We start from the raw sequence: 71,516 nt of genomic DNA, 5'->3' as shown, positions 1-71,516 counted from the left end.
TAGAAGGACCCTCCACTGTCTTGGGATGCCAAGCCCAGCTGTGTTGACCAGATGAGGTTTAGGGCTTAGGCTTCGGTGGAAGAGAAATTAACACAGACTCAGTGAGTGGGGTAGTAGAGGAACAGAAACCCTGTGGGCACTTGCAGGACAGTGAAGTCCCTGCTTTTGGCTCAAGGGCAGAGCGGGAGATGAAATTTATTGTGGTGGGAGAGACCACAGGGAGCAAGAGTGTTTGCATGACAGTATAGTTGGGATCTTAGCTGTGGTTTAAGGGTGAAGCAGAGTGTCTGAGGTTGGGTCCCAGACAGGGCCTAGAAAACAATAATAAGAAAGACTTGAGTACTGGGGCACCATTCTCCACACCTTAAGACTAGAGCCAACTAAAATAGCTGCTAAATAAACAAATAAAAGTTACTTTTTTAAAAAATGAGTAAGCAAAGGAGAAAGAACAGCACCAAAATCAACTGCTATGGAAATAGAAAAGGTCTGGGGTCATGTTCAGTGGAATATAGTGAAGTTTGAAAAGTTGCTCTTAATTCAAAGAGAAATGTTAACTAGTTGCAAATCCAAAACTGTTTGCTGGAGAGCAATTTGGAACTATGTTCAAAGAGTTATCAAAATGTGCACACCCTTTGATCCAGCAGTGTTACTACTGGGATTATATTCCAAAGAGATTTTAAAGAACGACAAGGGACCTGTATGTACAAGAATGTTTGTGGCGGCCCTCTTTGTAGTGGCCAGAAACTGGAAACTGAATGGATGCCCGTCAATTGGAGAATGGCTGAATAAATTGTGGTAAATGAATATTATGGAATATTATTATTCTGTAAGAAATGACCAGCAGGATGATTTCAAAAAGGCCTGGAAAGACTTACATGAGCTGATGCTGAGTGAAATGAGCAGGACCAGGAGATTATTGTATACTTCAACAACAATACTATATGATGCCCAATTCTGATGGACGTGGGTCTCAACAATGAGATGAACCAGATCAGTTCCAATAGAGCAGTAATGAACTGAACCAGCTACATCTAGCGAAAGAACTCTGGGAGACGACTATGAACCACTACATAGAATTCCCAATCCCTCTAATTTTGTCTGCCTACATTTTTGATTTCCTTCACAGGCTAATGGTACACTGTTTCAAGTCCAATTCTTTTTGTACAGCAAAATAACTGTTTGGACATGTATAATATATTGTATTTAACTTATACTTTAACATATTTAACATGTATTGGTCAAACTGCCATTGGGGGTGGGGGAGAAGGAGGAGAAAAGTTGGAACAAAAGATTTTGCAATTGTCAATGCTGAAAAAATACCTATGCATAAAATTTTTGTAAAAATTAATTAAATAAATAAAAATTTTAACATATGGGTTCATGATTTAGACATAAAGGATGATACTATAAGTAAATTAGGAGAACAAGGGATACTCTATCTCTCAGATCCGTGAAGGAAGGAATTTATGGCCAAAGAAGTACTAGAGAACATTATGAAATGCAAAATGGATGATTTTGATCATATTAAATAAAAAAGACTTTGTACAAGCAAAACCAATGCAGCCAAGATTAGAAGGGAAGCAGAAAACTGGGAATTTTTTTTTACATCCCTCTAATAAAGGTTTAAAGCCATTCTCCAACTGATAAATGGTTAAAGGATATGAACAGACAATTTTCAGATGAAGAAATTAAAGCCATTTTTAGTCATATGAAAAAATGCTCTAAATCACTATTGATTAGAGAAATACAAATTAAGACAACTCTGAGGTATCACTACACACCTCTCAGATTAGATAAGATAATAGGAAAAGATAATGATAAATGTTGGAAGGGATGTAGAAAAACTGGGACAATAATAATACATTGTGGGTGAAGTTGTGAACTAATCCAACCATAGTGGTGAACAATTTGGAACTATGCCCAAAGGGCTATCAAATTGTGCATATCCTTTGATCCAGCAGTGTTTGTACTGGGTCTGTATCTCAAAGAGATTTTAAAGGAGGGAAAAGGAGCCACATGTACAAAAATGTTTGTAGCAGCCCTTTTTTATAGTGGTAAGAAACTAGAAACTGATGCCATTGGGAAATGGCTAAATAAGCTATGGTATATGAATGTTATAAGATATTATTCCATAAGAAACAATCAGCAAGATGATTTCAGAAAGGCTTGGAGGGACTCACGGGATGCTAAATGAGTAGAACCAAGAGAACATTCATTGTACACAGCAACAACAAGATCAACTGTGATGGATTTAGCTCTTTTTGACAATGATGTGATTCAGGCCAATTCAAATAGACCTGTGCTGGAGAGAGCTATATGTATCCAGAAAAAGGACTATGGGGACTGAATGTGAATCACAACATAGTATTTTCCCTTTTTTTTTTTTTTTTTTTTTTTGTTGTTGTTTACTTGTTTTTTTCTCATTTTTCCCCTTTTTGATCTGATTTTTCTAGTGCAGATGATAAATGTGGAAATGTTTAGAAAAATTTCACATGTTTAACCTATATTGGATTACTTGCTATCTGGGGGAAAGTGGGAGCAAGAGAAGAAGAAAAATTTGGACCAAAAAGTTTTGCAAGGGCGAATGTTGAAAACTATCTTTGTGTGTATTTTGAAAATTAAAAAGCTATTATTTAAAAATTTTATAAGAAAAAATAATATTGATGCAATGTTTTAAGAAATGTATTAAGGAAGTTCTAGAACAAGAGGGTAGAGTAGAAATAGAAAAAAAAAAAAAAATACACCTATCACCCCAGAGGAAAACTTAACAGGCATATCATGGTCAAATTTCAAAGCTCCAAAGTTGAGAAAAGATTACAAACAACAAGGAAAAAAAATTAAATACTTCAGAGTTAAGATCACATAAGACCTAGCAGCTCCTATATTAAAAGACTATAGGTCTCACAACATAATATTTTGAAGAGCAAATTAATTAAGCTTGTGGCCAAAATTAATTTGTTCAGCAAAGTTGAATATAATCCCGAATGGAAAAAAAAAGAAAAGAAAAGGAAATTAATGAACTGAAAGACTTTTAGCTATTTGTAACAAAAAGATCAGAACTCAATGGAAAATTTGGCATATAAGATTCAGGAGTAGCACAAAGTAAACATTAAAGACCAATTATAAAGTCAAATTGTACTTCTTATAGGGAAAATGGAATATCTTAAGACTGTCATCATTACTTGACTAATTACTTGAGTTTGAAAGAAAGACGGGCTGGGCTAAGTATGATGGAGTGATTCTAAAAAATATAACTGGCAGGTAAAAGTAAAAAGGACAAATTATTTAAAACATTAAAAAGGAACGAGAGACAGACAGAGAAAGAAAAATAGAAGCTGTATTACAAACATTAAATTTAATTCACTCTCCATAAGATTAAGATAAATGTTGAGACCAGCTGGCTGTGGGGGGAAAAGTGAGACAGGTGACCCTGCACAATCCTCCCTCACTTCAATCCAATTCACTTGCAGATTATGGCATCTCCTCCTTTTAGTCCTAGTCCTTTTAGAAAACAAAGGACAAACAACTTCTATGAGTAGGAGTAGATGCTGCACTACCGGGGACCCAACTGGAACTGGCCACTTGGACAACAAAATTCTTTACTTTTTCCCCCTTCTCTTCCCTTCCCTCTATTCACATGGGGTATTTCATATCCTACCTGTGGGTATTCTGCCCAAAGGAACATACATTTTGATCTCTGAAACCACACAAGATATATTGAGATTTATGGGCTACATTTCTTTCTTAATGATTTTAAACCCAAATTACTCTGGCTTTCTTTGATTAATCAATAAAAGGTCCCAGGCCAAGTTCATGGATAGATAGATGGATAGATAGATAGATAGATAGATAGATAGATAGATAGATAGATAGATAGATAGCTACTCTTGGAATTTAACCTGCTCTTAGGTAACAAACTCTTTGCACATCAATTTGGAGGTCTATGCCTACAAATTCTTTTGGGATGACTTGAGACACTGGCCTGTAACCCTAATATGTTTTGGAGTCTCATCTGTATCCCTTAACCTCAACTTCCTCCATTTCAAGGTAAGTCTATTTTTCTTTTTTTTTCTTTTCCCCCTATAATTAGGGCCTCCAAAAGCCTCTGGGAAGGCTTCTTGGGTGGGTTGTCTGTCACTTCTCCAGGACATTTTTTCAGAGGAGAAAATTTGCTATAGGAAGAGATATTCCTTTGTTACTTTCCAATAGGTAGGAAACCTAGAAGCTGTAGGAAGGCTTGCTGGGTCTTCGGGAGATTCCATTCTCAGTGAGCTCTACACTCAAGCATACTTCCTTTTACTGGGGACACCTGGTCTTGGGAACACTTGCAGTTTTTAGTATACTTCATTTGTCATTTTCACCTCTCCAGGACATTTTTTCCCAGGGGAGACAAATTGCTAAAGGACTTGAAACTTTTAACTTTTCTTTACAGTTTTGTAGCAAAAATGGGACAATTTCTTTCTATTCCCCAAAATCCTCCTTTAGGCTCTTTTTAAAAACAGACACATTTGGCCTACAAATTCTCAAAAAGAAGTGGCTCATTTTCTTTTGTAATCCAGCCTGGCCCCAATTTAACCTAAAAGATCAGTAAAAAATGGCCCATCAATGAGTCTCTAAACTATAATACCATTTTATAACTTGATCTATTTTGTCCTTGAGAAGGCAAATGGACTTTGAAGTTCCACATGTCCAGGCCTTCATGGCCTTCTCTCAGACTAACTTAAGACATCAATATAGGATGTTACTAGTTAAATTTGAAGGGGGGAAATTGAAGGTGGAGACTGAAAAGGATTTCTTAGATGATCTTCTTCTCTGTCCTTCTGAGACCACAAGCTTCCTATTCCATCCCTTTGTATGCCCCACTCCCAGACTCCAAAATGCCTCCTAGGACCACCCCCTATCAGGATCTGAACTCTGTGTCCAATAAGATTTCCCCAATCCCTTTCCTATGAGTCCCTGAAATCCTCACATTCTGAGTTGGATTTCTCAGTGCCTCCCATTGGAGTGGGACGTCTTATCTCTCTTCTCAAGACTGGCTCAGACACCCCTCTTAAATTCTGCCCATTGAGATAAGTAGCAGACGCCTAGGGAGGAACAATCAGGGTACATGTCCCCTTTTCAATGTCACATCTTTCCCAAATTAAGGGAAAACTGAGTCGTTACTCCAAAGACCCCATTAAGTTTACTGAGGGCTTTAAAGACATCTCCCTTCAATTTGATCTTACTAGGAGAGATATTAATATCATTATTTTCTCCTGCACAATAGAAGAAAAAAGATGGATCTGGTATTTAGTCTGGAAGTTAAGTAGTGCTACAGCGGTCTTCCCTCTCAGGCAGATATCCTCCAGGAGATATTGTTGTCCCAGTTGCAGATCCTGGGTGGGATTACCAAGAAGGGAACAGAGACAGGAAAAGAAGGGATTACATGCTGACATCTCACTGAAGTTGTGAAGATGGGAATTAAGAAGCTGGTTAATCATGAGAAACTTTTTTTTTTTCCCCCTGAGGCTAGGGTTAAATGACTTACCTAGGGCCACACAGCTAGGATGTATTAAGTGTCTGAGACCACATTTGAACTCAGGTCCTCCTGAATTGAAGGCTGGTGCTCTATCCACTGCGCCACCTAGCTGCCCCCAATCATAAGAATCTTAAAAGAAGTTACTCAGAAAGCTGTGGAAAACCCCATTCTCTTCAAGGGCAACCTGTAAGGGCTCTAAAAAATTATACAAACTTGTACTCACTTCTCCTGAAAGGGCCACTGTTTGTTTAGTAGCCAGTCTGCCCCAGACATTCAGAGGCAACTACAGAAGTTAGCCAAGGGGTCGGTCCTCAAACTCCCCAAGTCCAGTTTCTGGAAACAGCTTTTGGAGACTAAGCAAGGGGCCAAGCTGCTGCAGAGGGGCAAGACTGTAAGCCTAAGGCTAGGAAAAGAGAACTGGCCCGGATCCAAAAGAGTCTCAGTCATGGAGGTTCATGCTTCCCTCAGGCCTGTGCCCAGGGTGCAACCTAGGGGGTACTACATGAGTAGTAAGCAGGGAAGGACACCAATGGGACCCTCTTAGCCTTGAGTGGGCCTTTTTTTAAAGTAAGCTTTTTGTTTCACCACAAACTCTGAAGAGTCGGAACTGCCTCACAAGGCACCCAACTGCAATTGGATACTTGGGCAACCCGGCTCTCTTTTTTTTTTTTTCCTTTTTTTTTTTCCCCCCTCTTTTCTTCTTTCCTCTCCTCTCCTTTCCCTTCCCTCTGTCCACACAGGGTATCGTACAATTGAGACATGAAAAGGAAAAGCAAAAGAGACATGAAAGGAAACAGGTGGGACTGGGTTAAAGAGGGAACATGTACAACTAGAAAGGCATAAAAGTCTAAATGAATAAAGAAATAAGAGGGCGAGGGAACAGACTAACAGAGGAACTTTTAGAAGAATAGGCAGATTAAGGAATGCAAAGGTGGAGGGGAAAGGATAAGAAAGGGATTAAAGTGGTGATTAGAAAGACTCATGAGGAGAAATGGGGTAAATAAGGGAGAGAGAATAAATAGGGTGTAGGGAAATGCACAACAAGTAATTATAACTTTGAATGTAGATGGGAGGAACTCATTCATAAAATGGAAATGGATAGCAAAATAGGTTAAAAACCAGAATCTGTTGTATATTGTTTGCAAAAAATAAGTCAAAATGAGAGATACATAAAGTTAAAGATGAATTTATTAAGCTTCAGCTATTAGGAGAAAAAAAAAATCAAGATTAGCAATGATAACCAGAGACAAAGTTGAAGTTAAAATAGATTTAATTAAAAGAGATAAACAGGGAAACCATCACCAACATTATACAATATTGTTTTAGAAATTCTTAACAATAACAAGAAGAGATGAAAAAAATTGAAGGAATCAGGATGGGAAAAGAGGTGATAAATTGTTTCTTTTTTTGAGACAATACCATGATATACTTGGAAAATCCTAAAAATCCAACTAAAAAGTTAGTTGAAACAATAATTTTGGGAAAGTATTGGGGTAAAAAAAAATTCCACACAAATCATCAGCACTTTTTATCACCAACAAAATCTGGCAAGAAGAGATAACAAGAAATACCCTATTTAAATTAATTATAGATAGTCTAAAATACCTGGGACTATATCTGCCTATATAATTTTGATAATTATGGTTAAGCTTCTTTCCTTTACACTTTTCATTAGTTTCTTTGAAATTCTTAATTTTGTGATTTTGTTATTTTTTCTAATTCAGTAAGCTAATATTTTTTGGTAATTTAATTGGGATGGCATTGAATAAATTAGGTATTTTTTCATTTTTATAATATTGGCTTTGCCAATGAATGTTTTCCAGTTATTTACATCTGACTTTATCTGTATAAAGAGTAATTTATAATTATGTTCCTGTAATTCCTGTAAAGGAAAGAGGCTTAGCAGTACCAGATTTTAAATTATATTATAGGACAGTAATTATCGAAACTATTTATAAAAAAGAGAGGGAACATGCACATTGTAAGATATAAAATGAATAATTTCAATTACATAAAATTAAAGGAGTTTTACATAAATAAAAGTAATTAAAACAAGATTATAAGGAAAGCAGAAAAATTAGAGAAAAATCTTTATACAGTCTCTCAGATAAAAGTCTTATTTCTTAAATATGTAAACAACTTTGCCCAGTTAATAAATGGTCAAAAACAACAGGCAGGTTTTTAATGAAGAAATCAGAACTATAGCCTTATGAAAAAAGGCTCTAAATCATTTATTAGAAAAGTAAATTAAAACAACTTTGAGAGATCATCTTACATCTATTAGATGGGTAAAATGATAGATGACCTTCAACTGGGGAATTGCTAAACAAGTTGTGACATATGATTGTAATGCAATACAAGAAATGATGACTATGATTGTGATGGAATACTACTATGTTATAAGAAATGATTACCTGGTTGGTTTTAGAAAAACATGGAAAGACTAGAATGAATGAATGAGAAGTGAAATGAGCAGTATGTGATTTACAAAGTAACAGAAATATTACCCTGAAAACAACTTTGGATGACATTTATCTTGAGTATCATAAATATTTAAACTAATTACAAAGAATGTATGAAGGAAGATGCTATCTACCTCCTGAAAAAAACAAAACCTTATAAAATAGAATTATGTGGGATATAGTTTTTTATGTATGTGTGTGTGTATATATATATGTATGTATATCTAGATATACACATGTGTGCATATGTTTCTCTAGGGTAGATTGAAAAGGGAGGAAGAAGAAAGAGTGCACAGACACAAAAGAAAACTCAGAAAGAAGCACAGAAAAGCAGAGTAGCTTTGAAAACAATGTGTAGTATTTATTATGTAATTTTGATTGGGTTTTTTTTTAAGTCTGATATGGAAATTCATTGTTTTCTATTGAATCCCCTCCTTATATTGAGCTTTATACATGGAATTTTGGAAGTTCTTTTTGTATTTAAAGTCAAAATGAATTAAAATTTTTTTTAAAAGTTGTAAAACAAATGAAATAATAACTGTTTGCTTTAAAAACATATTAAGCATATATATATACACACATGTAAGCACAATCAAGCAAAACAAATGGTTTGAATAAGAGTTTTATGTGATGCCCATGTTCCCAACTCCTTCCTCGTTGCTTGCTCCTTTTCTTCTTATGAACCCTATGAGATAGCAAGTAGTACCAAAGGCAACTATCACATTTTAGTAACTTTCAAGAGTGTAAAGTCAAACAACACAAAGACAAAAAATAAAAAGTGGGAATACAGAGGCAGACAATGGATAAGAGAATGGAATTGTGAAAGAAGGTAAGCAAACTGAGGAAAAGAAATGGAGAGGGGATGAGGCATTTACAGTAATAATTGGAGTTGGAAGACTTTGAGTAGCATGGACCCTTTAAAGATAGAAGAGTGTTTATAGGTGGGGAAGAACTCTGAGGTCTAATTTTTATAGGGTTTCAAGGGGAAACAAACCAACTACTCTCTATGCCACTTTGAGTTGGTTCATTAATAAATTCATAATTATCAGTAAGACTTCAAAGTCATCTTCAAATTATCAGCACCTTTTGGATGTTCTGTTGATCTGGATTTGTGGAAATCTGGAGTTTATCTAGAATTTACATATCACAGGAAACGAATCTTAACAAATAGCACCTAAATTTCCCCATCCAGTACAAGTTAATAAGGTGTGAATTTCAGCTAATATATAATTTGCAAATTATGTTCCTTTTACCTTTGAGACAATTCGTCCTCAAATTTCAGGCTTTCTTTTATAATCTTACGTCCCACTATTGTCCTCTTTATATTGGCTATTCATAAAACTGGATTACTTAGTTACTTATAGTAACTTGAAGGGGGGAGGAGTGGCTGGGGGACATTCATGACAAGTTACAATTTTAACACGTCCCAAAATTTCTATTTCTCTTTTTTAATTTATCTGATACCCTTTAAAGATATTATGGTTCTGAAAAGACATTAGAACATTAGCAGTATGTCATCATATAGCTCCTTTTGATTGTTCAAATAAGTTTAAAATTCTAGACTTGACTATTGTGTTTGTATTTCAATGTTTCCACTTAGCACTGATCTTTTCATTATAAATGCTTTTAAGTCCTTCCATTTATGATCCATGTTTAACCCATACAGAATTATATGCACTTTTATTAAGTTATTTATTCTTGTTTGTAAGCCTATGTCTTTTGCCTTCTGGAATATTCCTAGATTTCTTTCTTATTTTTAGTAGCTGCCAGGTTCTGTGTGACTCTGATTGGGGTTCATTTGTAGTACTTCTTTCTGGATGCATGCAGAAGTTTTAATTTGATATAGTAGCTCTGAATTTTGGCTCTGACATTCTAAGACTTTTCCTTTGGGGATTTCAGGAGTTAGTCATCAAATTATTTCTATCTTTGCTTTGCCTTCTGGTTCTAATAATTTGGGAAATTTTCATTTATAATTTCTTAACTATAGTTACTGTACATATTTGGTTTTGTTTTAAATCATGGTTTTCAGGAAGTCTAATGATTTTTCAGTTCTCTCTCTGACTTTTTTTTTTTAAATCAGATCTTACATTTTCTTCTTTTGAGTGTTTTCGACATTTCTTGCAGTTTCATGTTTTCAGGAAGTTTATTTCTTGATTAAGGCTTCCCATTTTCTATTCTAAGCTATTTATTTTCCTTTCAATTAATAACTCCCACCCCCTCACCCCCCCTTGCCCTAACTATGCACCTCTCCCAGGATCTCACCCTAAGGTTTTTCTGGGGAGCTTTCAGCTCTTGCTATCAGGGAACAAAGCCTTATAGAATGCATGTTTGGCCAAGAGGCTACTCTGCTCTGAAAGTTGCTTGCTAGAAGGGGCCCCCTCTCCTATTGTCCTGCAGCTTCTGGCTGACCTTTTGTGCAATTCTAAGAAGTCACTTACAGTTTCTCATTGGATTTCTGTTATCTTTATGTGATCTGGTGTGAATTGTAGTGTTTGGTTAAAGTCCTTATATGAGACCTCAGGAGTCTGCCTCCTTTCAAGGAACCAGGCTCTAACTTCTTTTAGGATTAATCTTAAATAATTCTCAAATCAAAAAGACAACAAATAAACAAACAAACAAAAAAGCACTTTCCCCAGGTCTCCCAGCAGCTAGTCCCTTCTCCTCTGCGATTATTTTGTTTCTACTCTGTGTGTATCTTGTTGCTCACCACCTTTAGAATGTGAGGGCAGGAACTGCTTTGTATCATTAGCACTTAGTATACTGCCTGGAACATAGTAATCCTTTAATAAATACTTATTAATGATTGATTGAGTCCTCCTAGTCAAACTAGCTGTAGTCTAAATGTGACATGCTATCTCCTGCCCCCATGCTTTTGTACAAACTGACCCACCTCCTCCACCCCAGATCGGCAGCATACTCTTAGCTCATCTCCGTCTTTCAGAATCCTTATCTTCCTGCTAGGCTCAGCTCAGATGAGTCCTTCTTTGACCTTCCCCAGTTGTTAATGCTTTTCTACTCAAGTAACCTTGTATTAATTATGATAGTAATAATAACCGACATTTAAAAGATTTTAATGTTTGCAAAGTTCTTGACAATTTCTCATTTGATTCTCACACCATCCATGGGTTACTAAAATATTAATGCCCTTTTCTGGATCCTCTTCCCTATCTAACGTTGGTTTTAGCCTCAGGGCTCAGTTCTAGGCACTCTGATGATCTGGGGATTTAATTACCATCCTTAAGCTGTTATCTCTTCTCCGACTTTGCCACCACTCTAGGGCAGACTCTCATCTCCTCGCACCTGCATTTTGGAGATAGCCTGCTGCTGGGTCTTTCAGCTCCGAGTCTTTTCCTGCTCCAACCCTCCTCCATCTACTTAAGTAATTTTCCTAAAGTGAAGGTCTAACTATGTCAACCCCGTACTCAAACATAGGCTTACTATCACTTCCAGGATCTGTGTGGCATTCAGAGTCCTTCATAACCTAACACCATCTGCTTTTAGTCTCCTTACTTTCCAACATGTATTCTCTGATCCAGTGACCCCGGCCCCCTGGCCCCTCCACAAACGAGACGCTCCACCTGTTAGCTCCAAGCATGTTCTCTGATTTCCTCCCATGCCTCGAATGCTCCCCCTCCCCACGTCCACCCACTGGCTTCCCTCAAGTCTCAGTTAAAAATATTTACAAATTCCTCTCAACTCAAATGCCTTCCTTTTCATTATTTCACATCTAACTTATAGTTTGTTTATACTTGGTTGTTTTCTTCTTCTCTTCCCCATAGATTGTGAGCTCCTTGAGGACTATGTTTGCCTCTTTTTGTATCGAACCACAGCGGAATAGACTTAGCAGTAATAGTGGGAGTGAAGCAAGAAACAGACGAGAATGGGTGGGGAAAAGGAACCAGAACAATAGGAAGCTTCATAAAGAATATTAGGGAAAAAAGACTGTGGTATCCTCAGGAAGTTACATTTTTATCAGTATCAGGAACGCAGGAATAGAATAAAATTGATTTTTTTCTCAGTCATGTCTAACTTTGTGACCCCATTTGGGTTTTCTAGGCTGAGACACGAGTGTGATTTGCCATTCCTTCTCCAGCTCATTTTACAGATGAGGAAGCTCTGACACATTCGGCTGAGTGACTTGTCTGTGCACAGCCACACAGTTCATGTACTTAAGAGCTCGGGTCTCGCTGGCTCCAGATTCAGCGCCCCACTGGGCCGCCTACCTGCCTCCGTTATATAAGGCAGGGATGCGTAATCAAGGTAAATGTACAGAGATCCTCAGTTTCATAGATCAGACAAAAAACCCAGTCAGGGTTGGTCTGCACGGGAGCGGGATAAGAGAGAAGAGCCTGTAACAGCCCCTCACACCACACTGATTGGAACGGGGAAGCAGGCTTGGGGATTTGGAAAGGAAGGGGCACGCTAACACTAGGTGAGCGCTGAGTTAGGCCAGCAAATTATTCTGCAGGTTGAAAGCGCCACGGCCGAGAGCCAGATGGTGTGGGGTTGAAATGCTAGCTCTGTCTCTATGTGTATCTGGACACGAAAGCCCGGCCCTCCTCTGAAGTCTTTTAAATCTAAATCTAGGATCCTATGATGCCACAGAATCAACGTTCTCTCCCCTGCCCCGTACCTATATAATGACACCGTGCTCTCCGCATCACCCCCCCCCCCAAACACCCCTAACACTGAGCGGGAGCCGGTCCTGTGATTCCGCCTGAAACCCGTGATTCTCACTAAGAGGAAGTGGCTCCAGCGGAGGATGAAGGAAGGCATTGTATCCCTCCCCTCCTCCTCACAGACAGCGCCGCGGAACATTCTGTTTGAAGGAAGCGGCAGCAGGACCCGGGAGAGCTGGCTGAGGCTGGATGGAAGCCCTGCCCCCGGCGAGCCGGCCCCTCCAAACTGTGCTCTCAGTTCGCATATGACCTATGCCCATCGCTCACGGACTGCGGCCTCACTCAGGGGTCTGTGGGGCTTGGGCCAAATTCCTAGTCTGACATGAACACCTGCACTACCTGCGGTGCTGTTTTGGAAAAAGACTTAGGAAACCTCCAAAGAGCATAGGAATACACACTTAAAATTGCCCGTCCAGCCAAGGAGAGAGGAGCAGACCAGATCTGCCTGGGAGGGATCGGGCTGCAGCTGCCCTCCGGGACACGCCTCCTAAGTTGGGAAATAATGGTCGGAAAGAAGTTCCCCTTTCTGCCTCTAAATGGGACTTTCTTTCCTAGCACGTCCTTGGAGACACCTCCGCCTAGCCGCAGTTCGATTTCTCCATCTGAAAAATGGGGACGTTAGTCTGGCTAAGGGCCTTAGAAACCCAGTTTTATGGTAGATTCCCTCCTGCCTGGAGACACCCGGCCCCGGAAGCCTCCATTGATAACTTCTAGTACCTCCAGACCTATATAGCCACCGAGATGACTTTTCTCCCTACTCCCAGGTTTTCGGGGGCAGGGAGGCTGTAAATGGGGAGCACCTTTGCCGGGGGGAGGGGAGGAAGAGAGGGAGCATAGAATGAGGGGGAGGGGCCGGAAGGAGGGAAAGACTCCATTGGGGTGTACGGGCAGGGAAAGGAGAACCATTGATGAGAAGACATATTAAAATGATGCAAAGCTAAGTGACCGGGACCCTGGGGAAACCAAGGTGGACGCTTCACCAAGGGAAGACAGGAATTCGAAAGCCCTGGGCAGGGACCAAGCCTATTACCAAATCCAGAGTCTGTCCCAGGGTCTAGAGAGGCGGAGAAGTGGAGTCCGCAGAGGAGGCGGAACTAATCCCCAAGCACGCCCCTTATGCTAATAAAAGCGAATCCTGCGGCTGAGGGCGGAGCTATGGACCTGCCCCCGGAGTCAGGTGGTCGGACGGGCTCACTTGAATCTAAATCAGAAGGGGGAACTGATAGAGTCCAATATTGCACTTATGGAAAAACAAAAGATATCCAGCTAGGAATATTCACTTGTTCCAATTAAAAAAATAATTAGCAATATATTCCTGTAGTGACGTTCCTAGAATGGCCGGATGGGACGTAGATTGGTCAGCCTCACCCGATTGATCACCTCCCACAGGTGCCAAATGGTGCAGACCAGGGGCAGGGCTTTCAGATCATGTGACGCCACTGCGGCCGCCATTTTGTTCTGCGGTGGTGGTATTTAGATCGCAGAGCGGACCGGAGCCGGTGCCTCCCGAATTCACGCCGTCCCACTCGCCTGCCCACCCTCCAGTCCTTTACCCACTACCCAGCCCCGTGCCCTTGCTTCTCTCCCTTTGCCCCATCCACCTTCCAGCCTACCGACCCCGCGCAGACATGTCCGAGAATCCGGAATACGCGTCCTTCTTCGCCGTCATGGGCGCTTCGGCCGCCATGGTCTTCAGCGGTGAGAGGGGCAGGGTGGGGTCGAGAACGCGCGGTCTTGGGGGTCTCGGGCCTCTCCATCCGGGGTTTAGGCCTGGTGACGTCACAGGCTGACGACAGCTCCAGCCAGCTGGGGCGCCCCCCCCTCGGCACGTCATGTGACTGCGGGGAGGGGTTCACCTCCTTTTTGGGGGTCTTTGTGGTGGGTATCTTGTCTCGGGGATGGGTGACACGGGAGGGTCCCGATGACTCCTAGCCGTCAGTAGGCTCGGGGTCTGCAGTGAATGCCCCGCACTATGCAGGGCGGCTGCTCCTCTCTTTGCCCCCTCCGCGCTTCTGCAGACTCCCGCAGATCTGGGGTGGGGAGGGGCAAGAGCTGCGTTTTGCGGAGCTGCCATTTTAGCTTCTGGAGATACCGGGATGCTAGAGCCCTACCTTTTCCATTATGGTGCTGTGAGTGACCTCATTAAAAAGGCCTGGCCCACTGGGCCACCCAGAGCCTATCCCTGAAAGAGGAACAGGGGTGCCCGACTGGTGTAACAGGTTGGAGGGCAGGCAGCTAGCTCACAGATTCGTCCTTTCTGCTGGAAGCTCGTTTTGTCCAGAGAGGATCATTAATCATCCTCGCCATTCCTGTCTTTGCCTCTGAAATGCTGGCATTCGCCCCAAAGACGGCATTCACTCGTCTCGTGGAGGTCTCACTTCAATATGGCCATTTGGTGTTTTTGGAGGTTTGACCTGATTGTCATCTGTTGCCCCCCTACAATGGTTTGGGAATTTTAGAAAGACTTGGAGGTGTGAAAGAGCTGGTAAAGACATCTTATTCTGTTGCAAAGGCTGACCAATGCCTTGAGACGATTCTCATTCCTGGCAGCCCCTGTCTCCCAAACTGCTTGAATTGGTGTGCCTTTTTCTTCCTTTGTGGCCTCCTGTACCTGTTTTTCCTTGGAAAAAACTGTAGTGCTTTTCAATCCCATTACTCTTTGAATTGACCTCACTCAACTGAACTCCTTGATCCTTAACAATTGTCTATTGTCAAATACTCAGTTTTTGTGATTATATTCTAGCTATATCTGGCTGCTTTTTTCTCCCTCATCTTTGTTGGGTTATTATCCATGTTTCAAATCCTGTTCTCCCTTGTTCTCTGCACCCAAATCTCTTATCTAAATTCTAACTTCGCTCCCGAAAGCTTATCAGACATCTTAAGTTGGATGTCTCTCAAGCTTATCTCAATCTCTGCATATCCAAAGCTAGTCATTATTTCCCCTTCAGCGCTTTTTTTTTTTTTAACTTCCCTATTAATGTTTTAAGACACTCCCATCTTTCCAGTTACCCTTATCTCTTCCCACTCTTCTCAGGAAGTTCTCTTTTCCCCTATAGAATATAATTTTGGCTTTTAAAATCCTTCAGACTCCAGCACAAGGTTTATCATGTTACCCTTCTTCACACACGTGTACATACATTCCCACCAAATTTGTCTACTTGCCATTCCTGTTCATTCCATTTCCCACCTTCATTTATATATATATATATATATATATCTGCCCTTAGAGGTAACCTCTTCTCCCTTCCCTTCAATTCTTTGTATTTTACCTTCTCTTATGTTTCCTCCAAATAGAATGTAAGATCCTACAAGCAGAAGATGGTCTCTGTTTTAAGTTTTTGTCTGTGCAGAACCTTATAACAAATACTTGCTGAATTGGATTAACAAAATTAGTAATCTTGAGGCAGCCTAATCCAGAGCATGCCTCTGAACTGGAATGGAGGAATAAAGCTTTAGGGTCCCCTTACCTAAGATGTAAATGGGAAGAATTTGACCTTTTACTTTGTTTTGCCTTCAGGGGTCCAAATAAATGGATGACTGCCAGATGTCCCCACTCTTAAAGACTATAGTTTCAAATTCTTTTGAAGTTGGGTGTGTACCATTCTCTGGGGCTCTGAAAGAGACCTGTCAGTCAGCTTTTATGGAGTATTTTTTGAACACTGTGCCTGACACTGTATTAACTTTAACCCCTGGGATACAAAGAAAAGCAAGACAGTTCCTTTTTCCTAGGTGCTCACAATAACAGCTAATGTTTATAATCCATATTATATGCCAGTAACTGCTAAGCACTTTACAATCACTATGACATTTCATGTTCATGAAATCCCTGAGAGATTATCCTAAATTTCACAGATAAGGAAGCAGAGAGGTTAAGTGACTTATCCAAAGTCACCCTGGGTCTGAGGCTCTTTGTACCAATTCCCCCACCCCCACCCTGTTGCCCTTAATTTCATGGATGAAATAACAGACAAGTTATACATAGGAAAGAGGAAAATCAATAGAATTAATGGGAAAGGCCTCCTATAGAAGGGATTTCCTATACCTGGGATTTAAGGCAGCCAGTAAGAATGCCCAGATTTGATAGATAGAAGGTCTTATTCAAGAACATCAAGACAGGAATGGCATAAGGTTGTGAAGGATTTTGTTTTTGATTCTGGAGATAAGTCACTGAGTCATGTTATAGTTTCTCTTGAAAATGCGAGAGAGAACTAGGTCACTTTAGTTAGTGACATATCCTTGGAAAAGACTAGCAGGATCCATGGGTGCCTGGCATACCTCCTTCCATACTTACCAGAAGACCAAATGTTCTGCTGATCTGGGTTTGAGCAAGAAAGAGGGGCAGGGGTAAGGAATCACATAAAGAATGAAGAGTTTAGTGAAGAGATTGACTCCTATTCAGCAGTCTCTGGCTGGTTTTGCCTGGTCTTATCCTCATCTAGTGGGTTTGGGTTTTGGCTTCAGGAACCAAGCCCTGTCTTGTCCTGCTTTAGTGACTGATTCAAGTATGTTTATAGGTATGTGAAGGGTTTGAACACTAAATAGCATCTGCTGACTGTAAATACCTCATCAGTGGAAACCTGGACTGAGCCAGTCATAAACTCCAAGGGTCTCCAACAGCTTCCACATACTGACTCATACGCTGCTCACCCTGTTGCCTGTTTCTTGTCCAAGTGTGTCTCCCTCCGTGGTGTCTCAATGTCAAATGCTATTGACTGGTCATTCCTTCCTTTTCACATGGGATTTTAATTTGTGGCAAAAGCCTTAGGAAACCATTTCTCATTCTATGCAGAATCTGAGAAGGAACTTCTGCTATTTCCAAATCATGTGTCCGTGCTTTCATTGACTCTACAAGTAATTTGACATCATAACATTAAATGCATTAGAAGCTTTGAACATGCACCCTAATAGAGTGGGTATGTGACTTTTTGGCAAATGCATCCTGACTTCTGACAAACCTGAGCCACTGGTTAAAAAATGTCTTCTGCCACCACTGAAGCAAAAAATTGTTCCAACCCCACCCTTCAGTCTTTAGCAATAGCTTTATGGGTGGTGGCCCAACAATCTGTTCCTGAGCTTCTTCCCCTTGGTTTTTAGCTGCACAGTCCTTAGCTATCCTCCATTTTGTGTTTGCTCCATCAGCTTCTCTTTATCTGGCCTAGATTCATGCAATGAAGTGGTCGATGGTACTATTTGTTCATTTTAGCCTTTTCAGATCTTACGTTGGCTGTTGTGTGCTTGTGAACAAATTAGGAGACAGCTACTGTTTCCTATGTTCATTCAGCGAGCATTTATTTAAAATTTGTCAGGCTCTAGAAGTCCTGACAAAGAGGAATGTTTACCCTTAAGGAGCTTACATTCTCTTGGGAGTAGGGCAGGGAGAATATGGATACAGAAAAAAGTTAATACTAAATATAAAACAATTGAGGGTGGTTATTACATATATTTTTCTCCAGTACAGAAAGTGAAAGTCTTATTCCCTCATCATAGATTTAGACTCAGAAAGGATGATAGAAGCCAACAGGAGCAAATTGGGGCCCAGAAAAATGAAATGATGTGCTTGAGGTTGCATAGATTGGGTTCTGCTGCAAAGATAGGCTTTGAACCCAAGTCCTTTAACTCAAATATAATTTTCTTTTTACTATACTATGAGCCCAAACCTTAGGGTTTTCCTAATGCTATGGAATCTTACTCCCTTACATGTATCTTGTTACATCTTTAGAGTCTCTTAACCACTGGTTCTTTCTGTATATATGGAGGTATTGCATTGTTACTGGTTTAAACAATTACAAACATTTTATAATCTGCCTACTCTAGGAACATTCTAACATCTTAGATATTCATAGCTTCGTGCCTACTCCTTTAATACCCTTTCAATCTTATTTTTACCCCTAACACTTTCCTGAAACTCTTCTTCCCAAGGTTACCAATGCCTACTCCTGCCTAATGCAGTGATTTTTTTTTTTTCTTTTTGCATTTTCCTTGAAACAATACTCCTACTCTGATCACACAGTTCTCCTGGTTTTCCAACCTTTGTTCTATCTTTGTAAAGTTCTTTTGCTGGATTTTCTGTCTTCCTCAGTAACTTGACAAGGAGGACCTGAGTTCAAATCTGGTCTCAGACACTTAACACTTACTAGCTGTGTGACCCTGGGCAAGTCACTTAACCCCAGCCTCAAAGCTTTGTCCAAGGTCTTTCCAGTGGAGGGTGCAAATTTTCATATGGTTCAACTTTTTTGCATCTGAGTAGATGTCCTTTATCTTTATCTGACTCTTAATCTGCTCTCCTGCACTCTAGTTCTGTATTGTCAATTGCTTATAGGATTTTTTGTTGTTGTCTGAATCCAGATTAGTCTTGCTTCGCAAAAACTTAGTGTTCCTAACTTTTTTTGTTTGTTTGTTCAACACCATTTTGTCATTGCCATTTTTCCTAGTTTTTTATATAAAAGAGAAAACTTGGCTAAGCCCTCATCATCTTTATCTTGGGTTATATCTGACATAGCATTGCTGATTTTTATTGGTATCATAGGAATTCAAACCATGAGCCTGACATTTAAAGCCTTACTTTATTCTACAGCTAGACAGGTTCACTCTCATCTCATTCAACACGAAATATATCAAATAAAGCCAATTTCCTTGCTGTCTTGTACATGCCATGTTAATTACAATTACAGAGGGGCAGCTAGGTGGGACAGTGGATAGAGCACCAGCCTTGAATTCAGGAGGACCTGAATTCAAATCTGGTCTCAGATACTTAACACTTCCTAGCTGTGTGACCCTGGGCAAGTCACTTAACCCCAGCCTCAAAAAAAAAAAAATACAGTTACAGATAGCTTTGTTCTGTATTTTTCTCTCCCTACCTCTTTTCTGGTAAGGATGGGAATCAACCTAGTCACCCAGGATGCATCTTTAAAAATCTGGAAATGGAAGAATACAGAACAACTTTGGCCTAATTCTTCCTCAAGCAGTGCATCAAATCTTTGAGTTAGTAAATACCAGAAATACTGTAGTCCTTCAGAGAAGTGAATCCACTGTGGACTTGAGTGATCTGGTAAAGATAGAATTTGAATTGGTTTTTGTCCCTTTAAGGTATAACTATGTAAGAAGGGAATATTATAGGCAGTATGAAGTAGAATGAAAGCACAAAATCATGAATGAACTTATCATTTTAAGGAGCAGTAGAAGATCCTGGTAGGGCCAAAAATACCTTCTACTATAATATTAGGGAACATGTTCTTAATATGTAGGCAATATGATTAGAGCTATCCAGTAGGATGATTAGTCAAGCATCCTGTGAAGAATAGATTGAGAGCAGAGTAGCATAGGAGTCATATAGTGCTTTGTAATACTCTGCATTATCTATCTTCACCAAGCAAAGAAGCCAATTAGAAATTAAGACTGGTAGTCAGAAGGGCAAGTACTTTGAGTCTGAATTCTTGATAAAAACCTTGTGGTATTCAATACTGTAAGTCTAGAATAGAATTTGGTCTTCACTCCACAGCTCTTCCTTGTTCTTGGTATTTTCTGCTACTTCCTTGTCTTTCTTCACATCTTGACCTGTTGACCTGAAGTTAAGTGCAGAAGCATACTTTGAATAAGATTTCATATCTTTTCTGTATCTCTGCCCATAGAGGTTTTTTCCCTTTACTCAACCTGCCACTCTTTCCCTTCTCCCTCACCCCATCATTGTGTACATTTTTTGACCTCTAGAGGTCATCTATCCAGTTTATCTCAAATTCCTGGATACTCAACTTTCTTCCAGATCTTTTCTTTCTTGCTCAGCATTCTATGCACATTTCTTTTTCCAAGGTAATATCACTTATCAGCAAACCAGTGGCTTTTTATGATCTGAAATATGTAAAACCCTTAGTCACTTTCTCCGGATCCTGTGTCTTCAGTGTGCAATTTGGACTAGGACTTCCATGTGGGACATGAAACAAAAGGCATTTTGCATTGAAAGAAGGGAGAGTTGTGGCAACTAGGTGGATAGAGAACCAGCCCTGAGGTCAGGAGGACCTAAGTTCAAACTTGGCCTTAGACACACATTTTCTAGCTGTGTGACCCTGGGCAAATCACTTAACTGCAGTTGCCTCAGGGAAAAAAAAAAAAAAGACAGAGTTTGAGTTTTGCCCAACTATAGCAGAGGACTCTTCACCAGATGAACTGGTGCTGGTTTTTAGATGATAGTAACCTGTACTTTGGGACTAAGAAAGGTGATTTATATCGCCTCTTAGGAACCATGAATTAAGGTGAATATTTTAAGGTCCTAGGTTTACAATGAAGAATACTTGCCACTTTGCTCTGCTGGTTTTTCACATTTGTCATTCATCTAATTGTTTCTATAGCTGTTAGAACAAATTTTTAACTTTTTGATCTTGAATCCAAGCCCAACAGTCTCTAGGATTTCCTCTTTATTTCTACAGTTTTCTTCTTTGTATACCTAAGCTTCCAATCTCCCCTTCCTGCTTTCAGCTTAGTAAAAATTTGGTGGTATCTGCTTAAGGTGGTATAACCTTTGAAGTAAAATTTTAAATTGCTCCTCCTTGATGTGCATTCCCTTGATAAGCTAATCATTTTCTTATATTAAAAGAATCTTTGAGAGAAAGAGTCTTTACATTTTTCTCTTAGGTTTTGGATATCAGACGTAGGGACCAAACAGATAATAAACAGTTACTTCATGTGTCTCAGATTAAGAATTGGTTAAGAAAGAAATAAGCATTTTCCTAGATGTTAAAGGGCCCCCCCTTTTTTTTTTTTTTTTTTTGTTATGTTGAGCTTTTGAGCCCACAATGAAGAATGGGATTTCCATCACATTTCTGCCTTTTCTCTATTATGCAATTTGACTCTTGTGATGTAGGAATTATAACTTTGAGTTAATAGACCATCTTTTTCCATTCTCGAAAGCTGTATATGGACTTGGTGAGGAGAGGGGGACAGTGTTAATAGTTCTCAAACTGGAAGCAGAGCAAATAATTCATTTGAAGCATGAGACTGCAAGTGGGTTTGAATTAAGCTTTCAATTGTTGTCTACAGGTCTGCCTGCAAGGAGGTTATGATTCACCTTTTTTTTTTTTTTTTTTTAACTTTCCCTTTTGACTTCTTTTAAAATTTGCTTAAACTCCCCCCTTCTACAAGTGATCATTCCCACTCCAAACTGCAAGTACTTTCTCTATGATCAGCTCCCATTTACACTATATCCTTTGTGTGCAATTTTTCCCATATTGGCCTTCCCTGTTAAAATTTGAAGGTAGGGTAGGGTAGGGAAAGGTTAAATAAATGTTTATTGATTGATTACTTCCCTCCCTTCCTTTCTCAGCTCTTGGTGCAGCTTATGGTACAGCAAAAAGTGGAACTGGTATTGCAGCCATGTCAGTTATGCGACCTGAGCTGATCATGAAGTCAATCATTCCCGTTGTCATGGCTGGTATCATCGCTATCTATGGTCTGGTGGTGGCTGTTCTCATCGCCAACTCTCTGACACCAGGAATCACCCTGTTCAAGTGAGTGCCAGTCCTGAACCTCCCACTCTCTCCCCTCCTGGCTCTCTCTGCTCAGACTTAGGTCACAGAAGAAATTCTCATGAATAATTTAGATGGTACCTATCTATCTAGCACCCCTACCTCCTCAGTTACAAGATCCTTCTCCTTTCCTTGCTCCCTTCTTGCCTGTATATTTACAATTCTAGCTGCTGACCCTATTCATTCAGTAATTAACTTAGCCAGGGTGGCCTCTGAGGAATTTTTTAGAGGGTTGGGGAGAGTTAGTGGAAGAAGGGAGAATTTAGGTCAGCAATTTCCCCCTTGGTGTACCCCCTCTCCTTTTGCATGTGAGTAGTTAACCTGTTTGAGATTTTGACTTCTGACCTTTGACTTTTTTAGGAGCTTCCTTCAGCTGGGAGCAGGCCTCAGCGTGGGCCTGAGCGGGCTGGCAGCTGGCTTTGCCATTGGCATTGTAGGTGATGCTGGTGTCCGGGGGACAGCACAGCAGCCCCGACTATTCGTGGGGATGATCCTGATTCTGATCTTCGCTGAGGTGCTCGGCCTGTACGGCCTGATTGTGGCCCTCATTCTCTCTACAAAGTAGATCCTGTTTTCCCATTCTTCCCAGTGCCCCACCCCACCCCCACTTCCCTGCAGCCACAGAGTATGATGTAAAGACCTGTCTTGAACCACCCTATCCCTTCCAATTCGCTCCAGAACGAATGGCCTGACACTTGGTGCAGTTGTCCAGTCGGTAGTTGGTCTTGTAAATGCGCAATGTCTTAGTGACTCTTCTGTCTATGTCCGCACCGCACCAGGTTGGATGGCACCTGGACTGGGCCTGCCTGAGGCTGAGGCCTCCTGGGTTCGGCCAGGCAGCCGTTCAATCTCCCTTACCCATTTGCTGTTAGTACTCTGTGTATAAAGATGAATTAGAATTGTCATTTTTCTCTTCACTGGATGTTTATTTATAAAGATTTGACATGTTCATAACGTTTATGGAGCAAGAATTTTCAATCTCCCATGCTATATATTAATCTTAAATATAGGTAGATTATTGCACTGTGGGGTTAAATGTCAAGTGCTGAGAATTCCTTGGATGTGATAATTTGAAATTCACAATTGCTGTAGTGTCCTGGTATTAGTAAAAACTGTATGACTTGGGAACATTTTGAACATATGTTTCCAGTGGTGCTGTGTAGCACGGGACCAGGGCTCACAGTGATGTTTCCAAATAAAAATCTGACTGGAGGGGCTGGTGTGGTGTGTCGATCTGTGCATGGGTGGGGCAGCCTTTGCTGCCAAGCTTCCTCTCCACTTTTTGGGTCGAGGATGCCTTTGGCAGTCTGACCTTTTATGGATCCCTTTCGGAATCATATTAAGAGGATAAAATGCAAAGATTACAAAGGAAAACAAGTCTGAGATAGCTCTCAGTTTCAAGAATTCAGACTACGGTTTCTATGGGCAGTGTTGGGTTTTGGAGATGGGGCTGGCTGCGTTGGGTAGCGGAGGGGGGGAGGGAGAGGGACGGGATACTTCCGGCTTGTACTGAGCTCCGGGATGGAGGTGGAGGGGGCTTCAGACGGAATCTAAGCGGGAGAGACTGGTCACAACAGCTTCCTGCAGAAGCTTTGAAAGTCTGCAGCTAGTGCTTGAAGAGGAGAAGCCGATCTGCCGTCGCCCTCACGACCCCCCATACCTAGTCCTGTGACCTCTTGGGTCACTCGCCAATCCCACTTATTCCCTTAGTCATGACCCTGCTCTGACCCTTGACCACTCGTTATACGCACCCCATGCCGCCGTAGGGTGGAGCCGCCTCCGCAGTGCCGCGCTCTTCCCCCGATTCAACCGGTCTGGGGCTGAGTATGGGTCGGAAGGAGCGGCTGAAGTCGGTGAATGACCGCTAGAAGGGATGCTTGTGGGCGGGGCTATAAGGGGGCGAGGTCGGTTGCCGGAGCCTAGTCACGTGCAGTCAGCTGATCATTGATCACATGACAGGGCTGGGCCCTACAGCCCGGGAAGAAGCGACCCAGTGGTGAAGGGTCCCCAGTTCTGGGTGCGGAGAATCGCGGGAGGTGGAACTCTCGCTCCGAGCCGAGCTCTCCTTTCCTAGCACCATCTCGATCCTGTATCCCAGGCCAGCATGCCACCCCAGAAGGTCGGGGCTGAGACCCGAATCGTACAGTTTACTAACTGCCGCATTCTGCGCGGACACACGCTGCTCAGGTGCGGAGCTGGGAGAGGGAGCGGGGGGGGGGGGGGGGGGGCGGGGAGGGGAGGAGGAAGGGGAGAAGGGGGAATAAGGGGATAGAAGCCAGTGTAGCTGGGACGGGGTTGGAGTTAGATGAACCAGCGTAGCCGGGACGGGATTTGGAGGGGGGGCAGGGGTGCCAGGAAGGGGGGAACTGAGGTTAGTGTAAGTTCCTAGAATCCCAGAGGGCAACGACTCCTGATTTTGGGTTGGGAAAGGGTTGGAACGTGGAAGAACTTACGGGATCCGAGAAAAGGAGAAAGGACTTCTAGAGCGGGAGAGATGATCCTGTTCTAGAGGAGAATAGAGCACTTTGTTCTGAAGGGAGAGCAGGTTTTGGAGAAGGATGAGCCCCTGAGTTTTGGTGAGGTGGAGGTCGGAGGGAGTTAGGGCAGAGTTTCTTGAGGTTTTTGTTAACCTGACTCTTTGGGACCCCACTTGAGGTTTTCTTTACAAAGATGCTGGGGTGGTTTGCCATTTCCTTCTTCACCTCATTTTACACATGAGGAAACTGAGGCAAACAGGGTTAAGGGACTTGTCCGTGGTCACTTAGGTGAGTGTCTCAGGCCACATTTGACTTGAAGAACTTGGATACTGTACCACCTGGTGCTGCATATGTTTAGTATTGGTGTTACTTCATTGTTTGTGGCACCTTTTAACAAGGTATAGCTGCTTCTTTGTCTTTTAATTAGATCTTTTTGTTTTTGTTTTGTCTACAATCAGAATTGGTACCCCTGCTTTTTTTTCCCTTCCTCTGAAGCATAATGGATTCTGCTCCAGACTTTTATGCTTTATCTGTGTGCATCTCTAGGTTCCATATAGATTTCTTGTGAACTACATATCGTAGGATTGTGGTTTTTAATCATTCTGCCCATCACTTGTTTTATGGGAGAGTTCATCCCATTCACATTCATAATTCTGATTACTAGCTCTGTATTTCTCAATATTCAAATATTAAAAATTCGCTTTCTCCCCTGTGTATACTTTTTTGTCTTTTTCCACCTTGTCCTTCCTCACCATTGTTTCTAATCACTGCTTTTCTCAACGTGCCCTCCTTTTTCTTTCCTATTACTATGGAGTAAGATAAATTCTATCCCCAAACTGATGGAATTAAGCTTCAGACCATGTTCACCTTTACTGTAATAATAGGTGTGCTTCTTCATGTGATGTGATTTATCTCATTTTATCTCCCCATTCCTCTTATCCTATCCTTTTTCTATTCCTTAATTTTTTTTTTTAATATCATCACATCAAAGTCAACTTATATCCACACCTTCTATGTATACCCTTTCTGACTGCCCTAGTAAAAGACAATTCTCAAGAGTTCCAAGTATTATCTTCCCAGGTAGGAATATAAACAGTTTAACCTTTAAAGGATGTTTTTTTTTTTTTCTTTCCTGTTTATCTTTATGCTTTTCTTGAGTCTTGTATGTGGCTAAGGAGTCTTCCTTGACTACTCAAATGCTTGCTCGGCACTTGACGTATCTAGTGAATTACCCTTAGTTAAAGAAACAGTAACCCTTGGAGATAGGATTCTTTGTGGGGAGGTCCCCATCATCCTTACTCCCAATCTATTTGTTTAAACTCTTCTGCACTTTCAGGGAGGACCTGTGGATTCGAGGAGGCCGAATCCTGGATCCAGAGAAGCTTTTCTTTGAAGAGAAGAGATCAGCTGATGAGCAGAGGGACTGTGAGGGTCACATCTTGGCTCCAGGCTTCATTGATGTTCAAATAAATGGTAGGAAAAGGTTCCCTTCCTTCCCTCCTCTCCCAGCCCCAATTGTACACTCTCCGGCTCCTCTACTTTTGCTTTCACTGCTTTTACCACAGAACTGGGAACTTCCTTAGGACACCTTTCCCTTCTATTCCTAATTGCACATCTACCTTAAGGGAGGCTTAAGAGCCTTATTGTCTTCATTGAACCCCCAACACCTCATTACTGTATGAAATCTACTTTGTTTCCCTTAAATATTTTTGACTAATGGTCTTTGTCTATTCAATTGTTAGTCCTCCCTCAGACATATTCCCTAAGCTCTGGACCAGCTTTCAACTTCTACAGAGCTAATTCATTTGATTTCTTAATTCCTTAACCCATGGGGAATCTTGCTCCATTGTTATCGGACTCTGGTTTCTGTGGTTCCAACTACTATGGGTCACTCAATAGGAATATAGATAAAATTAATCCATTACACTGATGGAGCAGTTTCCTAATACAAGTTCTAGCCCAGGGACTGGTGGGGTGGATGGGGTAGTGTCAGCTTCTTTCTCTGGCCACAGGTGGATTTGGGGTGGACTTCTCCCTGCCCAGTGAAGATGTAGGTTCAGGGATTGCTTTGGTTGCCAAGAATCTCCTGGCTTACGGGGTTACTTCATTCTGTCCAACTCTGGTCACTTCACCGCCGGATATTTATCACAAGGTATGTAAACTGGGTTTCTTTAGTATTGTCATTGCTTTTTTTTTTTTTTTTTTTTTTTTTTTTTTTTTTTTTTTTTTTTTTTTCCATCCAAAGAACTCTTAGGTAATACTAAAATCCCAGAGGCTTTCTAATCTAGGGCCCTGTTTTCAGGCACGTTGTTGAAACTCCCTTTCACCCACTGAAACCCTTCCCATAAAGACCATGGTCATGATTACAAGTTGAAGGTCTTAGACAAAGTGAAAAGTAGCTCCTTTTTCTTTTTTCCTATTTATTTTGGTAATGAAACAGGTTCTTCTGGATTTGGGAAGGTTTTGCAGGGTACAGAGGAAGAATCTTGACTTGGGCCATAGAAGGTATGGGAATGAATTTTATTAGTTATTGGCTTCTCTTTGAGAGGCTTGTGCTTTCTCATTGAACAGGCTAATAGTAATATACTTAACCATATGGTTTCAGGACTTTTTTTCCCCATTGGATGATGTAATATTTGTAAAGACTTGGCATAGTGTCCAATAAGTTTGTAGGGCACTTGTAAGTTTTGCAAAATAAGTGGACTACTTTCTTCAAAGCCATGTACAGTTGCTTCAGACATAGAACACCACCTGAGGATTGGGGTCCTCCCTCACTCTTCCCAAGTAGTATCATGTAGACCTGCTGAGGATCATGCAATACAAGACCTAAGTTTGGATAGCCCTTTGATTTACCTTTAATACCAGAGTTCCTAGTTTGATCCAGAAAGTCTTTGCCTTGTGCAACAATCCACATTCCAGGACCAAATAAATGGTGGAGCAGACATCTTTTATCAAAGAAGTCTTCTTATGTATAGACTATTTGCTCCCTAATTCTTCCATCCCCTTGACTTGTATTGTCATTACTCATGTTTCTACTCAGCTTCCAAAAAGGGTCCCATGACATTTTTCTGTCTTTTCATACTCTTGCCTTTTCCTGTTATGCCCCTTAGCCAATTCTAATTCTCTTAACCTTTGTTATGGTTAAGTATTTAATACTTTCCTATATATCTTACCTAAGTGTAGAATTCCCAGATTTCAATATGGATACAAGTCAGGGTTCTGGTTGTTTCACATCATTCCTACTAGCACTTCTAGGACAGCATTTAATATCACTTAACACAATTTCTTTGCCTTGGTCTTAGTTCTGTTACTTATTCAGTTATGTAGATCACTGATAACACTTGTAGAGACAGAGCTTAAGGTGTGGTCCCTGCCCTCTGGTGCTCACTATTCTATTTGAGGTGGAGGTATAACTTCTCTAAAAGGTATAATTGGGAGCTGAGATCATTCTGGGTGTGGAGAGTACCTTAGTAAATTGCCATACATTTATGGATATGATGATGGGGGAAGTGGAGAGAAAGTGTATTGAACAGTCTGACTAGAACTTAGGGTTTATAAAGGAAAGATTAGACTTGGGAGGAGGTAAGTGTGGAGTTATCCTGGGCAACTTGGGACACTACCCACAGGCTCCTTTAGCTAAATCTCTCATTATAAAAGAGCCAAGCTGGAGCTCTCTCTTTGCAGAGGTTCCTAACATGGCAGCCTTATGCCTGGCATGCCAAGGACCTCTGTCCATTGGAATCCTATTTCCAGTGCCCTTTTATCTCTACCTTCCCTTTTACTAACTAGACTTTAACTTTACTTCCAAACCCTATAATAAACCTTTATCAATCTAGGTTTTCGGGTCTGTAAATTCTTTTACAGGGTACTCTGTGCCGCCACTAGGCCTCATTTAACTCTGTATCCTTGCACCGAATCCAAAGGGGTTGCAGGGGAGCTCTATTTGACTCCCTGTGCCCCGAACTGCCACTAGACCTCAATTAAACCTAATTTCATTTGAAACCTCATCAATTTGATCTTCACAATAACTTTGGGCGGGGATGCTGAAGTACCTGCCCAGCAGCACTTGGCAGGATTTTAACTGAGTCTTTGAGTTCAGGACCCTCACTCTCCACTGAGCCACCTCACTGCCATTGGGTGGAGGAAGCTTGCCTCTGCTTCCACCCTGATATGTGACTTTGGATAACTCATTTCCATTCTGGGAAGTTTCCTTAGCTAATTACTAAGATCACTCACTCCTAGGCCTAATGTGTTATTGCATCTTTTAGACATTGCAGAGATAGGTTGGCACTATTTTTGTAAAGGAGTAGTTGAAAGGAAAATTCAATCCATTTCTAGGCTGGATTTTCCTGTGCCCTGAACTTTTCTATACCTCAGGTTTTCCTGCTGTATCCTGCTATTGCTTCATATTTTGTAGGGATCTGTCCTGATGTTCACTTTCTGTGACTACTTTTGCTTTCATATCTAATTCCATCCTGTTCCTTGGCTCAGGCCCTCAGAGTTCTCTTAACTGATTTTCTGATTTTTTTTTTTCCTGCCCATTTAGTCCTACCAGCCATGCAGTTCTTCTCCTGGGAGAAGAGAGAAGCTGTGAAATGTGTTAGGTATTGGGTTCTTCGATGTGTTCTGGGCTATGGTCCTTAGGGTCTTGGCTTTGGGCCAGGTGCTGGGTGTGGCTCCGGACTCTGGATTCTGAGCTCTGTGCTGTGGATTCTGGGACGGGCTTGATTCTGGACTCTGAGCTCTGTGCTTAGGCTGGAGTCCTTGGTGCCAGGATGTGCAAGTAGTCTGCTGGGCCACACAACTTTGGCTTTGAGCTTTAGACAAGAGGATCCAGAATGCTCTAGAGCTTTAGTTGCTCTTTTCTTCCAGGTCCTTCCTCAGATCATTGTGAGAAATGGTAGCTCCCAAGGAGCAGGAGTCCTTGGTGAGTAACTAATCTTTTACCCTTAGGGCTCTTTGACAATCATATTTTTGTACTCCTTGTCTGCCTACCTGGGGAGAAAGATGGAGCAGAGGGCTAAAGGGAGAGGACATTACAATGAGCCTGCTTTGAATCCCTTTTCTCTGTTGTTCAGGAGTGCATTTGGAAGGACCGTTCATTAGCCATGAGAAAAGGGGGGCACATCCTGAATCCCACCTTCGCACCTTTGAGACTGATGCATTCCAGGAATTGCTGAAAACATATGGATCCCTGGAAAATGTTGCCATAATCACCCTGGCCCCTGAACTTAGACGCAGTTATGAAGTTATCAGAGAAATCACTTCCCGTGGCATCTGTGTGTCTGTAGGTGAGAGCAGGTTTCTGTCACCTGGAAGCTCCCAGTAAATCATAATTCTCCCTTCTCAAATGCCCCCCACAATTGCCAACACCAATTGCTTTTCTTATGAACCACTCCCCCAGGTCATTCAGTGTCTCACTTGAAGGAGGCTGAAGAAGCAGTACAGAATGGAGCCACTTTTATCACCCATCTCTTCAACGCCATGCTGCCTGTGAGTAACCTCTCATTTCTCTCCGGGGCAATTCTGGTCTCTCAGTGTTCTGGTGAAGGACATCCTTGAGGAAAAGCAGCAATATTGTTTGGGGGGGGGGGGGCTCAAGAGCATGCAGGTTTTCTAAGCCACTGGCCTGGGCAGGGGACACTGGCAGCCTGGAGCACTCCATCAGTCTGCCTCTTCCATTGGCTTCTGGCCTTCCCACACACACACACTGTTATCCTTTCAGTTTCATCATCGTGATCCTGGCATTGTGGGTCTTTTGACTAGTGACCAGATCCCACCTGGACGGCAAGTGTTCTTTGGAATGATCGCAGATGGTATCCATACCAATCCTGCAGCCTTAAGGATTGCACACCGCGCCCATCCCAAAGGTGGGGAGGAAAAGGCCAGAACCACAGGGATGGAGAGCAGAGTTCAGGAGCCCAGTGTGTGACAGAAGCTATGATCTTTCTCTCTTCTAGGGCTTGTGCTGGTTACAGATGCTATTCCTGCCCTGGGCTTGGGCAATGGTCGACACACATTGGGTCAGCAAGATGTTGAGGTGGATGGGCTGACATGCTGTGTGGCTGGTAAGGGGAGATACAGATTTATGTTTTAATGGCTCATTTCTAGTCAACTTCCTTCCCCTTGAAAAATATAACTGAAACAGTTCTAATATCCCACGAAACACCTCATCCTTGTCAGTGTCCCTGACCAGTGGTAGCATCTACCACTGAAATCCAACCCTTTCTAGAATCCTTCAACTACCTCCATCCATGTCTGTCTCTCACTTTGTTTCCATCTATCTTGTCTCTTCTTCCATAGGTACCAAAACACTTTGTGGCAGTGTGGCCCCACTGGATGCTTGTGTCCGGCACTTCCTCCACGCCACAGGTTCTCAGAGTGGGGAAAAAGATAGGTGCTCTTTGAGCCTGAGACCAAGAAGTCTAAATATAGGGGGGGAGGTGGGAGGTGGGATTTGGGCAACTTGTTGCTTCCAATGGCTCTCTACTTTTGATTTTTCTTCCTCCTCCAATCAGGGCATAAACCTTTTTGGCTGCAATGCCATTGAGTTTCTGGATCTATTCTTCTGGGCCTGGATATGCTCTTGTTTGTTTGCCTCTGGAAGTCACAACTTCTGAGGGGGCCTTGGTCCCTGAGAATTTGGGTGAAATATTGTAGCTCTGTGTTCTCTCTGCTATTCATCTATGGCTGTGTGCCTGATTAATTTCAGAAGTAGGACAATCCATATAGGTTTTCAATAATTTCAGAAGTAGGACAATCCATATAGGTTTTCAATGTTAACAGAACACAACTGGAAACTTTTAGGCCAGGGAATGAAAAACACATGTATCTCAGTAGGGAAGCTCTCTCCCAAGACACCCCTTTGTCCTCTACTCCTTATTACCCACTTCCTGAAGCCAGATGGCCATCATTCTGGCCAAACTGGAAGGCAGCATCACAGAAATCGTTCCAGAGGAAAGGAGTTTGCTCATACTCATCACTTGCCCAACAGGCTGCAGTGTGGAGATGGCGCTTGAGGCTGCAACGCTTCACCCAGCCCAGCTGCTGGGGATAGAAAAACAAAAGGGGACCTTGGACTTTGGCTCCGATGCAGGTACCTGGGGTTTGGGAATGTGGTGGAGTGCACTCTGTGGTGAAAGGGTACAGTCTTCTGTTTACTGTAGCCTCAGGTTTTGAAATCTCAAGACAGTTTCCTGTGATACTAATTTCAAGACTCAAAAATGAAATCTTCCCCCCTTCCTTTCTGGCCTCAGTAGCTGGAAACATCTTCTCTGCTATTTTTGAATGTAGGATACCACATCTGCTCACCAACTAAACCAGCTCTTTTATTTTAGCCATTCTGAAACCAACATTGGCTAAAGCTAATTTAGAATTTGTTGCCAGTAGTGCTGAGAGATTAAGCTGGGAACCAGATAATGAAAATCAAAAGCTATATTATCACAACTGTGGTCTCCTTGAATGGGAAGAAGCTTTCAGCTCCAGAAGGTTCTTGATATTCTCTGGGTTGAATCCTTCTCCCTGATGCTTTCTCTCCCTAACACTACTTAGGGAGTCTCCTACCTAATAATTAGTTCATTATCTTATTTTGCTGATGAAAAATTGAGGCCCTCACAGGAAAGATGGATGATAAGGGCCCAGATCTTACTGCTCTGCCTTTTTCTAGGAAGCTCCTAAAGAGAAATAAGCAGGGAAAGGAGAGAGGCAGGAGCAGGTTACGTTTAAGGGAGAACTGTGGGAGTTTAAGAGTAAATATCCTGGGATCTTTCTGAAACATTCCCCCCTTCCCATTCTGGTTTCTAGTGTTGGATATTCATCCTAAGTGTATGCTAGTCTAAATTATGCTTTTAATATTGGGTAACTCACTCTGTTTACACACAATCACACAAACATACCCATGTGTGCATGTACATATGTATATATACACATGTTAATTGTTTCAGTAAACATTTCGCAACTTTTTAAATCTTGTCATTTTAAAAAAAATTTTGAATTCCAGATTCTCTTCCTGTTTCCTCTACCTCTTGAGAAAGCAAGAAATATGTGTTATCAATTATACATGACATACTCTTCTTTATGCCTCAGTTTCCTCATCTATCAGATGGGGATGATCCTCTGTTGAATTCTCAAGGAAGAATGGTGATAAAATGAGATACTGGGTGAAGATGGGAATGTGATGACCATTTGAAACTAAAGATATCTAGCCTGAAGAAAAGACTTAGAGACATGATAGTTGACTAAGGCATTGGAAGAGGGATTAGAGGTATTGTGCTTGGTCACAGTGGGGTTAACAAAGCAAATTTAGACCAGATAAATGGAAAGAGACTGCTTCAGGAGCCCGTGGTTCCCCTGAAAGACCTTCACCAAAGGTCTTTCACCAAAGGCTGAGCAGCATCTGCCAGTTATTTTGTAGAAGGGATTTTTTTTTTCCAGGTATGAGTTGGACTGAAGTCCAAAGCTTCTGAAGTTCCTCTCAGTTCTAAAATGCTGTGAAGATATCTTGGCCAGATGAAAACCATGGGGGGGCAGCATACTAGGAGGTTGATGCCTCACAAGGACATTTTTCCATCGTGTTTTGTCTACAGACTTCGTGGTCCTCGATGACTCCCTGAATGTCAAAGCCACATACATTGCAGGGGAACTGGTGTGGCAGGACAAGACTCTCAGTCACTAATGGGCAGGAGCCAGGACAGGACTCTGCTCAGCCTTCCACTATTTGCTGCATCTGCATTGAAGTTGCCAGCTTCTTTGGTGTCTTAAATATCTAAGAAGATAGAAGTTCCTGGCCCTTCTAGACCTTATACTTGAAAGAGTACTGAGTCAAGTCTTGAACTTGAACATGGACTCCACGGGAAGATCTCTTCTGTAGTCTTCTCTCCAAAATAAAAAGGCTACTACTAATCCTGCTGCTACTCCTCCTTGCTCCAAGATAAATCATGATTGATTGGGAGCTTTGACAATTAGGTCCCCTCCCTCTTGAATCAACAACAGAGATGAACTTGTACCTTAAGAGTGTTTTGGGTTCCATATTTTGTTTTTAATTAGGCTTAAGCATGGGTGTGGCCCATTCAATCTACCTGGCTTTCCTCCGGGAGGAGTTTGCAGCTGTGATTCTTGACCTACAAGGTTATGGTCTTACTTGGAAGCAAAGATTAACAAATATGAAGTAGTTAGGAATGTTACTATTAGGTTCAGACAATAACTTTAACAAGGTTAGATGAAAGAAATGTCCAGGAAAAAAATGTAATATTTGACCTTGGGTCCTGAAGATTGGGTAGGAGTCAGGTAGTTGGAGAAAATATGAGCTACTCAAGGTGGGAAAAGTAGAGGAAGAGCTTTGAAGCAGAAGAAAATGAGATGAGCTTCAGAGAGAATTTACCCACAAGATAAGGGAATAGGGAGCTAAGTTAGAGCCAGAGTGTGGAAGACTTTCATGTTAGATGAACGGGTGATGACAAGTGGAAATGAGGGGACTCTACTAGGATGTGGAAATCCTAGGGCAAAACTCTCTTAAGATGTTATGCAGGGGTGTGTATAGATTTGGGAGTATGCGAACCTGAATCCAACAGAATGGAGAGCATCCAGTGAATATGGTTAATAGTGACCAGAACTCCAGAGATGTTAAAGTGAAAATCGGGGAGTGGTATGCTGTGGGACAGTAAAAGAACGTGACTACCCGGAAGTACGAGGGATTAGTGAGCGAGGATGAATCGCAAAAAAATGAAGTTTCTGGCATGGATGCTATTAGAGGAGGGAAGGCTGATTTAGGAGTGAGGGATGTGGGTTCCGTTTGAGACATTAAGTGCTTGTGGGCTACATCCTATAGTCAGCACAATTCCGAGGGAGAGAAAGGTAGGACTGAGACGAGCAGAAACAGTAATATAACGGGAGAGTTTTGGGGGCTACCACAGGGTGGTCAACTAAATGAAAGCAAGAAGCGGCCACTGGACAGGTACAGTGCCTCTGAAAAGGCAGCAGGTCATTCTGGCGAGATGGGGATGGAGGCGGGGGCCGTGCTGTGGAGGGAGTCGGGGCTGCTGGTAATGGGCGTGTCCTGGGAGCATGTGCCCGCCTGTGGCGGAGGGATCTCTAGGCGGCCACTAGGTCTTACCTTGCTGACGTCCGGGAGCCTTCCCTTTCCCTCATGTGCGCAGACTGCCCCGTGCAGTCTCCTGGACCTCTTTGTCCCGGAGCCCCAGCGGCTGGCAGAGGAATTGCAGCGGAACTGGATAGCGAGATCGCGTTTCCGGAAGGAAGGGAATCCGCAGCGGACCCGGAACTGACTGCAGAATTTGCACGGTGACTAGTCGAGCGCATGGAGGTGAGGGCTGGGCTGAGCGGGGTTCGCGGATTTGAGCGGGAAGCTCTCGAGGTCTCGGGTCTCCCAGTGGCTTCTGATATCTCCCTCCTCCAGGCGCCGCGACCGAAGGGCCTGAAGGGGCCGGAGCGGAAGCCGGAGGCTGTCGGAGGAGGCCGCGGGGCCAACAAGAAGGGCAAGAAGCAGCCGCCGCGTCCCGGGACCGGGTCGAGCGCGCCGGGCCCTGACCGGGATGCCGAGGAGGTGGCCGGGCTGCCCGTCAGCAGAAGACCAGAGGATGGGGTGGGGGATTCGGTTATGCACTGTGTGCAACTTCCGGGGTGGATGCTCTCCTGGGAGAGGAGGGACACGCGTTGGAAGGGCCTGCGCGGGCGGGAAATGGCACAGCATCCTTATGGGTCGTTGCTTGTTAACTGACATAAGACTGCCTGTGAGAACCCCCGCTTTCTGATGCACAGGAGCAGGACGAGCAGCTGCGGCTGCAGAGGGAGCTGGACTGGTGCGTGGAACAGCTGGAGCTGGGCCTGAAGACACAGAAATCCAACCCAAAGCAGGGTACGCCGCCGGCCTGGCCCGGCTTACGGGGAGAGGGTGTTCAGAAGCCTCGGCAGCATCACCCAGTGCCCATCTCTCCTCTCAGCCGAACAGGTTGCTCGAGCGGTCAGGACCCTACGGAGTCATCGAGCTGAGCTGCCCAAGAAGCGCCAAGTGATGCGGTCACTGTTTGGGGACTACCGGGCCCGCATGGAGGAGGATCGGAAAGCAGCGCTGAAGGCCATGGAAGCTGGTGAGGCGGGCAGGGCGTTCCTCTGCCAAGTCCTCCTAATGACTCGGGAGTGGAAGACCTAGATTCAGAGGAGGACTCCGGGAAGCCCAGTAGCTTGGGCCGAAAAGATCCCACATTTACTAGTTCTGAGGTCAGGAATATGCTGTTGATGGGCATTTGAGCTTCTACAGATAGAAGGCCAGACCTACAGATGGCTTGCCCAAGGGGCCCGGAAGTAATGGAGGCCCTGTTTGTATTTCATACTATCATAAAATTAAAGTTGAAATTGACCTTATAGGGTTCTAGTCTTATTATAGATGGAGAAACTGCAGTTGAGAACAGTGGAATTGTGGCGTCCTGGCGCTGCTCCATCATTAAGGTAGAGACAGAGCCTTGAGAAAAGAAAGGTAGAGGAGAGGGCAAAGAATTGCAGGGAATTTTTTTCTTTCCAATGCCCTGAGACTTGGTGACTAACAATTGTTTAGTTCTGCTTCTCCAGCTCTGACCTGGTGTTTGATCTCTTTTCTGTAGCAGCTCGATCTGCTCGGGTGATCCCCGTTGAAGAGGCCATCCGGAGGAAGAGTAGCCGGATCTGCAGGCATCGGCCAGGAGGAAGGATGAATTCTGTGTCTCTTCCAGAGGAAGAATTTAAGTTTAACTTTATTTTATCCCCTGCTCATCAGGATTCCCCCTAATTTCTGCCAGAAAAGCTGCCATCACTACCACTGCCCACACATTCTAGGGCTAGAGAGAGTGAGTGTCAGAAAGGTTTGGGAAACTCATCTACTGGGCCTCAGATACATGACCAGGATGGCTCAGACTGCCTGCTTTTCAGATGTGTGGTCATTGTCACTGAAGCCCTTACTTGACACATGGGGGTCATCAGGCTACTTGTGGAGTACATATGTAGTTGCCCTATCTTGAATTCCTTAAAGACAGATGAAGTTTGTCTACCATGCCCTGATTCCAGAGGGTGAAGATGGAGGCAACTGACGCTGCTTGAAAAAAAGGCTGCTTTGGTGCCTCTATTTATTAGTAGGAAAGAGGTCTTCAGTAAAATCTTCCCTTCCAACGTTCTTATCTCAGTGTCTCTTTGGAACTGTAGCGTGGGTCACAGAATTATTATTGGATGGATTTTAGAAACTGGACTGGGTAGGGCAGCATGGCTTAGGGGCCATCAGTCATAGGGTGTCTCTAAAAGATTGTATAATCCTTTTTTCTCAATCTAAATGTTCTCACACTCTCTCAAAGGAAAATCCCATATTTTTTCTCCTTGGGTCAGGGTTTGGGTCAAGGCTCATCCCATGGGAGTTTTGCACTTGTGCGTTTCCTTAGTAAACTGCTTTTAAGAATTTAGAGGTGGCACCCTTGCTCCATTTTGGTCAGATAGCCAGCAAGCTTTGACCAAATATCTGCTATTTTGTTAGATCTAGGCTAAGTTCTGGGAACCTACAAACAAGAATGAAAAGATGTACAAAATTAAAAAATAAAAATGAAAACAAAAATAAAAATGAAGCAGGTTGGGGCTAGGGAGTAGGGGGATGTGTTCATTTGGCCAGTTATTGGAATTGGATTGTGTGGCAATGTGGTTCCTTTTTGCCACCAGTTATTGATTTACCATCACTTCTTGAATGTGCCACTTGTTCCCCTTCTTTGCCCTCTCCAAAGGTTTTTTGTTTTCACCCTCGTTGTATGCTTTGATCTTGGGGAAGACGGGAGCCAGCTGAAATGTGGATTTTTAACTTTCCCAACTTTTTTCTCCCCTTTCAAGCAATTATCTTTTTAAAATATTTTATTTTTCCAAATACATGCAAAGATAGTTTTCGACATTCACCTTTGCAAAACCCTGTGTTCTAAATCTTCCTCTCTTCCCCATACTCCCCTAGATAGCAAACAATCCAATATAGGTTAAATGTGTGATTCTTCCAAACATATTTCCAGATTCATCTTGCTGCACAAAAAGAATCAGATCAAAAGAGGGGAAAAAAAACCCAAGCAAGAATTATAAAAAGATGAAAATATGCTTTGATCCATAGTTCTCTGGATGTGGATGATAACTGTCATAGTTGATTATCACATAATTGCTGTGTACAATGTTCTCGGTTCTGCTCACTTCACTCAGCATCAGTTCATATCACTCTTTTAAAAAGCCTTTTCTGAAATCAACCTGCTCATTTCTTACAGAACAATAATATTCCATTACATTCATAAATCATAACATTCAACAATTCCTCGGCTGATAGGCATCCACTTAATTTCCTTGCCACTGCAAAAAGTTTCTACAAAAATTTTGCACATAGGGTCCTTTTTCCTCTTTTGTGATCTCTAGGATACAGCCCTGTTGGATCCAAAGGACGTACTTTTGGGACTTAGTTCTAAATTGCTCTCGATGGTTGGAGCAGTTCACAATTCCAACAATGCATTAATGTCCCCAGTTTTTCCCACATCTCCAACATTTTTCATCTTTTCCTATAATCTTAGCCAATCTGAGATTGTCTGATTGTCATCAGATCTGTCTTAATTTGCATTTAAGTCGATTCTCTGTATATTTATAGAAATTAGGCCTTCTTTTATCAGAAATACTGGCTGTAAAAACTGCCAGCTTTCTGCTTTCCTTCTACTCTTGGCTGCATTGGTTTTATTTATGCAAAACCTTTTTAATTTAATGTAATCAAAATTATCCATTTTGTATTTCATAATGTTCTCCATTTCTCTGGCCATAAATTCCTCCCTTCGAAGCTGCTTTTTAAATAGAGGCCACAAAGAATGTAACTAGCAAGAAAGATTTTTCTTTTAAGTGGTAATACTTTTGTAATTCTAAGAATTGGGTTTAAAGAAAATAATAAAATAAAAAAAATTAATAAATTATTAAATTATTAAATAATTATTAATTTTAATTATTAAAAAATTATGAAACATTTTAAATTTTAAATTTCTTTCATCTTGCTTTTCTTCTCTTCCCCCTTCCCAGAAGGAAAATAAAAAATCTTTGTAATAAACAGTCATGTAAAACATTCCTATTTTAGCTATGCCTAAAAATGTCTAATTTTACACTAAGCCATTGATTGATAGAAGGTATGTTGCATTCTTAATTATAAGTTCATTGGAATGATGTTAACTTATTTGTTTTAAAAATTGAGAAATTAAGTGAGTTATTTAAGATCATAGCAAGTGGCATAACTGGGACTTAAATCCAGATTTGATAAATGCCCCAAGGCAAGGTTTCTTGACCTGGGATCTGGGAACATTTTAGAAAAAAATATTTTGTGTTTAGATATTGCACACATTTTCACTTTTTTGTTGTTTGCTTGCATTTTATTGTGCTTCTCTTTTTTCTTGTGTGACATGATAATTACATAAATATGTATACATATATTGGATTTAACATATTTCTACCATATTTAACATATATTGGATTATTTGCCATCTAGGGGAGGGTGAGTGGAAAGGGGGGAGGGAATTGGAATTCAAGGTTTTACAAGGGCTAATGCTGAAGAATTATCCATGCATGTTTTGAAAATTAAAAAGCTTTAATAAAATTTATATATACAATTCTACACATAAAAAATATAAATAAAATTAAATAATTTAAATAAATAAAAAATATATATACATATATTTTAAAAAGAATTGTACACATTTAACCTATATTGGATTACTTGCTGTCTAGGGGAGAGTGGGGGCAAGGGAGGGAAAAAAATTTGGAATGTAAGGTTTTGCAAGGGTGAATGTCAAAAACTGCATGTATTTTGAAAATAAAAAGCTATTAAAAATTTTTAAAATATTTTGGTGAGTTAATTTCAACAGAATTGGTTTTCTTTGTAATCTTACGCATTTTATGCTAACTTTGGGGTGTAGTGCAAGGCCAAGAAAAAAGAAAAGGCAGGGACTTAAACCCTGAGCTCTCCCAAATACTCTGTTAAACAACTTTTTTTAATACCTCAAAAAGAATTCTGGAGCATCAGAATACACAAAAGGATGGGGTGAGGTCAGTAGGAAAGATCAGTCTCACCAGGTGTGAGAGTAAAGTGCAGGCAACACCCCAGGAAGACATGAGCAAGTTTTGGGGAGATGACCGAATCAGTTGTGGCCCATCCAGATGGTAATGGATCCCTTTGCTGACACTTGGTACAGGATAATATTGTGTTGTTCATATGCACATCCATGTCTCAGTCTCAGGGTGAGAAGCACTAGCACAGCAGAGTTTGTAGCTGCAAGGGAGTGGAGACTCAAACCACAGAAAAGACCATAGCACAGTCAAGAAAGCAGTGACTCCATCTGTCCTTAGATCATACCACTTTGGAAGAACTGAAAACTAAGGGCTCCCAGAACTACCTCTGACAGCAGCACTGAAGTTTGGGACAGTGCCCCCTCCATTTAGGGAACAGTACCATCTTCACATAAGGGTTCAAAGTCAAAAAGTAGACTGGAAAACAACAAAAAAGAAACTGACTATAGAAAGTTAACTATGGTGATAGAGAAGATTAAAACAAATTCAAAGACAAGAATTAAAAATGCTGCATCCAAAGTCTCAAGGAAAATGTGAATTGGTCTCAAGCCCAAAAGGAATTCATTGGAATGCTCGAATAAGAGAGAAAAACATTAGAAATGAGAGTAAAGCAAGAGAATAATGAAAAAAAAAAAAAAAATAGACCAAGTGGTAAAAAGAGGTACAAAGATCCCATGAAGAGAACTCATTAAGTAGCAGAACTGGCCAAGTGAAAAGGGAGGGATAAAAACTCGCTGAAGAGAATATTTCTTTGAAAATGAGAATTATCTGAGACAACAAGAAATAAGAATCAAAAGAATGAAAAAGATAGAAAAAAAAAATGTGGAATATCCCAGAAAAACAACTGACCTTGGAAAATAGGTCTAAGAGAGATGATTTTAAAAAGTCTTGGACTAGCTGAAAACTCTGATCCACTCCACCTCCCCCTCCCCCCCAAAAAAAAGCCTACACATCATCTTTCAAGAAATTAACAAGGAAAACTCATTTTCCAAAGCCAATCAAGGGTAAAATATAAATTGAAAGAATCCATTGGTTACCTCCTGGAAAAGATCTCAAAATAAGAACTCCCAAGAATATTATAGGCATTCCCGGTGAAAAGCCCAGAGCTGAATATAGAAATTTCGACTTTCAAATATGAAACTCATGCATAAAAAGGTAAATAGGAAAGAAATCATGAGGGATTCAATAAGTTTAAACTGCTTACATTCCTATATGGGAAAAAAAGATTTGTAATTCCTCAGAACTTTCATTAAAACAGAATATGAATAGACAGGGAGACAAGGTGATTTGACTATAATGGGATTATATCTAATAAAAAGTGGTGTGGAGAGAGGATTGCACTGGGGAAGGCAAAAGAGAGACAGAATAGGATAAATTATCATATAAAAGAGAGACAAAGAATTTTTACAGTGTAGGGGAAATAAGGGGAAGTACTTGAACTTTACTCTCATTGGAATTGGCTCCAAAAAAAAAGGAAAAATAGACACTTGGGAATAGAAATATAGAAAAATAGAAATCCTACAGAAAGTAGTAAGGGAATGGAATAAGAAGAGGGGGGACATATGTGAAATAAGAGAAGGGGAAATGGGGAAGAGAATAGTCATAAGCAAAATTTCTGCATGTAAGGAGAGAAAAAGAATAAACAGGGAAAATAAGATGAAGAGAAATACACAATAGACATAGCTGAAGAAAAATGCAGCAAATATGTTAAAGGACATAAATACAACATATGTATACAATTTATACAGTTATCTTGCTGCATAAGAAAAATCGTATTCAGAAAGAAGGTAAAAATAACCTGGGAAGAAAAACAAAAATGCAAGCAAATAATAACAGAAAGAGTGCAAATGCTATGTTGTGGTCCACACATTTCCCAGTGTTGTTTTGCTGGGTGCAGCCGGTTCTGTTCATTACTGATCAATTGGAACTGATTTGGATCCTTTCATTTCCAATTATATCATTGTATCATTCACTGATACAAAGTGAAATGAGCAGAACCAGGAGAACACTGTGCACAGTAATGGCAATATTGTACAACTGTTCTCAGCAATACAACATTGCAGGACAATTCTAAATTATTTAAAAAGCTTTCCATCTTCAGAGAAACACTTGATGGAGTCTGAATGTTGATTGAAGCATGCTTTTTCTCTTTTAGTCTATCTTCTTTCATAACATAGCTTAATGGAAATTAAAAAAAAAAAAAATTCCAAGAAGGGGCTTCAGCTTTGCCAGACTGCTAAGGGCTCCATGACCCAAAAAAGGTTAAGAATCCTGTACAGAATCCCCAGGAAGCTAGAGACTCTGGTAACTGGGATGTTCCCCTTTTCCTAAGATTAATCAAGGGTGCATTTAAACTTGAAATTATGAGAAAACAAAGTTCTGGCATGTTACTGGGGCACTGTGAACTTTACACAAGATTGAGTCTCTAGAAACTAACAATATGCTTCAGAGAGTTAGATCATAGAAAACAGAAACCAGGAATGGTCACAGAACAATGCTTTTCATAATAGCATATGGTTTTTAAGATATCTAAGCATGATTTCGCTTAATAAACTGCTCTGTTGAATTATCAGCAATCCCATCTTCTTTTCAACCTCCACTAGCCCATTTGTGCTGTGCTGGTCACAACAAACCCCTTCACTAATACGGCCAATAGATTATCTTTGGCTCTTGAAGGAATGGTGAAAAGGAGATAATGGAATTGAGTGGAAGGACAAGCCAGGGGGCTAATGATACCCTGCATGTGACATGCAGAGGATGGCTGCTGGATGAAGTTATGGAGTAGTTAGAAAACAAGGATTCTCCTTCAATGACCACAGGCTGAGAGGAAGTGCCTCCTAAGAAAGCAGGCTCTGAGGAATCTGAAGGATAATGTGGTTAAAGCAGAGGCTTTCTATCTTGGCTGATTATCTGAGCCTGCTAAGGTGGCAAAAGACATTTCAAGTTGCAGCTGTCACAACCAACAGTTTCACCAGGATTGAGCTTCTATGTGAATATAACAGTCCCTTATTTGTGAGGATTGCTAGAAGATATAAGGGCAAAGTATCATACTCCAATCCAGACTCCACACACATAATGGGGAAGGATTGGGTCATGGAGGCGGTTTTCCTAATCACAGAATCACAGAAAAGTCTGCCATCTCAGGAAAAATTGGTACCATTTGCTCATATACTGTCTCCTTTCTTTTTTGTTTACTGAACATATTGGAGCATATAAACAAAGCTGGGCCAAGCAATCTCCCAGTGGGAAGATCCTCTGAAGACTTCTGTAGCAAACATCTTTTGTCCCTTTTCCTTTGCCTACAATTGTACACAGGACTTCTCTATCCTTAAAAAGCATGGGGGGGGGGGGGGGCGCGCTAGGTGGTCTCAAACACTTAACACTTCCTGGCTGTGTGACCCTAGGCAAGTCACTTAACCCCAGCCTCAAGGGAAAAAAAAAAAAAAAAAAGCATTCAGGGACCCTACTGACCCTTGAACCCAAGCTGTTGTTCTATGTTTCTCCTCTCACTGTTAAAATATAGAGTATTCTGTGCTCCTTGCTTCAACTTACTCAGAACCCATTCATTCTCAATGCCTAAATCTGATGTCCAATCCTATTAGTGTAGTGAAACTCTTCTGTCAGAGTGCCAACTGAATCTGATACCTTTTTCTTCATCCACATCTTTCTTAACCCTTACAACTTTGGACCCTGCCTACAGTCTCTCTCTATTTCAGTTCATCCTTCATCCAACTGCTAAAGTGATCTTCCTAAAGCAGAAGTCCAGCTATGTGATTTCCCTCCTTGATAAAGTCCAGTGGTTCCCTAATCCCTCTAAATTAAATTGAAACATTCCTGTTTAATAGAAGTCCTTCACAATGTGTGGCTGAAACCTACCTTTCCAGCTTCATTATATACACTTCCCTTTCATCCCCCGTCAATAATTTATATGGCCCATCCAAGCTGGTCTTCCATTTTCTGGAATCTCAAGATTCTCCCATTTTCTGACTATTTTTGCAGAGCCTATTTAATGCACTCCTTCCTCATTTGCACCTCTAGGAATTGATCACTCAGGTCAAATGTCACCTGCCTACATGAAACCTTTCTTGATTTTTCCAGTTACTACTGTCATCCCTACCTCCAAATTATTTTGATTGTGTGTGGGTGCACATTCATATGTACATATTGTTTCCTGCCAAGGAACATAAAACTCCTTGCAGGCAGGGATTGGTTCATTTTTTGTCTTTATATGGCTAGTGCCTGGTAGATAGTAGATACTTAATAAATTCTTTCTGGTTTATTGACCACCACCTCTTCATGGATACTCTCTCATCCCCTTCCCTTCAATTGACATTGCTCCTTGCTGACTATACTCTTCTGACCAATCTTCATTGTACCAATTAGATTATCATCCATTTTTTATGGATATCCTTTCAAGATTTTGCTCTATGCTGTCTTCTCTCTTGCCTTTGGGAATCTAATCACTTCTTAGGTTACATGTATATATAAATATATATGAATAACAGAGCTACATTTGAATAATTTTTTAAAAATTAAGTGTTTTTTATGTACCAAGCTCTGCCTGCACTAAATTCTGAAGAAAAATATTTTCAAAATGAGACTCTTTTCCCTTAAAGATCTTGTATTATAATAGAGGACTGCATGTTTAGGGAAATGGTAGCCAGGGAACATTTTGATCAGGAGAAATCTGGGATTCGCTGGGACTGAAATTGATGTATGAGGCAGGCAAGTAATAGAAGCTAAGATGCTATTGTTTTGATTACTGCGCCCAGAGCACAAAGGAAAGGAAAGGATGTGTGGAAGGTGGATCAAGGAAGATGAGGGTTTTGAAGAAGCATGGTTTGTGGGATAATTAGATATAGTGAGCTAAGTAAATTTGTATTCAGCCCCCTGCCAAAATAGATCTTTTCTCAGAACTTCAGGAAGTCCTAAATTAATATTTAGCTATGTTACCTGATAATATTAGCTACTTGACCTGGCTATATTACTTTACCTCTGTTTTCTTCAAGTTTCCTCACATGTAAAATGAGAATAATAAAGCACCTACCTCCCAGGTTTGTTGTGAGGATCAAATGATATAATAATTGTAAAATGCTTAGCATAGGGCCGGGCACATTGTAAGCATTATGTAAATGTTAGCTTTTATTATTATTTCCTTATCTTTAGCCACCTACTGCTCATCTGCATCTGATAATCAGATGGCATCACAAACTCAGTATATCCAAAAATAGTATTCACCTTTCCTTCCCTGACCACTCAAATCAGCCTCTCTCCCCAAATTGTCCATTTCTACAGAAAGCACCACAAATTTCAAATTCATCCAGGTTTGTATCCTGAGTTAATTTTGACTTTTCCTTCTTCCTGACACCCCTTTTCCCCATATTCAAATCAGCTGTCAAGTCCTGTGGCCATTCAGTCTAACATATAGGGTACTAGATGTGTCGTCAGGAAGACTTAGCTTAAATTTAGATGTTGACTAGTCAGTTTTTCTCTGGTCCTTCAGTATCCTAATCTGTAAAATGTAGGCTTGAACTCAATGGCCTGTAGGGTCCCTTCCAGCTCAAAATCTATGATTCTGATCTCTTGCATCTTTTCCACGATATTTACTCCTATTTGTTACCTGCATGAAACATTGTAATAGCTTCCTAATCAGTCTCTCTTGCTAACAGTCTTTCTGATATCCAATCTATCTTTACTTCACCCAGCTGATGAAATAATCTTCCTAAAACAGGGCCCAATCTAAGTATCCTTCATAAAATCTTTCAGCAGCTTTTCATTTCTTCCAAAAATGTGTTCTTCTGGTATAATTTCCCAAATTCTCTAAGACCTTTGGTCACTTTGAATGCTTTTTATCAGTATCTCCTCCCAGGTTCAAAACTACTGATCTAATTAGTCCTCCAATTTTGCCTGGAGTTCATTACTTTGTTTGAGAACTTAGTGAAAATGAATGATTTGTCTTGTGTGTTAATGAGGAGTGACATGTATATATGTTATGTATGTATGTTATATATGTATACTTTTAGAGTTGTACTTGAACTTTGAAAGAAAGCATTTGTCCTTTTCATCCTGACAACTTCCCACTGCATCCATTTGTCATATTCCATTATATTGAACTTTTTCGATTAAAAACATACATTAAGTAATTTCCTTAATTATGCTACAAAATGCTTTGTCATCTCGTCTGGATGTAGTTTCATTTCTCAAAGATCATATTCCCTATAGATTTTAGACATAACAAGTTCTGAGAAGTCTACAGTATTCCTCAATTAACAGTAGTTTTTTATTTTCATTTTTCTTGTTAAGGTCTGATTTTTAACTCTCTCTGTGTTCAGCTTTATTAGCAATGTCATTCATTTCATATTCCTTCTTTTTGCTTGTCTGAACTATTTTCAGTCTAATCTTTCTCTTTTCACACCCCTTTATAGTGATAGTCTGACATAATGGGATAAACATTGAGAGATGGAGAAAAAAAAAAAATATATATATATATATATATATTATAATAATACCTAATAGTGATATTGAGAAAATTATTTTATGTATCAAATCCTCTGTCTATAAGAGATCTTCTCTGATTTGTAACTAATTTCTGTGCAAGATAACATGCATAGAAGTATATTTTATAACCATGAAACTATGGTTTCTCATTCAATTATGCTTAGCAACTTTATACATTGTGCCATCTAGCTGCTTCAAATGTATCATTACTGCCAGGTGTTCTCTTAGTTACTGAAAGGTAGCTCTTTGGATAGTTGAAACTGAGCTGCTTACAGAAATCAGTAGGAGCTTAACTGAAGATTTCTTGAAGTCCTGAACCTTGAATGGCTCACTCTTCTGACTTCTTGAAATTTAGAGGGTTTTGGTTTCCAATTTCTTCACTTACCTTTATCTTCAAGGCAGAATTTGACTGGTTTATCTCACTGCTGTTGCTGTTGTTTTTACATCTTTGTATCCTCTTGACTGAAGCAGCATTTCTTTTCAACTTTATTATGTATCACTCCTTTCTCTCTGTGGTCCGCATCCTATCATTTCTAAACTTATTTCCTCTTGGGTATCAGAGAGAAAGCTAAGAAGACCTGTACCACTGGGTAATAGAAATAGGAATGAGGCTAGAATCAAGACTACTACCTCAGAGGGGGTTTTATAAAAACTCGAGTAAATATCAGCTGCAGAACTAACCTGAGCACTTCAATCAGCTTTATCCTTTCACTGACATAGAAAAGAAACTAGACTTGGAAATGGGAAGACCTAAATTCCATTCTTTTCTTGGACACCAGATGAGTGACCTTAGGAAAATCACTTAACTTCTCTGGGGATCAGTTTCTTCATATCTAAAATGGGAATAATAAATAAAGGAGATAAGGAATGTAAAGTTTTTTGCAAATGTAGACTTGTGACACTCCAAGAAAGTTATTTTAGGTTCAAGGTTTTTTGAAAATTCATATCCATGCAAAAAAAATCAAGATATCTATTTTTTTCCCCCCATGAGGTAATTGGGGTTAGGTGCAGCCCAGGGTCATACAAGTAGGAAGTATTAAGTTCTCTAAGACCAGATTTCCTCCTGCCTTCAGAGTTGGTGCTCTATCCACTGCACCACCTAGCTGCCCCAATTCAAGGTATTTATTTTACCAGTCAGCCAGAGAACATAGTAACAGTAAATAATTTATAATGGTTGGAAAAATATTAATAGAATAATTTTCTCATATACTGGGTCACACTCCTGAAAGTCCACACCCCTCAGTGGGAAAAGAGCACATACCAGAGACATAACTCATACTTCTGAGTTGTAAGGTCACTTATATCTTCTGGTGAAGTCATTAGACGGCTCCATCTGGGCCTGCTACCTATTCACCCTCTGGGGTGTGGGGTAATCTCTTCCAGACAAGTTATCTCTTCCAGGTGATGTTTTGCTGGATTTGCGGTTCATTACCAGGGCATTGCAGAGCCATACAAGTTGCTACAAGACAATAGCACTTGGGCTGCTTTTTGCCACCAACTTCCATTTCAGCTGGTGTTCTTAGCTCAAGTACTACACCCCACCCAATCAATCAATCAGTCAACATTTATTGAGCACCTACTATGTGCTCAATGTTATTAAATGCAGAGTGGGCTCTGCCATGTCTTTTTTTATATTACAGACTAGAAGAATAAGCTTCAGTTCAAGCTTCAGTTCTTTTGTTGCTTTCAGTTTTGTGTGTGACTCTTCATGACTTCATTTGCAGTTTTCTTGGTAAAGACAGTGATTTACCATTTCCTTCTTTAGCTCATTTTATAGATGGGAAATTGACTTGCCTGGGGTCACATAGTTAGTAAATTTCTGAGGTCACATTTGAACTCAGGAAGATGGGTATTCCTGACTTCAGGCCTATCAGCTTTATCCACTTTGCCATCTAGTTGCCCTCAGTTCTTTTAGTGAGGGAGAAAGTTCCTTATATATCTAATTATCAGATTAGTAAAAATAAAATGATAAAACATTTGCAAAATGTCTTGCAAACCTTAAGTGCTATCTTAAATGCTATATATCAAAAGACAAGTGTTCTTAATCTATTTTGTGACATGGGCCCCTTTGTCAGGCTGGTGAAGCCTAGGGACCCCTTCTTAGAATTTTAATGAGTAAATATAGGTTTATAAAGGAAACAGATTATATTGAAATAATAATGCATTTTTTTTCCTCATCCAAATTCACAGCCCCTCCTGAAATTTAGCCATAATCTATGGACCTAGGACAAAAATCCTTGTCATGAGGCATTTCTCCTTTAGCTTTTCTCCTTAAGTTTTTCTCTTCATGAGTCTATCTGCAAATGTCAAACACTGAACTGCCAGCCAATTAAGTTGAACCAAAAAGCATTTAATATGTCTTTGACCCTACTTTTTCCTGCTCACCCTCAAATAAGGTCTCTGTTCTATGCCTTTAATATGTGTTTGTTAAAAAATAATATTTAATTTCTATCAATTCCTGGCTGCCAACTAGGGTCCTACAGGGATTGTCAACAAATTGCTGAAGGCTGTCTGAGAAAAAAGAGATTGGTAAAGCAAGACTAAAAATCTAGTGGATTTAGTGATGAACATTCTTCTTCATCTTCATGTTTTGAATTTCCCTGTACATCAGTTGGGACTAGAGATGAGCATAAAATCAAGTCAAGCATAAATCACTTCCACTCGATCTCTACCCAACTTCACTTCCAACTTGTTTCTCTGGAAGAAATCTCAACAAGTTCCAACATTTGCTAAATATCCTTAATCTTCCTTCTATCAAGTCGGGGAGAAAGGCTGGGAGAAATGGGGAGTTAGTCCTGTGGTGCGCTAATCTATTTGATACAATTCATAATAATCTTATTAGGTTACTTTCAGTCACATGGCCATTAGAAATGGATTGTCAAATCTTAGGAGTGAAGGAATCATGAAAGAGAAGGAAAAGTGTCCAAAATCAAGAAATGGTATTTGAGCATGTTTCAGATCATCTCTAGATAGAATCCCAGGTCAAGTTGAAGTGTACTTGCATATAGTTGAAATGCTATTATTACTGGGAAGTGGGGAGGGGAACCATTCCCAAGAAAAGACCTCACATGCATTCCAAGTGAACTCCTGGGTGAGTTCGGGAAGGCAGCTTTACCTAGTGATTGAAAGATATTCCCCATTCTATTGGTAGTAGGTTAGCAGTTAATGTAACAGGTTCAATGTTTGGTGCAGTCCTTGGCTGCATCAAGTCAGTTTTTTAGCCTCCATTTTTGTTAATGTAACCACAAGCAGAGAGGCCAGATTTGTATATTTTATAGACTCCTCACAACTCTATATCATTGTCACTTTCAAAAAAGATAGGTACTAATGAAATCAATTACATTTTAACAAACTGGAAAAGATGTGTTATTGATGTTGGAGTTATGTCTGAGTCAGCCTATGAATTTAATCAGACTATTGATCGTCTATCAGTGTTAAGATCATAATTTATTTTTTAAAAAACAAATAACTATAATGAGAAAAATATAAGATAAATAATTAAGACAAGTTAGCCATGAATTATTTAAATAAATTATTAAAAACAAAAATGAGAAAATGGAAAACAGAACAAGCTTCTATACAAACTAATAATTTTAGATAGAACTTTAATCAACTTAAATTGATTGCCACAGCAAGAAGATAAAAAAAAAAGCCCACAAAATATCTTATTCAGGAAATATCTGACTTACTTGCCAGAGAGAGCGCACAAGATGGTTCCTAAAGTTAGCAGCTGATTAGAATATAAACCTTTCTGTAAATGTCATATCTTCTCCCCTCCTAGATCTTTCATCTCTAATCCTTCTTATTTAAAGTTATACTCACAAATCCATATTCCCAGATTCTAGGTAGAACTCTAATGACTTAAAGAGGCTCAAGGATTATCTTTTTGAGTATCTTGTATTAAAGAGTTTCAGAACAGAACACAGGAAGTGGGTTGTGCTCCCTTTAAGAAACTAATCCTTTCAGATTGATTTATTCCTTTCTGATTCCCAGCCTCTCCTAGAGGATGCATTATTAATTCAAGAAACTAGGACCTTTGATTCACAAATCCTGTCAAAAGCACTCTTTTGAATTGCAATAGGAGATCTGGGCCTGTCCCAGCCCCCACCATATCTGAGCCCAACTTGGGACACTACCCACAGGCCTCTTTAGGTAAATCTCTCATTATGAAAGAGCCAAACTGGCGCTCTCTCTTTGCAAAGGTTCCTAACATGGCAGCCTTACACCTGGCATGCTAAGGATCTCTGTCCACTGGAATCTTATTTCCGATGGCCTTTTATCTCTACCTTCACCTTTTACTGATTAGACTTTAACTTTACTTCCAAACCCCATAATAAACCTCCTTTATCAATCTAAGTTTTTGGGTCTGTAAATTCCTTTACAGGGGACTTTGTGCCACCACTAGACCTCATTTAACTCTGTATTCTTGTGCTGAATTCAAAGGGGTTGCAAGGGAGCTCTATTTGACTCCCTGTACCCCAAACCTGTCACTAGACCTCAATTAAACCTAATTTAATTTAGTTAACTCTTATTAATCTTAATCAGAAATATACATCCTTTACAAAGAAACAGATCATTCTTGGCTAATGGCCTTTTAAAATTGTGCCATTTATAAATTTGTGGTTTCACAATTTTAAGAAGCAAATATCATTTTACAAAAGTCTCAGATTACTACCTATCTTGACATTTGCAAATGGGGTTCTCGACATAGGAATCAAGAACTTGGGATCAGTTGGAAGTCAACCTTCTGTTGAGAAACCAAGTTATTTTGACTTGGTGCTTATATAATAATACAGAGACACTGGTACCAGATATACTAGGTACTAGTATTAGGATGCTTTCAGTAAGAGGTCCCTCTGCTTTGGATTCAGTCAGATACCAAGTTCTACAACAAATGAATGCTGAGCCCAGGATAGGTTGGGATTCTCACTCTGTAAAATGAGCTGGAGAAGGAAATGGGAAACCACTCTAATATCTTTGCCAAGAAAACTCCAAATCCCAGGTCATAATTTGGACACAACTAAAAAATACTATCACTAACACTACTACAACAACACCATAACAAAATGGACTAGGTGAAGGATAATCCTGCCTTCAAGGAACTTAAATTCTCATAAGCAGGATCCAAAGCTTTCACATAGTCTAATGGAAACAGGATGGACAATTCTAAATATGTTCACGATATGCCCCTCATTAAATTTATGATTAATAGCTTTATAAAAGGGAGAGATGATTATAAAAACAAGAAATCAATGAACATTTATAGGAAAAGAAAAAAAAATGGAGCACTAGGAATTTGTTCTTCTGAAAGATCATTTAGGTATGTGGAGAATAGCTAGCTAAAGATGGGATTGGTGATGAATGAGTATTGCAGATGAATATAGCAGATGTTTTATCACAACATTGCTCAACCTCCTGGGAGTTTTAAAGCTATATCTACTTTCATTCAATAAATATATCCCAAACTATAATTAACATGTATTTTAATGGGGTGGGGATGAGAGGCAAATACAAGCCAATTGTGAAAATTTTGTGAAATATAGGATAAAACATTTTAAAAACTATATCAAAATCACATTAAAAACAGACCTAATATTAAACACAGAGATCCAGAAACACTTCTAGAGAGATCCTGGCTGCTTTTTGCTCCTCCATCTATCTTCCTTCTCCCACAAGTCATGTGAAGAATAAATATACTAGTATTAAAGAAAATCAGCAACTTCCTTAACACTTGGGTACATGTAGTCCCCTTCTCATTGAAAATGATTATATTTCCGTCCTTTGGAACCCTGAGTCCAGTTCAACTGCTGAACTTTCTGCAGATCAGATCATACCACTAAGATTCTGAGACGTCATGCTTGCAGATGAACCTCAGATATTATGAAATCAAGCCAAGTAAACTTCAGGGTTCCCACCCCTTACCTCCTTTCTCAAAGGAAATCTCATTTGGTTTTACTCACAATTTAAGAATAAAATCTTTGAAACAAACACTTTCTGCCACAACATTCAGGGATCCTTGAGTTTTTCTTCCAATGAATAACGTGAATAGAACACTCTGAGAAGAATCTCAGAAAATCTCCAACTGGAAGCAGAGCCCATCTCATCTTGTTTTAGATGTCTCAACTCTCTCATTTTATCTATCCTTGGCAGTGGAAGTCAGGCTTTCTGAGCTCCTGCCCAGGAGTAAGCCAGATTGATTCAACTTATGAGAACTGATTTTTAAATTTTCAGTGTGAACATTTACAATTTCAAAAATCTGCAAACACTACAAATTGGACTTGATTTTTTTTTTTTTTTTATTCTCTAGACTTAAGAAAGTGATGGATAAAACATTATTAAGGCACACTAGACTTAAAAGTGTGACATGTACATTTTTCTTTCAGAGAGCAGTTTCTTAAACATTTACCATAATATTCCTGCCTTACCTACCAAATCCTTCTTATGGTTGTTATTGTGGTAGTACTGATGGGGGTATTTTTCAGTTGTGTCCAACTTATGACACAATTTGGAGTTTTCTTGACAAAGATTCTGTCTCCAGCTCATTTTACAGAGTGAGAACCCTGGCCTATCCTGGACTCAGCATTAGTTTGTTGTAGAACTTGGTACCTGACTGAACGCAATGCAGAGGGACCTTTGGTGCAAGAATCCTAGTACATCTCTGTATTGTCAAAGTGACTTAAAATAAAATAAAACTCATTTAATTTTATGTCCTTTTACTAACTTTATGCTATAGTCAAACTGGATCCCTATCTCTCTGGATCTCAACTTTCATTTTTTTACTACCCTACTTTGCTCAGTCAGTTCCCTTTGTTTGAAATTTCCTTTTTTCCCTTCATCTGTTGAGTTCCTGTCCATTCTTTGAAAACTAACTCAAATGCCACCTGTACCTATAGCATTTTATACCAGTGCCCCAGCCCTTCTGGGCTCAGCTTAGCAATCTCTCAAAGCTAGACAAGTAAATAGATGACTCAACAAGAGTAAAATGTTCAATTCAACCAACTTTTATTGTCACCATCCAGACAACCTGAGTTCTCACTTAGTAATCCTAACACCTACTCACCTGTTGTCAGATGGATGGATGGGAGCATGGATATGTAGTGTTTAAGAGAATATCTCTCATAATGAGTTCCCTAGTTCCCATCTGCCATCTATCTCAGTAGATGAAATCTCAGAAGGCATTTCATTTTGTTACCTTTTTTTCCCCCTGAGGCAATTGGGGTTAAGTGTCTTGTTCAGGGTCAAACAGCTAGGAAGTGTTACCTGTCTGAAGCCAAATTTGAACTCAGGTCCTCTTGACTTCAGGAATGGTGCTCTATCTACTATACCACCTAGTTGCACCATTTTGTTACCATTTTTACAAATAAGTTCTTGATAGAATTAGAAAATATTTAACTATTGGCTGGTTTGGCCACAACATAAATGGTTTTTAAAAAGCTAGCTTGCATGGCATTCTAGTACATGATAAATCCAAAGATCCAAGTTTTGGGAACAAAAACTGCTGGGCAAACTGGAAAACAATATGGCAGAAACTATAGATCAACATCTCACATCAAGATAAGGTTAAAATGGGTACATGCTTTACACATAAAGAGTGATAATATAAGCAAATTAAGTGAGCATGGAATAGTTTGTCAGATTCATGGATAAAGGAAGACTCCAAGACCAAAGAAGATATAAAGAGCATTATAAAATATAAAATAGATAATTTTGATCATATAAAATGAGAAAGTTTTGCATAAACAAAATCAATGCAAGCAAAATTATAAGGTAAGCAGAAAACTGAGGGAGATGAACTTGAAACAAATATCTCTAATAAAGACCCCGTTTCTCAATTACACAGAGAATTGAGTAAATGTATTTGTTTATTTAGTTATTTTGCAAGGCAATTGGAGTTAAATAACTTGCCCTTAGTTACAAAGCTAGTTAAGTGTTAAGCATCTGAGGTCAAATTTGAATTTTGAACTCAGGTTCTCCTGTTCAGGGCCAGTGCTGTATCCACTGCGCCATCTAGCTGCCCCAAGAATTGAATAGATTTATAAAAAATATAATGTCATTTCCCAATTGATAAATAGTCAAAGGATATGAATAAGCAGTTTTCAGACAAGGACATCAAAGATATCTGTAGTCATATTTTTAAAATGCTCTAAATCACTATTGATTAGAGAAATTCACATTAAAACAACATGAGGTATCACCTCATACCTATCAGATTGGCTAACATGATAGAAAAGGGGAAAAATGCCTTTTGGAAAAATGTGAAAAAACTGGGACATTAATGCACTTTTGGTAGAGTTGTGAACTGATCCAACCATTCTGGAGAACTATTTAGAACTATGTTCAAAGAACTACAAAACTATGCATACCCTTTGATTCAGACCACTATGGTCTATATCCCAAAGACATTTTTTAAAAATGGAAAAGAAACCTATTTGTACAAAAATATTTATTACAGCTCTTTTTGTTATGGCTAAGAACTGGAAATCAAAAGAATGCCCATCAATTGGGATATGGCTAAACAAACTGCAGTATATGATTTTAATGGAATATTATTGTGCTATAAGAAATGACAAGTAGGATGATGTCAGAAAAGCCTGGAAAAACTTATGCCAAGTGAAATGAGCAGAACCAGGAGAATGTTATACATGGTAACAACAATATTGTTCGATGAAAAACTATGAATGACTTAGCTATTCTCATCAATACAAGGATTCAAGGCAATCACAAAGGACTCATAATGAAGCATATTCTCAACCTCCAAAGAACTGATATTGTTTGAAAACAGACTAAAAGATTCTACTTTTCACTTTCTTCTTTTCATTTTTTCTTTTATTTCAATTTCCTTACACAAAATGATTAATGTGGAACTGTTTTACACAATTGTACATATATAATGTCCGATTACCATTTTAGAAAGGAAAGAAGGGAGTGAGGGATAGAGAGATAGAATTTGGAACTCTGAAGTTTAAATAAAAATGTTTCCAAAAATTTTTAAATTGATACACAAAATTTAAAAAAGCTAGCTTGCCAGCTCTGGAGACAATTGAGGTAGTAGCTTCAAGGAATGTGGCTTCCCTGGAAGACCAGAGTAGAAGCAGCTACAGAGGAAAAATCTAGCTTTTGAGAGGTGATTGGTCCTTTCCTTTTATATAGTGCTTTTTATTATCTCTAATTTATAGTTGAAGAAATTGAGGCAAATTGGTGAAATGACTTGTTCTGGTCACAATCATACAACTAGTAAGTATTTAAAGCTAATTTGAACTCAGGTATTCCTAATTACAGGTTAAATGCCCTATTGGCTAACTGCCTTTTCCCTTGTACCTCTGCCTGGGCACTGTGTTGTAAAGAGGACAATTTCCCTCTCCTTTAGTATTATTAGCTATGGCATTTATCAATGGAGCTATGTACCTAGTAGTAATATAACACATAGCAGGAGAGGTCAGATAAAGAGTTGAGGCAAGAGACAGTCTTGAAGAGCATAACCTGGCAATAGAAAAGAGATTCAGTTATGAATTCAGGAGGGTTAGCCCTGGAAGTTGAGAGTCAAGCTAAGGCAAGGAATAGATTTCGAGATTACAATTTAGTAATCTACCCAGAAGATAGTGTATCCAGTGGGGAGCAGTTTGAGGGCTTACATAAACTGACATAAACTAATGCTGAAAGAAGTGAACAGAACCAGAACATTGTACAGTAACAACAACATTGTATGATGATCAATTATGATTGACTTAGCTCTTCTTAGTAGATCCAAGACACATATTCTCTCTCTCTCTCTCTCTCTCTCTCTCTTCTCTCCTCTCTCTCTCTCTTTCCCCCCCCTATGTATGTGCCTACTCTTCCCACATTGCATTTATGAGAGTACACCCCAAGTTTATGGAGGATTTTTCTTTTTTTTTTTACTAGTCTCTTTCAGAAGACGCTTTTGCTTTGAGCTAATTGTGTTTACTGGCTGATAATAGAAACTAAATCTTGAGGCAGCTAGGTGGTGCAGTGGATCTAACACCAGTCCTAAAGTCAGAAGGACTGGAGTTCAAATCTAGTCTCAGGCACTTAATACTTCCAAGCTATTTGACCCTGGGCAAGTTATTTAATCCCAAATGCCTCAGGAAAAAAAAAAAGAAATTAAGTGTCCTGGTGGGAACTCATGCTACAGTTTTAAGAGTTCATACTTTGTTCTGGTCAAAGGATATGAATAGGCACGTTTCAAATGAAGAAATCAAATCTCTCTATAGATATAGAGTTATGAAAAAATACTCTAAATTATTACTGAGTAAGAAATACAAATTTAAAAAATTCTGAGGTACCATCTCATACCTATCAGATAGGCTGATGTGACAAAAAAGGAAAGTGATAGATGTTGAAGAAGGTGTGGGAAAATTGGGGTATTAATGAGTTGTAAACTGATCTAATCATTCCAGAGAACAATTTGGAACTAGGCACAAAGGGCAATAATGCTGTGTATACTCTTTGATCCAGAAATACCATTAGTAGATCTCTATTCCAAAGAGATCATAAAAAAAAAAAGAAAAGACCTTTGTGTACAAAAATATTTATAGCAGCTCTTTTGATGGTAGCAAAAGCATTGGAAATCGAGGTGATGGAATATTATTGCTCTGTAAGAAATGACCAGCAGGATAAATACAGAGAGGCTTGGAGAGACTTACATGAACTGATGCTGAGTGAAATGAGTAGGACCAGGAGATCACTATACATTTCAACAACAATACTGTATGAAGATATATTCTGATGGAAGTGGATATCTTCAACATAACGAAGATCCAACTCACTTCCAGTTGATCAATGATAGACAGAAACAGCTACACTCAGAGAAGGAACACTGGGAATTGAATGTAAATTGTTTGCAATACTATCTTTCTACCCAGGTTACTTATACCTTCGGAATCCAATTCTTACTGTGCAACAAAAAAGCTGGATTTACACACATATATTGTGTCTAGGTTATACTATAACATATGTAATATGTATGAGATTGCCTGTCATCTAGGGGAGGGAGTAGAGGGAGGGAGGGGTAAATTTGGAAAAATGAATACAAGGGATAACGTTATAAAAAAAATTTACTCATGCATATGTACTGTCAAAAGAAAATTTATAATTATAAAATAAATTTTAAAAAAGGAAGCTAAAAAAAGAAATATACATAGGAGGTGAAGAAGTAGAATTTCAGAGTTTTGAAATAAGAAAATTAGAATTAAGAAAAGCTCCAATGCTTATCACAATTAACTAGACCTCTAACTAGCTACTGACCGTTAATCAAGATTAATTACAAACTAGCAAATGCTGTAAAGTACTAGGAGATAATAACAGTCTTCAGAAAATAATCATGGTTTGTTTGGATTATGTAACACCTTGTCTAATGATAGAGTCCTTTAGGCTATGTGTAACTAGATATTATTCTGATTTAACAACACAGATGTATTTAGTAACACAGATTATTTTCCCTATTAGGTAACACTATTTTAAATTAAATTAAAAAAATAAACAAAATCAATTTTCTTTCCCTATTTTTCCTTATCATTAAAAAAAGGATAAAAGAAAAAGAAAAACAGAATTCTTGTATCAAATAGGCACTGTCAAACAAAACAAATTCCCACATTGGCCATGTCCAAAAAATGTCTATTCCTATTCCCTGAGTTCATCATTTCTCTGTAACTGCATATTCAAGTTCCTATGGCTCTGGAGATCAATCTGGAACTGTGCCCAAAGAATTACCAAATTACTTTGATCCAGCTGTGTTTCTATTGGTCTTATTTCCCAAAGAGATCTTAAAGGAGGGAAAGGGATCCACATGTGCAAAATTCTTAATGGCAGCCCTTTTCGTAATGGCAAGGAACTGGAACCTGAATGAATACCCATCAGTTGGAGAATGGCTAAATAAGTTATGGTATATGAATGTTATGGAATATTATTGTTCTATAAGAAACAACCAGCAGGATGAATACAGAGAGTCCTGGAGAGACTTACATGAACTGATGCTGAGTGAAATGAGCAAAACCAGATCATTGTACATGGCAACAAGATCACACAAAGATCAATTCTGATAGACATGGTTCTTTTCAACAATGAGATGATTCAGGCCAGTTCTAATGATCTTATGATGAAGAGAGCCTTCTATACCCAGAGAGAAGACTGCGAGAACTGAGTGTGGATTACAACATAGCATTTTCATTCTTTTTGTTGTTGTTTGCTTGCATTTTATTTTCTTCTTTATTTTTTTTTTCCTGGTTTGATTTGATTTTTTTGTTCAGCAAGATAGTTGTATAAATATGTATACATATATTGGGTTTAACATACATTTCCACCATGTTCAACATATGTTGGACTACTTGCCATCTAGGGGTGGGGGTAGAGGAAGAGAGGGAAAATTGGAACACAAGGTTTTGCAAGGGTTAATGTTGAAAAATTATCTGTGCATATGTTCTGAAAAATAAAAATTCTTTAATTAAAAAAAAGTTCTTTTGGCTTTTAAGGTTATTTAAACATTTATTGATTTGTTACTTTCATGCTACCTGTGTTTTTGTTCAATCATATCTGTCTCTTCAAGACCCTATTTGGGGTTTTCTTGGCAAAGATACTGAAGTGATTTGCTATTTCCTTCTCCACCTCATTTTTCAAATGAGGAAACTGAGGCAAACATTAATTTGCCCAGGTTTATACAACTATGAAATATCAGAGGCTACATTTGAACTCATGATAATAAGTCTGATTCCAGGTCTGATACTTAGCTGCCCCCAAACCATCTGTGTAATATAAAATAATTGCTATGAATTCTCTAGAAGTCTTTCAGTAAAGTAAAATATATATGCTCTGGTATCACTCTCTCAGGACCAGCCTTGGCTGCCTCTCAGAATTTCAAGTGGTTATCCTGCAGGATTGGGGTATCTCTTTTCTCTGCCACTGGCTAGAGCCCTCGCTGCTGCCTGTGATTGGCACCCCAATTCCTTTTGATCACTTACCAATAGTTAACTTTTACAAAGGGATGTTTATTTTAAAGATATAGCCAGATATATGTACAAATATTTTCCTCCTAATATCTGAAGTGTATACTCTACCCAACTTTGGTTTCTGGGGAAGTTACAGTTCAATCCCTAAATGGAGTGTTCTTACCAAATTTACATCCTGTCATAGCATTGATAGCAGACTGAGCCCTGTTGCTAGCTCCTGCTGGTATGGGATCTTGAAGGTCACAATAAGTTTACTGAGGCATCAGAACTGCTCTGGCTACAAATTTGAACTCTGAATTCCTAGATGCCAAGGAAGGCTCCACTCCCTTTATACTTTTGGGACATTAATGATGTGCTGGATTCAAACCAAGCTTTGAAATGACAGAATATAGAGTTTTCTAGACCTTTTGATCTTCATGTATCATAAACTGGGCACTTTTAGAACAGGTCTTTTTGAATGCCTTCAAAGCCATTTAAAGACCCTTTTGTTCCATAAATGGTTAGCCAAATGAAACCAGTTACAGAATGTCTATGCTTATTCCCCAGTCACTCTCTCCAAAGCATTGCCCTTACTATCATCAAGATTCTTCCAGAAGAACCTTCTACTTGGAGATGTTATCTGAGGCATTCTGAACATATGCCACACCCCCCATTACAAACTCCCAGACCTCCTTTGTCAAAATGGAACTATTACCATGCTAGTCAACTGGCCTCTTAGCAGTTGCTTGATATGACTAATAAATGTATATTTATAATAAATGTGGAGTCAACCTGCTACCACCCAACCATTTCATTGATTTAAAATTTTTTATTTATTTAATATTTCCCCTGTTATATGCAAAACATTTTTTTACATTTGTTTTAAAATTTTTTGAGTTCTAGGTTCTCTCTCTTATCCCCATCACAATTAAGAAATCACACATGAGATTATGCAAAAGATTTCCATAAATATCAAGTTGTAAAAGGAAATATAGTTCTCCCACCCTGATGAATATAAAAACCCTTAAGAAAAATTAAGTTTAAAAGAAAGAGAGAGAGAATGCTTCAATCTGTCAGTTGCAGATAAGATTTTTCATCATAAGTCCTTAAGAGTAGTCATGGATGATTGTACTGATGAGAATAGCAAAGTCATTCACAAGGGGTCATTCCAGAACTTTGCTATTACTTTGCATACATTTCACTTATTCATTCTAGGGTGGTTTTTTTTTTTTTTTCTCTCCTGAGAACATCCTGCTTACAACATTTCCCATAGAACAGTAATATTCTATCATAAACACATACCACATTTTATTGAGCCTTTCCTCAAATGATGGGCATCCCCTCAATTTCCAATGTTTTTGCCGCCCTGAGAAGAGAGCTGCTATGAATATTTGTTGTACATATTGGTAATTTTCTTTTTTCCCCCCTTGAATTTCTTTTGGTATTTCTGCCTAATAGTGGTATTGTTAGGTTAAAGGATATGCATGAATTTATAATCCTTTGGGCACAGATCATATCTTTTAATCATTTATCAATTGGGATATGGCTCTTATTTTTTATAAATTTGATTCGGCTCCTTCTATATTTGAGAAATGAAGCCTTATCAGAGAAACTTGCTTTGAAATTCTTTGTACAATTACTATCACTAACAATATTTCCCTCCATTTATTCTCTCTCACCTTTCACCTTGACCTTTCTTATAAGTGCTTTAGTACTGACCACTCCTTCTCCCAATATGCTCTCTCTTTTATCACCCTCCTCCCCCTTCCCATATATCATTCCCCTTCTATTTTTCTGCAAGGTAAGATAGATTTCTATCCTTCTATTGAATATCTATGTTATTTCCTCTTTGAGCCAATTCAGATGAGAGTAAGGTTCACTCTCTCACCTCTTCTTCTCTTCTTCCCCTTCACTGCAAAAGCTTTTTCTTGCCTCTTTTTTTATGGCAGATAATTTGCACCATTTTCACTTCTCCTTTTCCCTTTCTACCAGTACATTCCTCTCTCATCCCTTATTTCGTCATTTTAAAAAAGATGTTATCCCTTCAATATGAACAGTTTTCAAAAGAAGAATTGTAAACTATTAACAGCCATATAAAAGAATATTCCAAATCACTCATAATAATAAAAATAAAACAATACAACTCTGAGATTTTTTCTCTCTTACCTCTCAATTTCATCATTTTCTAAAAAGATGTTATCTCTTCATATGCAACTCACATCTGTGCCCTCTATCTATCTACTCCTTCTAACTGCTATAATAATAAGAAAGTTCTAATGAGTTACAAGTATCATCCTCCCATATAGGAATGTAAACAGATAAATCTTATTAAATCCCTTATGATATCACTTTCCTTATACCTCCTTTGCTTCTCCAGAGTCCTGTATTTGAAAATCAGATTTTCCACTCAGCTCTGATCTTTTCCTTCGAAGAATTATTTTGAGTTTTGTTGGATAGGGGATTCTTGGTTGTAATCCTAACTCTATTGCTCTCCAGAATATTATATTCCAAGTCCTCTGGTCTTTTAATATAGAAGCTGCTAAATCTTGAGTTATCCTGACTGTGGCTCCACTATATTTGAATTGTTTCTTTCTGGATGCTTGCAATGTTTTCTCCTTGACATGGAAGTTCCAGAATTTGACTAAAATATTCCTAAGAGTTTCATTTTGGGATCTCTTCTAGGAAGTGATCAGTGGATTCTTTCAATGTCTATTTTACCTTCTGGTCCTAAGATATCAGGATAGTTTTCCTTGATAATGTTTTGAAAGATGATGTCCAAATTCTTTTTCTGATCATGACTTTCAGGTAAACCAATAATTTTAAAATTATCTGTCCTGGATCTATTTTCCAAATCAATTGTTTTTCCAATGAGATATTTGATACTTTTTCTATTTTTTCATTTTTTTGTTTTTCTTTATTATATTTTGATTTTTCATAAAGTCATTAGCTTCCATTTGCTCAATTCTATTTTTAAAGTAATTATTTTCCTCCATGAGCTTTTGTACCTCCTTTTCTAATTGGCCAATTTTGCTTTTTAAGGCATTTTTCTTATAGCTTTTTATATTTCCTTCTGCACCTCTCCCAATTCTTTTCCTAATTTTTCCTTTATTTCTCTTACTTGATTTTCAAAGTCCCTTTTGAGCTTTTCTATGACCTGAGTCCAATTCTTATTTTCCTTGGAGGCTTGGGATGTAGAAGATTTTACTTTGTTATCATCTTCTAAATGTGTATTTTGATCTTCCTTGTTACCTAATAAGTTTCAGTGGTCAGAACTTTTTTTTTTTTGTTGTTACTCTAATTTCTGAGGTCATGCTGAAAATTTATTTTTTTCTTTTTTATTTCATAATTATAAAATTTTTTTGACAGTATATATGCATGAGTAATTTTTTTTATAACATTATCCCTTGTATTCATTTTTTCCAAATTATCCCCTCCCTCCCTCTATTCCCTCCCCTAGATGACAGGCAATCCCATACATTTTACATGTGTTACAGTATAACCTAGATACAATATATGCGAGTAAATCCCATTTTCTTGTTGCACGTTAAGTATTAGATTCTGAAGGTATAAGTAACCTGGGTAGATAGACAGTAGTGCTAACAATTTACATTCACTTCCCAGTGTTCCTTCTCTGGGTGTAGTTATTTCTGTCCATCATTGATCATCTGGAAGTGAATTGGATCTTCTTTATGTTGAAGATTTCCACTTCCATCAGAATATATCTTCATACAGTATTGTTGTTGAAGTGTATAGTGATCTTCTGGTTCTATTCATTTCACTCAGCATCAGTTGATGTAAGTCTCTCCAAGCCTCTCTGTATTCCTCCTGCTGGTCATTTCTTACAGAGCAATAATATTCCATAACCTTCATATACCACAATTTACCCAACCATTCTGCAATTGATGGACATCCATTCATTTTCCAGTTTCTAGCCACTAAGAAAAGGTCAGAACTTTTTTTAATCTGCTCATTTTCCTAGCCTATTATTCAGCTTTTAACTGATTGTTAAAGTAGGGCTCTGTTTCCAGGGTAGAGGGTGTACTTCAAGGGATTTGTGCAGCTGTTTTCAGAAATCCTTCTAGGAATCTGACCACAAGCACTCTTTTCTACCCTGGAGCTGTTAGGTGTGTTCCAGTCCCACTGAAGAGGTAAGATCTAGGGTGCTAAAGCAACAATCATGTTTTGCTGATGTTGGGGCCACTGAAGTTGGACCCAAGGCTGTATTGACTCATCCCATGCTGAGACTGCACACCAGACTCCAACCCATTGCCACAGACCCTCTCTGCTGACCTTCTGAGTCATCTCTGTTGTCCCCAGGCCCAGAGATCCAGAAGCCTCTAGAACTGCTGCTGATTCAGAGGTCCTGCCTCACTGAGGCTGGGATCAGAGCGCTGAAGTAGAGGCTGTACTAGGACTGCACACTGGACTCTCACTGTCACAGACCTTTTCTACTGATCTTCCCAGTTGCCTTCCATTGGAAAATGTTCTACTCCATTTTTGGGGGGTGTTCTGATGCTCTAAAATTTATTTGGAGTCATTAAAAGAATTAGAAGCAGTTTGGGGAAAAGGTTGGGTGAGTTCTTGCCATTATTCCACCATCTTGGCTCTACCTCCCCAACCACTTTATTCAAAAGACAATACTGCAATCACATAACTTAGGTAAACAGTGAAAAGGAAAATAAGAAGGTTAAGCATTTTTCTATGAAGCTTCCATTTTTAATCATTCTCACAAGTCTTCTCCTTCCCTTAGAAGTTGTGAAAAAAATTAAAGGGATTATATAACTGGGACTATTTCTGAAGGCCAGAGACCATACCAAGTAAAAACAAAGGAAGCTTTGTGGTAATCTCCCTCCTCCCCAGTAGATGGGATTATCAAAATGTACCATTCTTATGCTCCTTATCATCAAATACTGATATCTAGGTCATTCCCTCAATTTTTAAAATTGACTAAGCCCATTCTCTGATTTTAGATCAAGTCTAAATGTCAACATTTCAATGCTTTACTTAACAACCCTTAGACAACCTGATTACACAATTCATCAGCCTCCTGAAGAATTCCAAATTCCTATGCCTCTTCATTCTAATCCATTAAAGTCACACACTGACATGGTCACCCTTTGGACTTCATCCTTGCTTCTATATGACCTTTAAGACCCAGAACTTTGAAAATAAATGACCTAACTATACTCTGACTCACATTAAAGCTACTTTTTCCCTTTATCATGACCTCGGATTCATTCTCTATTCTTTTAGTTTATCTCCCTTACTTGATTCTCACTGGTGTTCTAAATAGTGTTTACTCTCAAACAGTATTTTTTCTCAGCTAACACTGCTTTCCTAGATAATCTTCCTCCATTTGAACCATGGATCACTGCCTACCATCTGATTTTTTTCTCTAAATGTAGGGCTTGTTGAGTGTCCTTGGAGAAAATACAAAAAGGGGCTGATTTCATCTACTAGAAATTATAATACTTTACCTTAATTGAGCCTGGAAATCTTTTCTACTCAGTCTTTATCAGCTTCTTATCTCATGCCCTAGAGTACTGGTCTCTACCTTTTTTTTTACCCTCAAGTCATCACAAATCCCACACTAATTCTAAGGCCCCAATAGATGAGTTCTTTCTTTCAATGAAAAGATGAAAGTATCCAGCAAGCATTCTCCTCATTGCTCTCCTTCATTTTCTCAACTTACTATAATAGCCTTTTCCCCTACTATGATCAGAGAAGAATAGATATAAAAAATATTCCCTGAGCCAATCCTTTACCTGGACCTTCAATTCCTTCCTCCTATACCTCCCTTAAAACCTTGCAAAAGGATTTCTTCATATACAAATTTACTAAGAAAAAAACAGAAACAAAAACCCCACAAAGTCTAAGATGTCATTTAGCTCTATAATTCTATGAATCGATAATAATTTAACATAACATAGAAGGCTAATCTGATGCCAAGTTTTTTAGGTGGTACCATCTACAACTAGAGGAATTCATTTGGAGGAGAAACAGAATACTATTTGAGAAGAATCAAAGATTTAGATCTGGAAAGAATCTCTAGGTCATCTAGTGTTCCAACCATTAATTTTACAGATGAAGAAACTACTAAGAGTTAAGTTACTATTTTGAACACCAAAAGATGTTAATATTGCTGTATTATAGCAATAAGCAAACCATTTAAATATAACCTAAGATTTCCTAGTTATTTTTTTCTTTAATCAGCAATAGCTCAATCTATTATTAACTACTGAAAAATTTGACAAATTATTTTAAACTTATTTGGTCTTTTTTCTTATATATTTTCATTTGTTTCCCTATTGTCCTGTATTTTTTGTAGTTCAGAAAAGAGAATGAAAAAGTTGTCATTAAGTCTTTAGTCACAAAGCCAAAAATATAATACGGTCCCTTGACCTTTTAGTCTTTGGTTTTTCTAATTATGCTTACAAATGTACTGTAGCTGTTGAGCATAGAAAGGGGGAAAAAAAGAATGTAAAAGTGTCTAGATGAGGTAAGACAGTCTTGTTTAAGACAGAGAGCTGAGAAAAGTTTGCATCAGCTGCTATTCATCATTGAAGACAATTAGCCTATACAGTATCAGCACCAAAAATTAGTAGCAGAGATCCCTGAATGGTAATGAATCAATCTTACTTAGCTAAGACAATTTATACAGAGCAGCAACCCTCTTATCTTTGAATGCTTTAAATACTCATACAAGATTGTATAAGCTATAGAATGCTTCATTTACTAGTTTAAGGTTCTTTTTATCCATCCATTCTGAATTGGCTTACAAATACTCATCAGTGTCCTCTGGATATTGGGGGGGGGGGAAGGAGGAACCAAAGAGAGCAAAGAAAGAGAAAAAGAAACCATTTAGGCAAAAATATTTATAGCAGATATTTTTGTAGTAGTAAAAAAAAGGAAACCAAGAAGGGTTTCATCAAGTTGGGAATGGAGAGACAAATTATGGGATATGAATATAATGGAATGCAATCATGGTATAAGGAATGATAAAAGGACAATTCAAGAGTAACCTGAAAAAAAAAAAAAATATATATATATATACTAATGGAAAATGAAATGAGCAGAATCAGGTGAATGCTTTGTTCAGTACCAACATCATTGTAAAGTCAAACAACTTTGCAAGGTTCAAGAATTTTGACCAATTGAATGATCCAACTATGATTATAGAGGACAGTGATCAAGCATGTTACCCATCTCCTGACAAAGGTTCTGGGATAGACTCAGAATGTAGATTGACATACATTTTTTTTTTTTTGACATGATCAATAAAGTAATCTGTTATATTAATTTGTGTATATTTGTTACAAATGTTTTGGTTTTTAATTTTTTTCAATAGGCTGAAGGAGATGGAAGGGGGGGAAATTATGTGAAAAAACATAAATTAAAATTAAAAACTACAGCCCCTCTCTTACTACTAACTCCTCCTCACCTGCCTTTCACCATACTTAGGTCTTTCCAATACAAAAACAAATTTCTCTTAACTTTGTTTTCCTCTTCAGGTACTATTCCATTTCTTTCCTCCTCTCCAGTGCTAAACTTGGAAAAAAAAAAAGTTGTCTACCTCTGATGCCTCCACTACTACCTTACCATTCACGCTCTTCAATTTGAGACTTCTTTCTATTCCTCCACCATTCTATTCAAAGGTTACTAATAACTTCCTAATCACCAAAATCCAAAATACTTTCCTTCGTGACTTCTCTGTAACTTCTGACACTATTCTCTATACTGTATACTCTCTCTTCTGTTAACTTCAGAGATGCCACTGGGCATCTCTTCTCACCTTTCTAAACATTCCTTTTTCATTTCTTTAATTTATAACCAGTCCTCTTCCAAGGGGCAACTAAGTAGTACAGTGGATAGAGCGCCAGGTCTAGAGTAAAGAAGACCCGAGTTCAAATTTGGCTTCAGACACTTACAAACTATTTAACTCTGGGTAAGTAACTTAAATTTGTTTGGCTCAGCTTCCTCATTTCATCATTCATGGAGAAGGAAATGGCAAAGTACATCAGTATCTCTGTCAAGAAAACCCCAAATGAAATCACAGAGATATTCCTGACCAAAACAAGTGAACAACAATTACCTTTTCCAAACCCTTTTACCCCAAATCTGTTAAAAGTGGATTGGTCATTATTGATCAGAGAAATGCAAATTAAGACAACTCTGAGATACCACTACACACCCCTCAGATTGTCTAAAATGACAGGAAAAGATAATGATGAATGTTGGAGAGGATGTGGGAAAACAGAGACTAATACATTGTTGGTGGAATTGTGAACAGACCCAACCATTCTAGAGAGCAATTTGGAACTATGCCCAAAGAGTTATCAAACTGTGCAAACCCTTTGATCCAGCAGTATTTCTATGGGCCTATATCACAAAGAGATTTTAAAGGAGGGAAAAGGACCCACATGGGTGAAAATGTTTGTGGCAGCCCTTTTTGTAGTGGCAAGAAACTGGAAACTGAGTGGATGCCCATCAGCTGGAGAATGGCTGAATAAATTATGGTATATGAATGTTATAGAATATTATTGTTCTGTAAGAAATGACCAGCAGGATGGTTTCAGAGAGACCTGGAGAGACTTAGATGAATTGATGCTAAGTGAAATGAACAGAACCAGAAGATTGTTGTACATGGCAACAAGATTACAAGATGATCAATTCTGATGGAAGTGGCTCTCTTCAATAATGAGATGATTCAGACTAGTTCTGTTGATCTTGTGATGAAAGGAGCCATCCACACCCAGAGAAAGGCCTGTGGGAGCTGAGAATGGTTAACAACATAGCATTTTCACTCTTTTTGTTGTTTGCTTGCATTTTTTTTCTTTCTTATTCCCCCCCCCCATCCCTGTTTGATTTGATTTTTCTTGTGCAGTAAAATAATTGTATAAATATATATGTATATATTGGGTTTCACATACATTTCTATCATGTTTAAAATATATTGGATTACTTGCCATCTAGGGGAGAGGGTGGGGGGAATGGGAGGAAAATTGGAACACAAAGTTGTTTTTTTGTTTTTGTTTTTTGAGGCTGGGTTTAAGTTACTTGCCCAGGGTCACACAGCTAGGAAGTGTTAAGTGTCTGAGATCAGATTTGAACTCAGGTCCTCCTGAATTCAGGGCTGATGCTCTATCCACTGCACCACCTAGCTGCCCCAAACACAAAGTTTTGCAAAGGTTAATATTGAAGAATTATCCATGCATATGTTTTGGAAAATAAAAAGCTTTAATAAAATAAATAAATAAAAGTAAATATTAAGTAGACTATTAATAGTTGACATAACCAACTTCATTTTGTCCTAAGTCACCATTTTGCTATAAATAATCCCAGCATAAACTACAGGATCAATTTACATTAGCCGGTTTTCTTCAGAATCTTCTTTCTACCTTTGATGGTTTTATGACTTTTAATTGTCTAAGGACTATTAAGTTCCTCTTCTCAACCTCTTAATCACAAGTTTTGCAAATACCCTTTTGTCTATCTGGATATCTATGCTTTAACTAATACACATTCTTTATCTTTGATAACCAGAGGCTAGTAACAAGCAGATAGCTCCTCTTCTTTCATATAATGAAATTTGTTTCTTGTAATGGAGGCATTACACATACAAACACACACATAGGGATATATATATATATATATATATACATACACACATATATAGTATGAGTATATATAGTAAATACTATATGTAAAAATGTATGTATGTGTCTATATAACATATACATACATACATACAAGAATATTTTCCTCTTCATTTGTAGATAGTGAAATGTCTCACTCTGAGTAAAGCTACAGAGTCATTGTGTCTGTCACCTCAGTTTGCAGTACCTAATCAATGGACCCCAAAGGAACTTATGCTCAAAGGAAATCAAGTCTCAAATTGATTTATGTGCATTCAGAGGAGAGCAAATAGGAAAGTGTTAAGCTTTGAGGTCATGCCATATGAGGATGAACTACATGCTTTGAACATGGTTTGAAAGAGAAATCTGTCTATTTGTACAGAGTGTTTTGTAAGCCTTATATTATGAACTATCATTATTTTCATGGCTTAAGGTCCAAAAAGGAAAATTGGATCAAGAAGGATGAGTCTCTTAAGAATTAAATACTAGTGCATACCCTTTGAGCCAGCAGTGTTACTACTGGGCTTATATTCCAAAGAGATTTTAAAGAAGGGAAAGGGACCTGTATGTGCAAGAATGTTTGTGGCAGCCCTCTTTGTAGTGGCCAGAAACTGGAAACTGAGTGGATGCCCATCAATTGGAGAATGGCTAAATAAATTGTGATATGTGAATGTTATGGAATATTATTGTTCTGTAAGAAATGAACAGCAGGATGATTTCAGAAAGGCCTGGAGAGACTTACATGAACTGATGCTGAGTGAAATGAGCAGGATCAGGAGATGTTTATATACTTCAACAACAATACTATATGATGATCGATTCTGATGGATGTGGCCATCTTCAACAATGAGATGAACCAAATCAGTTCCAATAGAGCAGTAATGAACTGAACCAGCTACACCCAGCGAAAGAACTCTGGGAGATGACTATGAACCACTACATAGAATTTCAATCTCTCTATTTTTGTCTACCTGCATTTTTTATTTCCTTCACAGGCTAATTGTACACTATTTCAAAGTCTGATTCTTTTTATACAGCAAGATAATTGTTTGGTCATGTATACATATATTGTATTTAACTTATATTTTAACATATTTAACATGTATTGCTCAACCTGCCATCTGGGGAAAGGGGTGGGGGGAAGGAGGGGAAAAGTTGGAACAAAAGATTTTGTAATTGTCAATGCTGAAAAATTACCCATGCATTTATCTTGTAAATAAAAAGCTATAAAAAAAAGAATGAAATGCTAAAATAACTATATGGATACGTATACATATATTATGTTTAACATATACTTTAACATATTTAACATGTATTGGTCTACCTGTCATCTGGGGAGGGGGTGGGAGGAAGGAGGGGAAAAGTTAGAACAGAAGGTTTTGCAAGGGTCAATGCTGAAAAATTACCCATGCATTTATCTTGTAAATAAAAAGCTATTAAAAAAAGAAAGAAAGAAAAGAATGAAATACTAGACGCAGCTAGGTGGCACAGTGGTAGAGCATCAGACCTGAAGTCAGAAGTACCTGAGTTCAAATCTAATCTCAGACACTTAATACTTCCTAGCTGAGTGACCCTGGGCAAGTCACTTGATCCTAATTGCCTCACAGGGAAAACAAGAATGAAATGCTGATAATGAAATGGACAAAAAGCTGGCCTCCTCAGGCTTATAGGAAAATGTTGCTTAAACTCAATTAAGGGAAGTGTTATGTTCAGACTGGGCCCCATTCCCCCCCCCCCCCCCCCCCCCCCCGTTCATGAGACCCTAGACTTTCCAAGAAGCAAGTGTCTAACAAAAAACAATATTGCATAAGGTGTTGAAAGGTCCCTTGTATGTGCTAACTCATGACCAGACACTTCCCCTTTGTAAACAAGAAGTATAGGAGAAGCTGAGTCAGTGATTTTTGTGATTTTTTAACCACAAGGCTACAAGGGATGTGGTAAACACGCTTAAAAGTGTACCCCGCTAACGGTTCGGGGTTGATCTCTACTAGCCTGTCTAGTGGGGTCAGTCGCTGGCCAGCTAATAAATGATGCTTTAAATTTAATAATCTGGTCAGAGCTGTCTATCTCGTGTCTGTCCATTTCAATAGCAAGATTATATGATGATCAATTCTGATGGACATGGCTCTTTTCAACAATGAGATGATTCAGGTCAGTTCCAATGGTCTTGTGATGACTGGATCACAATTGAGTACTGAGTATTGTTGTTTACTTGCATTTTATTTTCTGACCAGACACTAAGTAGAGAATAAGACACAGAAATAGCTAGATGAATGGCACAGGGAAGGGAACTGAGGACAAAAACAAAGGAGAGAAATAGTTCAGTTACCATAATGTTAGAAAGATTGAATCCCAATTGAGTCTGGCTAAAATTATTAAGGAAAACAAAGAGAGTAAAAATATAGGGAGTAAGAAGATCAAAGAAGGGATGAGACCACTGCTCACTATAGATGGAACTATGGTTGACAGTGAAGAGAAGACAGAACTACTTGACTTTTATTTTGTTTCTATTTTCTCTGATATTCAGATGGGGAAGGACTAATGAAACTACATAACTTGTGGCTCAGATCTAAGTTCACATAGATTGGTTTCAATATTTTAAACATTTTTCCTCCAATTACTTTGAGTCACTTGATTTTTTCAATTTTTTTTTCACTTCTACTTTCCTTTAGGAAAAGAAAAGAAAAAGAAATCTCTCATA

General features: G+C 39.2%; 3 protein-coding genes across 7 annotated transcripts; all 3 read left to right on the top strand.

Annotated features, from left to right (window-relative positions):
- Window positions 1-14,076: 14,076 nt before the first annotated feature.
- ATP6V0C (ATPase H+ transporting V0 subunit c) lies at window positions 14,077-23,386 on the top strand. Its single transcript, XM_074282807.1, has 3 exons — window positions 14,077-14,357; window positions 21,973-22,156; window positions 22,535-23,386. Exons 1-3 carry the CDS (start codon window positions 14,288-14,290, stop codon window positions 22,737-22,739), a joined length of 459 nt encoding a protein of 152 aa, XP_074138908.1. The 5' UTR covers window positions 14,077-14,287; the 3' UTR covers window positions 22,740-23,386.
- Window positions 23,387-23,906: 520 nt separating this feature from the next.
- Window positions 23,907-33,552, top strand: AMDHD2 (amidohydrolase domain containing 2). Of its 4 annotated transcripts, none has more exons than XM_074282802.1 (11): window positions 23,907-24,361; window positions 25,988-26,124; window positions 26,664-26,803; window positions 29,524-29,578; window positions 29,730-29,942; window positions 30,056-30,144; window positions 30,377-30,521; window positions 30,612-30,719; window positions 30,955-31,023; window positions 31,646-31,747; window positions 33,237-33,552. In XM_074282802.1, exons 1-11 carry the CDS (start codon window positions 24,279-24,281, stop codon window positions 33,323-33,325), a joined length of 1,230 nt encoding a protein of 409 aa, XP_074138903.1. In that variant the 5' UTR covers window positions 23,907-24,278; the 3' UTR covers window positions 33,326-33,552. The 4 variants fall into 4 exon arrangements, with proteins under 4 accessions (XP_074138903.1, XP_074138905.1, XP_074138902.1 ...); XM_074282804.1 differs by having other exon boundaries at window positions 32,651-33,552; XM_074282801.1 differs by having other exon boundaries at window positions 30,955-31,044.
- A 1,282-nt stretch (window positions 33,553-34,834) lies between these two features.
- Window positions 34,835-36,804, top strand: C1H8orf33 (chromosome 1 C8orf33 homolog). 2 transcript variants are annotated; one of them, XM_074282806.1, is made up of 5 exons: window positions 34,835-34,972; window positions 35,066-35,212; window positions 35,428-35,524; window positions 35,610-35,756; window positions 36,267-36,804. In XM_074282806.1, exons 1-5 carry the CDS (start codon window positions 34,967-34,969, stop codon window positions 36,428-36,430), a joined length of 561 nt encoding a protein of 186 aa, XP_074138907.1. In that variant the 5' UTR covers window positions 34,835-34,966; the 3' UTR covers window positions 36,431-36,804. The 2 variants fall into 2 exon arrangements, with proteins under 2 accessions (XP_074138907.1, XP_074138906.1); XM_074282805.1 differs by having other exon boundaries at window positions 35,066-35,251.
- Window positions 36,805-71,516: the final 34,712 nt, after the last annotated feature.

This window comes from Sminthopsis crassicaudata, chromosome 1 (assembly GCF_048593235.1).
Source record: "Sminthopsis crassicaudata isolate SCR6 chromosome 1, ASM4859323v1, whole genome shotgun sequence".
Lineage (NCBI taxonomy): Eukaryota > Metazoa > Chordata > Mammalia > Dasyuromorphia > Dasyuridae > Sminthopsis > Sminthopsis crassicaudata.
This window is presented reverse-complemented; position numbering and strand designations above follow the sequence as displayed.

What these genes read in the sequence shown, in the direction of transcription:
- ATP6V0C (XM_074282807.1), top strand. Translation starts at nt 14,288, where the DNA reads ATGTCCGAGAATCCGGAATACGCGTCCTTCTTCGCCGTCATGGGCGCT. An exon ending in GGCCGCCATGGTCTTCAGCG is followed by an intron (nt 14,358 to 21,972) that starts GTGAGAGGGGCA and finishes TTCCTTTCTCAG; the next exon opens with CTCTTGGTGCAGCTTATGGT. An exon ending in CCAGGAATCACCCTGTTCAA is followed by an intron (nt 22,157 to 22,534) that starts GTGAGTGCCAGT and finishes TGACTTTTTTAG; the next exon opens with GAGCTTCCTTCAGCTGGGAG.
- AMDHD2 (XM_074282801.1), top strand. Translation starts at nt 24,279, where the DNA reads ATGCCACCCCAGAAGGTCGGGGCTGAGACCCGAATCGTACAGTTTACT. An exon ending in TGGCATCTGTGTGTCTGTAG is followed by an intron (nt 29,943 to 30,055) that starts GTGAGAGCAGGT and finishes CCACTCCCCCAG; the next exon opens with GTCATTCAGTGTCTCACTTG. An exon ending in GGACTTTGGCTCCGATGCAG is followed by an intron (nt 31,748 to 33,236) that starts GTACCTGGGGTT and finishes TTTTGTCTACAG; the next exon opens with ACTTCGTGGTCCTCGATGAC.
- C1H8orf33 (XM_074282805.1), top strand. An exon ending in GCAGAAGACCAGAGGATGGG is followed by an intron (nt 35,252 to 35,427) that starts GTGGGGGATTCG and finishes TCTGATGCACAG; the next exon opens with GAGCAGGACGAGCAGCTGCG. An exon ending in GAAATCCAACCCAAAGCAGG is followed by an intron (nt 35,525 to 35,609) that starts GTACGCCGCCGG and finishes CTCTCCTCTCAG; the next exon opens with CCGAACAGGTTGCTCGAGCG.